The sequence below is a fragment of the Bradysia coprophila genome, unplaced genomic scaffold (assembly GCF_014529535.1).
Source record: "Bradysia coprophila strain Holo2 unplaced genomic scaffold, BU_Bcop_v1 contig_151, whole genome shotgun sequence".
Taxonomy (NCBI): Eukaryota; Metazoa; Arthropoda; class Insecta; order Diptera; family Sciaridae; genus Bradysia; species Bradysia coprophila.
The window spans coordinates 5354754-5411339 of record NW_023503423.1 but is presented as its reverse complement, the minus strand read 5'-3'; the positions used below and the strand labels follow the sequence as shown (position 1 = coordinate 5411339).

The window sequence follows — 56586 nt, the reverse complement described above, 5'->3', positions numbered from 1 at the left end:
GTCGAAATCCTTTCTAGGTACCTATAAAAAGTTCCACTCGAAAACACGCCCGATTTCGGTAGGCTGTTTTTCAAAAGAATCCCTCAGTACAACTGTTGGATATGCTTGCCGTCAGGCTAATGAAGAAATTAGTCTCATGATACCAGTGTTCACTTGCTGCTTACTTGTTCGGGTTGACTCTTTTCTTTTTTTTGTTTTTGTTTTTTTTTCGCAGGACGATAAGAGGTTTTGTGTCGAGTGAATGTTCATAGAAAATCCTTTGTCAGAAGAAAATCCGTCAAAATTTTACGAAAGAAAATCCTAAAATTCATAGAAAATCCTTTAAAAGGCTCACGTAAATCCAATAAAAGGGAGAATGTTCTTGTAAATTGAAAAAATCCTTTGAAAATCCATCCAGAGTCAGTAAAAAATCCTTTGAAAATCCATCCAGAGTCAGTAAAAAAACCTTTGCAAACGATAAGAGAATCCTTTAAACCCTCAGACGATTGTCCATTTGAAAATTCTTTGCACATGCTACTGTTTCTGGCTATTTGGCAGTTTTAATGTTGATAGATCATGGTTACGCCAAAATGGGTCATTTTTCGTTTCGCCGCACGACCCTTTGGAAAAACGCTTGAGTAGTCATTGTATTAATTGGATATACTGGTTTAAGTTTGAAATATTTTTATTTATTTTCCGAGCTTTCTTAAGATCTTGAGTTGTTTTCTTCAAATATCTGCACTTCGTTCCGTGGCGTTTCCTAGAATCGGAACGAATCGTTTCCCTAACGAAACTGTGACCGCTGGGATGGAAATCGCATTTAAGTTGAAGATATCCTCTAAATCTCTCAGTTAACAGGTTGTCAGGTTATCAAACTTGTTTCAAACTGTATTTCTTGAATTGATGAATATAAAACCTTTTTTGGATCTTCCATCTAATTTAATACTCTCTCTCATCTCTCGAATTTTCGTTAATATAGCTCTCGAAAACCTTGTCGCTGCTCATTTCATCAATCACGATCTCATGGATGATTCGTTGGCCAGTGAGCAAATTGCGTAGTGATGATGGTATTCCTAAGATGAAAAATATTATTCCAATATCTTTCTTAGCGCTAACAATGGTAGGTCTAGTGTACATATTTGTCAACGAATATCGTAGAGAAAACATGGTACCAAATTGAAGAACGAGATTTAGTTTGAAACAGTAAGAGAAACAATGATTATGCAATTTATGATACTGTTGCCATATATACCTAAAAAAAGATAAAAGTCTCTCTGGGAATTCGGAACGTTTAACGACTAAATGATTCAATAAATAGTCAGGATTGCATTTGAATTCATAATTTATTAACTGAATAGATAACTTAAGACATAACTAATTCAAAACTTAATATTTTTCTTGAAATATAACTAAAAAAAGTTCTGACATCATAATTCAAAGAATGTCTTAAAAAATATTAATTTTGGCAAAAAATAACATCTCCAACAAAACTTCATACTTTTTCCAATGAAAATTTTAATTTTTCAAAAAGAAATCAACTAAATCTAATTTTCTGTATGTTAAATATCTCTGCACACTTCGCATTTATTTGGAAAATTGATCACATGTAAAAAAAATTGTTTTAAAAAATAACGACTAATCGGTGAAATTGATTCAAAGCACACGCACACGTCCGTTTCTCTTTATCTCTAAATTTCAATATCATAATCTGAATCCTCAGTTTCAGACCCGCCCAGTAACGGCTATGAGTCCAGTCTGAAAATGGATTAATTGAAAGAAAAGAAATTTTATAGAAATTTATAAGATTTTCTTTAGGAAATAAGTGTTTCGCTTAAGTAAATAAATTTTAAATTTAAATAAAAAATAAAAAATGAAAAATTATTAGCAATTTTAAGCGTGCGTATTTACTATATTGTACTGTTCTATATTTAATCCTAGATTTACTAATTTATATAAATTCATTCACAGTAATGTCAATCAAATCAGCGTCTAATTTTCCTTAAGGTTTTATTCAAATAGTGCGCACGAAACAGCTGGGGAGTAGGGCTACCAAAAATCGTGCAAAAGCGTGCGGTCAAGAGGGAGGAGCAATCAAAAAGTGTGCGCACTGATTTTACTAATATTTTATTTTGTTTCATTAAAACAGTCTTTCCAAACTGACTTTACTCGAGTGGCAAATATTCATAGAAAATCATTTATCAGTCAAAAAAAGTTCCTTACAAAATCCTTAAAAATTGTACGATAGGAAATCATAAAATTCTCTGAAAGTCTCTGAAAATTGAAATTAATCCTTTTCAAATCCACCCAGAATGAGTAAAAAATCCACTACAAATCTTTGGAAAACGATAAAACAAATCCTCAGAGGATTACCTTTTTATAAATTCTTTGTCAACGAAATTTACAAATATTTACCCCTCGGCCTTAATATTGACTTAATTGCTCGACAAAACCATTTTCTTTTAATTAAGTAAATTTTGCAAGTCTTTCATGGATATGATTCGACCGAGCTAAAGTTTCGTCCACAAATACAAGTGCGATCGAACAATTTGCAAAAAACCAAAGGGCAAAATGATTCGTAAAGAAATATTTTTTTCTACCGTTCGATCGGTAAAAGAGTTAACAAACAGTGAGGAATCAGACCATAGTCCTTTATAAAATATGTCAACCTACAGTTGAGGCAGCTTCATATAACGACACCCATACGTCGTACTCACTAAATTTGTCAATTTAGTTGGAATTCGATTTTTCGTTAGTCAGTAAGCGCGTTTACTGCTCGCTTTTTATTTGAAATCTCGACGACCATATTTAGTGCGCAATATTTAGCGTGCAAAGAGTAAGGGGGCACCCAAAAACGCTATTTTACAGCATGCACCTATTTGAATGGCCCATAAGCTGTTACACACTCGTTATACAATCACTTGGCTTACTGCCCTACAACGCGTAAAAAACTTAGTGTAAAAGAGATGCACGATTTTGTGAGAGGATTTCTTTATTTTTCGTTAGGCCTCTCTTTTGCGCTAAGTTCTTTATGCGTTGCAGAGGGTTCTTTACTAATACCATGCGTAACACGCTATTTCGTTTATTTCATTAATTCATTTAATTACATAATAAATAACACGACGTAGCTCCAGCTTCAGTGAGTTCAATAACAATTTAGAGGAGCTACTTCTACTATGAAACACCTATAAAAACATAAATAAATAAACACGGCGTATTTGTGTGAGTAGACCAGCTGGTACATACAACAGCTGTAGAAAAGTTAGACACAAATTCGGTTGACATTAACTCTATTATTGTTTTATTATTTATGGGCCTCTTAATTGTAAATTATTTTACTCAACTCGGCATTTCCCTTTCGAGATAAATAATTCTTTATTTCATGCTGTCTAAATTTGTTTTGCTTTCTTGAGTAAAATAGCGTTGGTGTCTATGGGATGGATTATGGTCTTCCATCGTTTCTCCCTCTCCCATAGACATCTACTATCTATTATTATTAGCTTGTATCGAAGAGGGTTTTATTTTACATCGAATCGACACTCTGTTCAAATTTTTATTTTGACATGTATCACATCTTCGGATAACTTACAGCTCGCCAAAAAAAAAACAAACAAACAATCGAACACAGGTTCATATTCTACATTCTATTATTAACATAGCCCGGAATAATGAGAATTCGGTTAGAATTTACTGGTTAGTAGTTTTTCTTTTAAACATTCAGTAAGAATCAGTGTAGAAGATACTTCCGTAGAAATAAGCTGAGGCAAAGCAATTTTTGTTAAACTTTTCAAATATTTTTACTGAACGTTTCCACTCACATCATAAATGCACTTCAATGTCTGAATAAATGAACGAAAATTACATTTTAACCCTATTAAATAACGGTGGTCTGCCCCACTAACAGGTAAAGAACGTTCATACAAAGGTGAGCAAATAACAGTTGCTGAGTGTAGTATGTTGTACCGTAATTTAGATGCTAGCTGGTAATAAATCCAGTCTATATGAGTCTATCAGACTCATCAACATTGCGTTAATTTGAGATTCCCTTCAAGAACGAACTTACAGTGTGAATTGAATCGATAGAGTAGGACTATACCGAGCTGTTAGAGATTTTTTATTTAGAAATATTGTGATTGTGAGGATTTATTAAATTTCTTCGAATGTTGAGTGTCATCGTCAAACTTCTACCAAACATGTGCTAATTTAGAAAGCGTTAAAGCTTACATATGATTTTATGGCACTGATTTATCATGAGTCTTTTACATAACTAGGGATAAAAAGATGAAAAGTAGACTTTTCGTATAAATTCTGTTCTTCCGAGGCGCAACGGAGGTCAGTGAACGCACGAAAACCATACTCTTATCCCGAGTTAAGTTATGGACTTTACATGCTGCATGTGTCGAAAACCATACTTTTCATATTTCAAGCTACTGTTGTAGCTCCTTAGAATTGTAACGCATACTGGAGCTACGCTGTGTGTTTAATGTAAGAAGTTTTTTCTTGGAAATAAATGAAAATTGAAAAAAATTAAATTGAAGCACTATTTTCGACGCTCTTAGCATGTAAAATCCATTAACTGTGAATAAAAATGAAGAGTCTCGTTTTAGTGCGCTTATTGACCTTGACTTCGCCTTGGATCAACTAACTTCACACAAAAACTCTACTTTTCACCTTTTTATCCCTAGTCATGTAAATAGCTGTTGTAGGTGGGGCTGGGGCTTGCGCAAAATAGCTTCTGAAATTCAAATTCAGTTTTTTTTTGCATTCAACAAGCTCAAAAAAGCAATTAGGCGTGACCATTTCTTGCCGACTAACAAACAACTCAACTAACATTTAGATTGAATTTGCTGGTGACTCTGAATTAATTTAAAAGTAGGTAAGTAGTCCAGCGGGTGGATTCCACCCTAATTGAGATGGTATTACCATGTAATATGAAAGGAGTTTGGGACGTAAGTTTACTCATTCAATAACCTGATATCAGTTAAAAAAATATAAATTCAAACTTCTTCTGGCATTTTCTTTTTAAATATTTCATTTCATGGTGACGCACGTCGGTTAGTTCCATATCATTTCGTAAAAATTATTTCTTATAAAATAAGTTCTATTACACGTAAATTTTTACAAACATCTCTATAACTCCTTGAACATCACATGCTGGAACGTCTATAGTTAATGGAAAAACTCCTTACACCAGGACCGTCCATCACAATTGAGCTGTGTTTTTATTTTCAACCAATAAATTGACCAACCACATTAAAGTATATAGAAAAAGGTGAACCGTTCGAAAACGATAAGATAAAAAAGGAATTTTAGTAAAATTTATAAAAAACCAATCGAAAGAAATAAATTAAAAGATTTTTAACACAAAAATTGTTTGGGTACTCACAGGTGAATTTATTTGTGGTTTTATGTGTAAACAGGGTGCAACTTGTACGACGTACTTATGCTGGGTTAGTTAAGATTTTGTTGATTTTTTTTTAATTAATGAAAGGAAAAAAACATGAAACAAAAAACAGAAAAAAAATCGTTTTAAAAAGAGAACAAATATGCGAAGTTCTAATTGATAGAATACAGCAGTCACCAGAGGAAATTAGTTTAGAGAATTTTATAGGAAACGTTTTACCCTAGTCAAACCGTCATTGTTCGTAAAGTTCGTAAGTAAGTCAATTTCGTAAACTTTTGACATTTAATGTGTGGGAGAAATGTCAAAAATTTACAAAATTGTCTTACTTACGAACTTTGCGAACCGTAATGGTTCACCCCCAATATTTCTGTACCATATGCAAAATGAAATGAGTTAACATTGTTAGTGTGGTCCCCAAATAACTTTCCATTTGTTTTACATTGTTAGATTCATCGTGTCCCATAGAAAAGTTTGTAAGAAAGTAATGTGATCCCGATGGCAATATAAGAAAGTTTTGTGCCATATGATTGCCATATGGTTTGGGGCTAGATTATTACTAATACTAGTTGCTTAATAAGCAATGCTTATTTTTTTAATCTTTTTAGCTGATTTCGAAGTATCGGAATATCGTACTGTTCTAGTGCTAGTGCCAGAGAATTAGTGGGAGTCGAATACCGGTTATCTTAACAATAGTTTTGCCGGTAAGGTATGCGAAAGCTTTACAAAGACTGTATATGAAACGGCTACGCTGACCCCCATTCCTTCACTGGAACTAAAATTTTAAACGGGGCTCCAGCGACGTAATCTCTACTCCTCACATAAATGACCGTAAGGTCTACACTCAAGATTACTTGACATGAACCGGTTCAATTAGCTCTGTTTTGTTTACAAATTTTACAATCGGTTCAGTTGCTAGTAGATCTGCGGTTGAGCTTTGTATTTTCGCACTGGCAGCAAAATCGAGTAGTGGAGAGCAGACGAGTTAACCACGATTGAGTTTTCGAACTACAAACGCTAAAATGTATGGAAAAACCGTGAAATTGAATGAAGCATCTACGATCTCCTGAAGACTCTTTCCTAGAGAGTGTACGTACTTTGTCAATTAATTCCACTTAAAGACGAAATTGAAGAGATGTTTATTGTATTAGAGGAGTATTTCTTAAAAAATACGGCACAATTTGATCAATCTTCTAAACCGTGGTAACTTGCTGGCAAGTGTTGATTTTTTTAAAGAAATTGTTGTGTTCCTTTTACCGGTATGCGTACGTTTAAATACGATTTTTTTTTAACTGACTGAACTCAGTAATGCCGAACTGAAAGGTTAGCAAACCGGTTTTTTACCGGTAAGTTTAAAGAGAGCGGTATTACGGTTTACCGGTTCTTTGGCATTAGCCCAAAGATCGTGTAAAGAAAAGAAAAAGTCGACAGAATGCTAGCAACGATTGTATTTTTATCGTTGCTCGTAACGATTCTGAACCTGGTTCTATGATATGTCAAGAGGTTTTAAACTTAACTGGTTCCTGCTACTTTTTTGTGTGGGACTCATCCTTTTCATACGAGTGAGTGAGTTAATGTGCGTTAAAGTTATAATAGTCTATGATGGAAATAAAAACAAGCAAAGTCAACATTTTATTTATTAGAACAATTCGATGAAAAATTGGCAAAATTTTAGCGACACGCATTTTTCGGGTTAAATAACTCAAGCTAAGTTAAAGTTGATCATCCAAAATTCCAAAATGATAAGCGATTCTTTGCTTCAACAAGTTTAGTATCATTGAATCCATGCAATTAAAATTAGGTGGCAAAATAAATAAAGAAAGCGATAAATAAAGCGCTGTATGTAATATATACCCCAAAATGAAATTAATTGTTAGGACGAAAAACAAAAAGATTCCAGCCTCGTGTTAGGCGACAACCTTTTTATTCCTAAATAAGAAATAAAAATAAAATAAAAAAATAAACGGAAAATATTAGTAAATCAATGAAACACTATACTCATGAGACTGAGGATGAGGCTGATATGTGTAGTGAAAAAAAAAGCATTGTGTGTAACGCTGCTGTGATGAGTCATTCAAATCCATGAAGTCTTTATCAATATTTTGTTCATTCTGTACTCGAACATTTTGTTGATAAGTTTTACAAAAGAGCGGAAACGAGCGAACATTTTATCACATTTTGAATCAGAATTTTATAGAACGTTTTCGAGTCTACTTATAGCAAAGAAACGAAAAACTCAATTGCACTTGACTTCTATCGTTTTATGGTGAACTAGAAGTTCTTACGTTTCAAATTTCTTAGAAGTTAAGGAGCTGTCCAAAAATGACGTCCACTTATATAGGGATTGGCTTCTCACAAAGTGTGACACGCCATGCCAAAAAGTTATTGGAAAATCGCAATTTGGGAAAATCTCGCAAAATCGTGGACATTATTTATGGACATCCCCAAAAGCATTTCTCTGAATTTTGGAAGATGAACAAGAAGTCATTTTGGAATGAAAACATTTCTATTTTCGGCTTTAGTGTTCGTCATCAATGAACGTCAACACAAGGTATGGTCGAATGTAAAACTTTGTATGGAGCGGAGGACATAGTGATTTCATATAAAGAAACGCACCTCTCATGAGAGGTGAGTTTGTTTATATGAAATCGCTATGTCCTCCGGTTTGTACATTCATTGTTCGTCATAGACAAAAAACTTGCGGCCGCCTTATCTCATGATTGATAGAAAAAAGCAAGATAAACAAGCGTAAGCAGGGCCTATTTTTGGAAAAATGTGCAAAAATGTACAAAATCGAACTTTTTTTGGAAGTTTTGGTAAACCTTGGCAAAACTTTCCAAATAAACCTACCAAAAATAGGCAGTACCCGTGAGAAGGTAGTCGTAATAAGACTAGTGTGCCAAGATTTCCTGATCTAGTGCGGATCTAGGTACAATTAATTGATTAGGTCGTAGGAACATTAATTACAAATTAGGTTTTATTAGGATTAATTACAAAAAGTAGTTTAACCCTCGCCAGCAACGAACAGATCAATTAATTCGCTCCGTTCTGCATCGAGTCAAAATCTCCCAGATCAAATGGTTTTATCGCGATCAAGTTAACAAAATAAAGTAAATTTAACCGATCGTTAAAATCTCTCAACTGCTCGCCAAATACTCAACATTTAATATTGCTTGACACGGTAACATCACATAGTGAATGGAATTACTCATCAACAGCTTGTGTTTTGTGATTCATTTGCATAAACAAAAAAAAATATTTTTTTTCAACATCTCAGTCACGAGGGGCAGATTAACGGAAAATCATTAGCCTTTCAGAAACTAGTCATCTGCTATCGCCAATGATGACAAGAGTAGTCGATAAGGTCTGAGTTAGGTAGTATTGTCTTATACGGTAAATAAAATGAAGTAAAAGATTTTGTATTGAACGATGGGCGATGCTATCAACAAAAGAAGTACCAGACCCACATGCATCTGATTTCCGAATCGGATTTGAATGGCAAGTCAAATTTTTTAATTGTCGACATGTCAGGCACGCCAGACCTGAACGAAATTTTTATTTTTCAAATAGGACTTTTTTGTCTACAAAATCTTCATTTTAGAACCAATTTGGATTTTCAACGATGTGTGATGGCTGATTCACTCATTTGTTAGGGCCCTATGGGTCGCTCAAAAATCAAAGTCGTAGAAAAAAAGGGTTTTCCGTAGCGGTTAATTTGACATAGATTTCAAGTCGTGGCCACAAGGTGCTTGTGTAGCCCAAATTGCGGGCTCTACCTAACTCATTTGATCGACTGTATGACTGTTAAAACGAATGACTTGTGAGTGTGCAATTGATTTTCTCTTTTAATCTGCCCCTTGCAATCTTTCAATGATACAAAATACAAACACCACATCTTCTACACCAGTAAACCAAGTGTTAAAGCTAAATCAAAACGATTTGTGTCTGGCTGAACGTGTTTTCTGTGTTTTAGCGAACAGTGAAAACGGACACTTTGGGGAAAAAAACAAAAATTTTCTTCTCCCGCTGTTCCTCTCTTACCTTGCGTAGTTGTTATGGCTTTCATCAAATAGAAGCGAATTATCTTCTGGTAGAACGTACTTCTGGACAAGCTGAAAGTGAAATATTTTGGCATTGACTGTAAATGTTTAAGACCAAAATGAACTTACATTGGCGTTTAACACTCTCTGGTTACCCATAAACGCGGTCATGTGTATGACGAGGTATAAGTTGAACAATATGTACAGGACAGCAAAGACCACTGAAAGTAGACACGAGGTAATTTAGACGCAATGTGAATCGCATTAAAAATTCCATCGTTCGACATTACCGACAAGCAACATGTAGCCCCAGTGCAAATCAGCGGCAATCACTTGATCGGTGACAAAAAATATGTTGATCACAATGACAACCACGCATAGAATGCACGAAACGATTTTGTTCCCAATACCATTGACATATTCGCCCATGATAAAGTGGCTGGACGTAAACGCAATAGTAGGAATTACGGCAAACGGCAATTGTAATGCCATCACGGCATTCAGAATGTCATTCATTCCGGTTAAATCTTCGATTTGGCTGAAAAATGCCACACAGAATGTTGGTACAATGGCGATGAGTCGGGTGCTGCGGGAAAAGAAGATTCCTTTTATTCCCAGCCGATAGGGGATTTCCCATCCAAAGAAACTTACAAAAGTACTCGCTTCCAGCGAGCCCACTGAAGATTCAAGAATCCTTCCATCGCAAATTGTCCGGCATATGTTCCGGTCATTGTTGAACTTTGACCGGCCGCTAAGATACCCACAGCCCAGATGTACATCGCTGCAGCGCCGAACGTGCAGCCAAGGAATATGCCACCTTTGTACAGATCAGCATCGACAATCTTAGTATTTCGTCCGAACAGTGACAGAGCGTCGTCGTACATGGTTTGATTAACGCACGAGTCGGTCTATATGGTTGAATTGAATCGGATTAGTTTTTGTAAGTGACTCGGGAGGCGGGATGGAGCCTTACGATCTCTTGATTTGTTTTGCCATATAATCCATGGGCGAATACGGCAACGACAAACACATTTATGATGAACGAGATGAACAAAGCGATGCAAGCTTCGACGAAGAAGTAGAAATTGGCGTCACGAACTTTTGAACTTTGGCGGCGATCGATATCTCTAGACTGAAATTGAATGGAAAGTTGTCAAGCGAACTCAAATAAGGTCATGATGGTCCTCGGAGTTCAACAGTTACTCACCTTAACCAATGCAGAATGCAGGTACAAATTATGTGGCATGATCACAGCACCAACGATGCCTAACAAAAATAAACATTTTAATTTCACATTGATAACGGCGCGTATGTATGGTGAACTTACCTACGGCCTGTAATAACTCTCTGGACTGACAACCAGTGCACCATGGGAAGAACATTCCCTTCAGTACCTCGCCTTGCGGTGGTGCAGACACATTGTACTAGACAATGAGATAAGAAATTTTGATATTCCGTAAAGTGAGTAACGACCTCATCACATACCTCATAGCCGAACGTAACTGCCATGACAGTTATTAGAAAACCAAAGAAGAATTCCAATTTTCTGAGACCGTACTTGTCCAAAAATAGAAAAGTGAATGTATCGACAATGGTTATTAATGTGCCGGCCCACAGCGGTACACTGTAAATAAAATAGTTTTCGAACAGATCGGACAAAATTATCGAACTGAAAAACGCTTACGCTTTGTTCGACAGTAAATAGATTGCTATGGCTGTGCCGATAACTTCCTGCATATCCGATCCGATAATGGCCACTTCCACCATTATCCACAGAACTAATCGTGGGAATTTTTTGTATTGCCTATAACACATTTCAGCTAAATGTAGTCCAGTAACTACTCCCAGTCTGAAATCAATGAATCCCGGCTGTTAAAATCCAATTCATTTGCATTAAGAGGCACCGGTACTTTGCCGAAAAGCATACATTAGGGCGATTTTTAAATACTGGACTTTAGTTTACTTTTGATGATATCTTTCCACCAGAATCCTTTTTCAAAAATGTACGACCGCAATTCCGACCATGAACGTGTTAGATTTCAACAGAAAATAGATTTGGTTGCAGCAATTTGATCAGCTCTGAGAACAATAAGCAGTTTATGAAAATTTCATTAAACTGCTCACTTTTCTCAGAGCTGGTCAAATTGCTGCAACCAAAACTAATTTTTATTTAAAGCTAACAGATTTGTGGTCGGAATTGCGGTTGTCCATTTTTCAAAAAGGATTCTGACGAAAAGATATTAACAAAAATTAAATACGAAACACGCAAATGTAGGCTACAATTTTAGCTAAGTGCCGGTGCCTCTTAAAACAGAAAGCATCGTCGCCGTTACCTTGCCGCTAATCTTTGTACAACTAAACCTAATATTGTTGCCGTCAGCAGCACCCATAACAGTTTATATTTGGCCACAGCTCCACTTTGTAAATCTGATTCGATGTTACCGGGATCCAGATATGCTATGGACATAAGGAAACCAGGACCGGTGAATGCCCATAATTTTCGGAAACTAAATCCTTGCTGGTGAGTGAAACAAAATTTCAGTTATGTTTATGTGCGGTGAACATAGTAAGTGGTAACGGAGTAGTTAAGTAGAGACATTCAGTCTTGTTAATCTTGATTTTCGTGACGTCATTCTAGGAATGTAATTAAAGATCATGCAATGGGGACATGATACACAAGAGTGCTATTAGGGTTTGTGTTTTTCAACATTTAAAGTGAACATAGGTCGTTAAGCATTCGTTCTGAAATGTTCAGTGTTGTCTGAGCAAGCGGGAGTAGTGTATAGATTACTCATTTCGCTTCAAAAAGAAGAAATAAAAATTTGAAATTCATATTCGACAAACATTTTGTAAAAAATAGAAATAAAACGAAGGAACAGACGCAAGTACAGAGTACACAAATAGAAAACTGTTTTTCTCGTCATTCGAATAATTTTTATACTTTCCAAGAAACGATAAGATATTCGCTCACACATTAAATATTTGAATATTAATCAATTCACACGAGATTTGTCGTCTTCTATTTCTCTGGTAAGACGAAAATTATCAGTTAATTACTCAAACAAGGACTCGGTGTAATGATAAGCCAGCCATTTTATGGCATCACATTTGCTACTATACAAAAACTAATTTATAAGTTGCGAGATGTGACGTGATTTTGACTATAAATTTACCTTATCTACATCGGGAATAAAAACTTTTTCATCGGCAAAATATGTGGAAATTGCACCTCCTGCCAATGTGGTTGATTCATTAGGAACGTTTTCTCCATTTGTTGGTGTGCGTTGTTCGGTTCGATTTGTTACAGCTGTTGGATCATCGCCAGCTTCGAATGCTTGATTAGAAGCCATTGTTGGGTGACTGTGGGGGTGAATAGAGAGAAAATGAGAAATGTTTGAATTTATTACCGATTTTGGGAGATAGCCTTGAAAAAGTAGGTACTTATGGGTCGATGATTAGATTGGCGAAAGAGATACCTGAGTGTTATCTACAGAAAAAACCGGTTGGTTCTGATTTTTCATTTCACATTGACCAACGAAGATTTGAAAATTTTACCTGAGCCAGGTAACTTTATGTCTCCAGGTAGTTTGTATTAGGTATAAGCTGCCATAGCTGGGCATTTTATATTGCGTATTGCGTACTGCTAAAGTTATTGCAGATTACCTGGAGACAACGTTACCTGCAGCAGGTAAGATTTTTGAATCTTTTTTGTCAATGCTAAAGATTTTCAATAAAATATTTGGTCATGGTACCAGAATGTGTGACTTGGTAAGGGTTGTAAAAGAATTTGATCCAAGTAAAAAGTCGAAATATTTTGATCACACTTTGACATGAAAGTCAGAAAAATAACCTGACCTCACGTACCTCAGATCGAGTTTCAGGTTAAATAAAATGTTCAAAGAAAGTTTCCGGTAAGCTGTCAGTTCAAAATTGTTCATATCAGGGTCAGGTAACACGACTTTGTGGCTTTGTATCAATGACTTTGATATTACATGTATTTGCTATAGCTTTTCTGGGCCCTGTACCACGACTTTCTGTACAGTTTTGCCCTCGTCTTCTCAAAATTATACAATATATGGATCAATCCTATGGACATCGTCATTACAGCCATAATATCGAATTTAATTCCTAAATATATTTCATGGCTAGATGATCAATTGCTTTCCTTTTCGACTTTTTTTTAATCTTCTAAATGGGTTTTTTCGAAGATTGGAACCAAAAGAGATAATAAACCAGAATTTTTCCATTTATTGATGGATATTTTAGTGTAGTATCATTGACCGAAACATTGAGTCTCGCATTGAGTCTACAAATTAATCTCGACTAAACATCTCCAAACTTTTAACTCTGCTTATCACAGTTTCACCGAAACGTTAGTCAAATAAATTAATGAAAATATTCAAGTTGCGTATCGTGCTTTATCACTTGAAATACGAAACTGAATAAAACTGAATTTTTGCCAGACAGTAATGATATATATATGGGGTTGACATGCTGACTATGCAACATATGATTATAACTAGACATGTAGACATTCATTCAATTACAACTTTGAACACACAAAATAACGTCAACTCACTACGAGTAGCGCTGCACTTCACAAACTCACATAAAAATTTGTTGATGAACAATCTCAACATGTGAATGAAAAAACAAGATTGACCTTAACATCGTTTATAGCCAACTGATGATCAATTGATTGAAAATGAATGAAGCAGAAGCTGTACCTTAACCGCAGACACCATTCGTAAAAGATGTCGATTATAATCATGTAACAAAAGCTTTCTCACAATTTTTTTGTGTGGATTTTACACTACTAGTCCAGTAAGTTTATCCGTTCGGTTGATGACTCAGTTACGGCCTTGGTGATTGAATATAATTAACTTAAGTTCGCTTAATTAAAATCGACAATATATTTAATCAATTTCTGTGTGTTTGCGCTGAGTGTATGAAGGGTATATCGAATTCAGTAACCCATACACCCACAATTCAATTCGAATTCTTATCAATTTGAACGATTTTTTAACAAACAATTGAATGTTTCGCATGCTTTCACAGTTTTCTAATTTCCAATAATTGGGACCTATTTATCATGAAAATAACTGCGATTTCTGTACGAAGCGCGGCTTGTTTGGTGTTTGGCTAGTGGAACATGATTTGTCTTATCTATGGACTGCAATTTGTGGTATCATCCACACAACAATAGTATGTTCAAATGAGCAATTCCATTTATAAAATTTTCGCTTACTGTTTAAGGACTAGGTCCACATATTGGACGATAACAGTTGGCAAGTTTAGTTCATTAATTACATTACCATGTTTACACCAGTGGGAACATAATCTTTGTGAGAAATATTACCCATGTCGTACAGTGTAAATGTAAATGCAAGCGAGACACCCTGGGGTCGAAAGCAACAGGACTTAAAATTTTCCTGTCGTCTCAAAGTGAAATTTGCTTACATGAAAGTCGGTGTTTTGAAAAGGGGTTCCAAAGTCTAACAGAAATCGTACGTAGCCCCATGTCACATTATCACCGACTGGTGGAGCAATTATATTTACAGTTTTTGTAAGTGCAATTTCGTGAAGTCAAAACAAAACAAACAAAACTAGAATCACGTTTGGGGTGAATGAAACATTGGACTGATAACATGTTAAGTATGGTACTAATGTGCATGCACGTATTAGGCAGGAATTAAGACGAAATCGTCATCAAAGTGATCTGAAATCGCATTAACAAACACCTCAGACAGGTACAGAAATGCAGCACTTGTAAATCGGGGAATCCACACATTACACACTCCACTTGATTTGCATTGCAATTTTCGTTCCACGCATACAAAAACACACGCGAATCATACACGACAATGGAAATGGTAAATGTTGTTACTCAATCAAATAAAACCAAAGGAAAGAAAAAGTTGCTCACCACTGTTACTCCTAAACTTAATTTGTTAGATTTCAATTCGGTTAATTTGTAAGGCACTTAGTGGACAAACATTGAACGTAAATTATGTTGACTAAAAACCGATTCTTTTCACATTGATTCGAGAAATTCTTTTAACTGGTTAAATAATAACGTAACAAGACGTCCACATTCGGCTGTGACAGAAACACGAATGACAGATTGTTCATATGGTTTGGAGTGGTGAATAAAACAAGTTGTTGGATTCTACGACTGTGTACGATTGGCATTACATTGAGTTTTATTCGTTATTTTGTATTAGATTCTTCACAACCGTCACAACTGCTGCGGCACTTAAAGATAATTTGCGACGTGTGGTTCTTCAAGTAATTTTAATGTAATTGATTTGAAGTCGGCGAAGTATGTTGGTTCTGTGGTTAGTCATTCGTTGGAAATCTCTATCGGAAAATCTCATTCCGTTGGAAATGTTTCTCGTTTTTTTTAAGGTAAGAGGCTATAACATAACAATCATCATAAAGTTTCACAGAGCGCGCAGACCATGTCACTAGTATCGTGTCTATTACTTCTTCCATTCTATGTATTTGCAACAGATTGATCTTTTACTTCATTAGTTTCAATTTACATTTCTACGATAAATAACATCAAAGCGAGAGCTCACAGATGGTGATTGGTGATTTATGTCTATAACGGATGTCATTTGCAATCTTGACTTTTTATTGACCTATTTGAACGGTACCTCACTGCACATTTAGCGTTCCTTCATAATCCCAGGAGAAGTAGCTCCGCTCTAAGTAGCTCTATCCATCACACCCATTGATCAATAACTTGATTTCTATTATGTCTTAAATTGATTCTCAACGAAACCGTGCACCGTGGGTTTTAGTTCGAAGACGAGCAAAATTTTTCGAAGAGATTAGGTATACTGCTTGCTCCTCGTACATATCTAAGACTTCAAATTTGATACATGTAGGCGTGTACACTTGTACAGTGTTGCGTGTTTTGACTCATACCAAGGACACAAGACTCCTGTCTCAATGAGTTGATAGGAATCAGGAACTAAATTCGAAAAATGTGTCATTTTCGAGGCTTTGTCTAGGTTCTTTTTTGACATCGATGGAAAGAGTAACGCATGAATTCGGAAATGATAAACTTTTTATCGAAACTCCATGAAGAATACACCTCAACAGACAATTTATTTACCGCAAATTGTCATCCAATAACCAATTGACGGAGATAAGAGTGATGACTGTAAATAATCGTAATAAGTCTTCACATTATCAGCACAATGCTTTAATTGAATGCAGTAAAGCAACACTTTGAGTTAAAATGTATCGCTGATAAAAAGAGAACGTGCGCGACTACTTATCAATTTTGATGTTTATCGCCGTACGATAATATTTGTATTGCAGTCTGATTAAGTTTACGTGAGTTGAAGGAAGTATAGGCGGTACAGATTTTCGTATGACTTAGTAAATAAAAGATTAATTAATTGAATTGGTAAAACAAATAGTTACAATTGACTTTACACGTACAAGTAACCCCAGTAAGGTTGTAGTGATTGATGATACCTTGTACCAGCATTACAATAAGAAGTTCCACCTTTGAGTTCCACCAGTTGGGAAAATCGGAACTATTGTACTGTTGGTGATTACTTGTAACATTTTGTGAACAGTAGGTTACATTGAATGCTGCGAAAGTAATTCAGTACAAGCGGTAACAATTTTGTGGTAAAAGCAAACTGCCAAGGGTGTTTTTGAGCTTCGGTTACAGTCTTTTCGAGAAGTGTAGAGTTTGTATATCCAAACCGAAGGCTTAACTTTCGCATGGTAAAGGCAGTGTGGTACATCAGTACCTTTTGCATAGATCCAAGTGTAATTTCTTGTTATTTTCGAAAAACGTCAAGTTAAGCTTTCAGGCGTGAAGTTGACCTGATTAGGAATCTGAAATGATTTGACCTGCATTTTTGATGTATCAGACTGCCAAATACACGCATTTCTGCAACATCAGCGTGCAAAAAGTAAGGTAAGCTTTCAAGTCAAGTAATCAGAGTTCACATCAGTTTCAGGCCATATCGGGTCAAAATGTTTAACGCCCGACCCGATTATTTTTAGGTCGAATTGACCCAATAATAGGATTTGCTTCAAGCAAAAGACAACGGTCCCGCTTTTTTCATTAAATTTAGCGGGGAACAACGGTTACAGCAACATTGATTTCATTCAAGAAGTTAGTGTTTCAAATGTTACTCCCTAACGACCATTTCACGAAGTATGTTAGATCAAGATCGAAAGTCAGCATTACCTGACTCATGTAAGATCAGGTAATTTTAAGAAAGAAACTCGATCTGATCGGAACCTGTTTTAATTTGAACCTGTCAGTCAGGTCCGGTTTCAGGTAACCTGAATTTCCATAAAAATTTTCAGGTCAGGTTAAGGTGACTGTGGTGAAAAGCGATTCAACTATTTTCAGTTCCAGTTAAGGTATACCGAGCTTGAAAGCATCTGAAAATTTTGTCACGATATTGACAAGCTGCTTACTCCTCGTACAGAAGTATCGCCATTTCTCAGTTGAAATTTTGAGCTTAGAAGAAAAATCTAATTTTTAGCTAGAAAGACACAGAAGACCTAGTAGCCTCAAACGCCTTATACAGCAAAAAGAATTCGAAAATTTTAAACGAGACGTGAAATTCACTTTATTTGCTTCCAATTACTTTACATTCGCATCAAACGTATAACAATATAATGGAACGGCTCGTCTGAATTATCCTAAAAATTTTGTTTTTTTTTAATAATACTTTTCATAGAGTAAAACCAAATGGGGAAACAATAATTCCATTCACTTTATGACGGCCCATAAAATTTATGTGTAAAAAAGAGAAAAATTAAAAGTAAAAACGAAACCTCGTCTCAACAACGGAAGACAAAAAAAAAACGATTTTGGCCCAGTTTATTGCTGAAGTTGAACGTAGTTCGCCGGAAATAGTCCGTATCTGTTTTTGCACAATCCGCGCCACCAGCCCTCGTCAATCTTAAATTGAAATTAGTTTTTATTTTGATGAAAATTGAACGAAAAGCGCAAAACCACTCACCTGTTCGATATGCGTTATGAGATCATCGGGATCGAATGAAATCTCATCATCGGCTGCAGCCTGATAGTCGTACATTGCAACCTTTTGTGAACAGAAAACCAAATCAATAAAACCGGAGGCTACACATCAAGACTCCAAAATCTTACCGCTTTAACACCAGTGTCCTCAATGTATTCCGTTAAATCTTCCTGATTTTGATAGATCGGATCGATGTGTTCGGTTCCTTCAAGTGTTTCTGGAGTTGCAGTCTGCACTTTTGTTGGTGACACTTGCGTTTTAATTGGCGATTGTGGTTCGTGTACCTGCTCTTCAATCACATCAGCAGGTTTAACGTTAGTCTCTTCAACATGTCGCTTATCGACGTTCGAATAGAGTTGCTCGTCGGGAGGATTCACAATTGAATTATCAGATTCCGCAACAGATTCCGACACCAAATCATTTGTAAATGCGGCTGGCGGTGGAACAGCTGGTTGAGAATGTTGAGCGGGTATGATATCGGGTTGAACGACTTGTTTCGGTTCGGGCTCTTTTGGTATTTTTATTGGCGATTTCTGCAACGAAAATGGTTGAGTCGATGCGACAAATAAACGAAGGAAATTGCAGATTGTATACTCGTTGTATGGGTGTTTCTGTTGTTGGTGATTGGACTTGATTAAAAGCACTTATCGCACCGCTAATGCCACCTTCTCGGCCCGTGTCTATATTCACTCGTCGTTGTGTCGGTTTCGATTCTTCTTTACCGCTCTCGAACGTCTGCAAAAGAGACAACAAAAATTGCTTCGATCTTCAATTGAATCTTCGAAAGGTGAATCTAACCGATTTCTTGGCCGCTTGTTCTCGATCTAGACGATCCTTTTCTTCTCTAATTCGTTTTTGTTCTGCCGTGCGTTTTTGGTCCTCTTCGGATGCTGTTTTGGCGAAATTTTCAAACTTGGCACGCAGATTAGATGGTTTTGCGCCGCCTTAAATTGTTCGGTCAATCGATTGTTAGGAAATAAAATCGCAAGCAACGTACCTATGTCCGGCTTTGTTTTGGTGTAGTTCGTTCCAATTCTGTCCGGGTTTTCTTGGAAACCAATTGCAGATTTGTCCATACGATCGTTTTGCACTCCGAACTTTCCGCCGAAACCCTGAATAGAATTTCAGTTCATGTACCAATGACACCACGTGATCTTAATTCCCCAGTTACTTACAACTTTGTGGTCCAACTGACTCTCATGCTTCTGGGGAGCTTCCACATAATCCCATCCAACTGCAGATTTATCTTTTCTATCCTCCTGGACACCAAATTTTCCACCGAATCCTTTGCTGTAATCTAAAATTGATTGGATAATCAATGCAAACCAAAGAAAAAACCATCATTCACGCCTCCACCTACCTTTCTGTGACTCATGCTTCTCCACCTTCTCAATATGATCCCAACCAACCGCCGACTTATCAACACGATCATTTTGTACACCAAATTTGCCGCCAAATCCATCCGAATAGTCTTTCTGCGAACTGTGCTTCACCACTGTCTCTTTGTGATCCCAATCCACCGCCGACTTATCGACACGATCCTTCTGTACGCCGAACTTGCCACCGAATCCGTCGCTGTAATCCTTCTGCGATGCATGCTTTTCCACTTTGCCGATGTAGTCGTGACCCATTGCCGATTTGTCCATACGATCTTTTTCAACGCCGAACTTTCCGCCATATCCGAAGCCTGGATTGGTTTTTTCGATGTCTTCTTTCAATCGGTTGGCGTCGGCTTGTTCGATGTCTTGCCGGAGTTGTTGCATGCTGGAATGGTTAATTCGTTAAGGGCTGTACTCAAAATAAGCTTTGTCGGAAGTTACTTTAACGGCAGATCAACGGATTTCGAATCGAAATTTTGAGTTACGGTTCTATGCGTTGAGTGCAATTTGGAAGACATAGCCTCAATTGAAGGACAACAAAGCGATTGTTTAGCTGAATAAAAGCGACATAACATAATGACTGGTGCAGATGTAATGAAAGTAGCATTTTCATGAAGCTCGTGTGGAAAGGACACAAGATTTATCATCTGGATGGAAGTTAGTTGTCCGAGACAATTTCTAATAATTTACGATGTCCGGTTCCTCGGCGCCTATCAAATTCAGGGCATCTAGGTTCTCATTGTACTAGTCGGTGCTGCAGCAGTAAACGTACTGAATGTTTAATCTCAATCAGGGGAACTTCAGGTTGAACCTGAAGTTGACCTATCTTAAGCGAATGAACTAATTTTGCTTGATCTGAATTTGAACTGATCCGAGCCCTAGTCAGATTTATTGATAAGCTCGACGACAATTCTGAGACTTAGAAATCACTGAGAAATTGATCATTCCAAACCAGCTGCCTTGATCTCTCAATTGAAAAATTTTTCAGTGATATAAAAGTGATATTGCTAAGTCTTCAGGCGATTGGGGAACAAGTGGTCTCCGATTTTAATGAGTGAGGGCTCGTTGGATTCGCCTTTCAATGTTTCAATTCTAGAAAACACGAATTTTTCACTTTTTTGAAAAAAAAAAATATTTTCTGTGAAAAGCGTTCAAAAGTAAAGACATGTCAGAGGGTGCCAAAAACAGTTTTTCGGCAATAACTCAAGAAAAAATTATTTTAAATTGTTGTACGAATATCGGCCTTGGAAAGACTTACAGGTAGAGTATACGTACTGTGGTGCGAGTACATTTACGAGAGTGAAAGAGTCGTTATTCCAATTCATTCTACAATTCATTCCACGAGAGTTATGACTAAAAATATAGTGAATGTTCTTCCTTGCAGCTTCGGTGTTCCACGGAACTGAGTATGGGATGTTGCAGCTGTAGTACTTTTGTGCTGCAAGCCTACAGAAGTCTTTGAAAAACGTTGGCGCCAAAATGTAGATTTTTTCCTTCTTTCTGGGGACTCTACAGCTGGAACAGCATCTGGAACGGTACTCTCCGAACATTCTTTATATTGTTAGTCATAACTCTCGTGGATGTACTCGCAGCCAGTGCATATACTCCTACCTGTAAGTCTTTCCAAGGCCGACAATCGTACAACTTACAACAATTTAAAATAATTTTTTCTTGAGTTATTGCCGAAAAACTGTTTTTGGTACCCTCTGACATGTCTTCACTTTTGAGCGCTTTTCACAGAAAATATTTTTTTTCTTCGAAAAAGTGAAAGATTTGTGTTTTCTAGAATTGAAAGACGAATCCAACGAGCTATCACTCATTAAAATCGGAGATAGCTGGTTCCCAAAGTTAAAAAATCACCTGAAGTTTTGGCGATATCATTCATAAGATTGATACAGAAAAAGCAAAGAAAGCGAGAGCGACACCATGATCATTGGATCAGCTTTCCATCCAACTTTCAATTCAAAAAATCTTCGATAATTCCGCAAATAAGGAGTGAAAAACAGAACCGGTGAAGAGGAATGGTAACACGAAATAACAGAATGTGTAACAATGTTCACGAATAATGGCACTGTATGCGTTTTGCGTGGTCGGTAACACTTTCCTTTATGTTTGAATAACATTTATCAATGAGATATAATGGCATTGTTATTGTTGTTGTTGTACATACACTGGACATGAATGAATATAAGCATAAAGGAAGTGTAAAGTTTCCATTTTACTCACTTGCAGTTTTATCATGTTTCAGATTTCGAACGACCACTCATCACAAAAATAAAAGTCGAATCACTCAACCGATTTTTTCTTCTTTCTTTTTTTAATTCACCACAACGTTCGGGCTATGGCAAAATGAAGACAGATTACGCGTGAATCATTTAACCACACGAAAACCGAATTAATGTCTAAAGCTTTTTGTGTCGTTATCAACAATGTTCTCAAGATAAGAGTGGCATTTGCAGGTGAAATAGATTAGCGAAAATCCCGCTACATATACTCACTCGATAGCACCGGCCGTACGACCACTCCCTTCAATAGTTTTCGAACCCCATCGTTGCTCCTGTTCGGTTACATCATTGACGAAATCGGGATCCGTTTCCCAATCGTCATCTTCCTGCTCTTGATCTTGGATGATTTGATGACCTGCCGATGCCTTCCACATTGTATAAATCTCACTCTGAACTGACGAAACCGAATTTGACGATGTGAAAGACTCAGATTGAATGATTCGTGTTACGGTTAATATGAGTCAGACAGGTTGTATGGTGTGAATAAAATACTTTCAACTGGTTTTTCAATCACCGGAACGTTTAAGCAATTAATTGAATTGTTGATTAATTGACTTTAAATCACTTGTACCGCTTCAACGGTAAATAATTACCAAATTTGCAATTAAAGTTGTCTCACAAAATAACACGAAAACAGATGAAACACAAGAAACTGACACAAACTCAATTGGTCTGACGTTGATGACATTTTTGTTGCTGTCAAACTGGTAAAACTGGAGAGGGGAGATTTGTGTAACTGCGTACTGAGTGTACCAAAGGAAAACAGGGTACACATAAAGAACTTAAGTTTACATTCCACTCAACAAAAAATACTCCGTGAGAGTGCCGTGAGCGAGCGAGCTGTCAAATAAACAAAGTAAAAATTGAAAGAAATTCTATTTTGTCTCTCACACGTATTACTTTTTTGGTAAGAGGAAACTAAGCATTACTCTGTCTGCACATAGCCAAGACTGTAAACTTTGGGGAGGTCACGCAGATACAGATATGAGGGTTACACAACACACTCGATGTATGGCGGATTTCATACAAAAATTCCAGAGAGATGCTAATATGACGACTGGGTCGTTTCGACGGATAGAGGGAATATGTCGAATGATTTTGAAATTGGTTGAGCGAAAATGTATTGAATTCTCTTTCAAAAACTCAACTGTCATTCGACATATTCCCTCTATCCGTCGAAACTACCCAGTCGTCATATTAGCATCTCTCTGAAAAATTCACCTACTGTGATGATTGTCATCAAGGCTGTAAACTTTGGGAAGGTCTCGCAGACCACCATTTTATTAGATACGCGGGAACACAACACGTCTGATGATTTTACATACAAAAAAAAATTCACCACTTTATCCCGCGCATCTAAAATGACAGTCTGCGTGACCTCCCCAAAGTTTACTGCCTTGGCACATAGCGACGAGAATGAGACGTAATTCAAATTTGTCTTTTGTTCTTCTGTCAGATTTAACAATGAAACAAAAGAAAAATTTGAATTTGGTCTCCTCTGTGTCGCTATATTTAGCCATAGTAACTGTATGTGGCCAGCTACACATAGCAACGCGAAACAGATCTGTTTCAAACTTTTGTTTTGTTATATTGTCAAGCTTGACAGAAAAACGAAAGACAAATTTCAAATAGTTCAATCGTTTTGGTATGTGTAGCTGTAGCTAGAGTAAAAGATTCAAGTCCATTCACGGTCTGAATCTATTGAGGTCCCTGATAGTGCATAGTGTCAAATATACTTACTTAGCCGGGCACTACAACTTTTTATTGCTTTTCCAGCATTTGCCTTCAATCTGACTAACTACAAGCTAACGTCCCCCATTGCTCACTCTTACAGTGCTTTCAGATCTGACGCAACTGTATATTCCACCACGACAGAGTAAAGTTTATTTTACTCTGCAGTGATTCCACTGATACAACTCAGTGCTATGTACTTTCAACTGCCACTATAGTGGTATGCGTATGGTATTATGGTATGAAATTGAACAGACCTCACAGACCTATAACGTCTGATCGTCCTCCCCTCTCCTGTCACTGGTCATGTGTCACAGCTGTAGAATTTTTAAGGTTAAAACGACTGCATTTTGAGTGAAAGAATATCTAAAATTGGTGAACATTAATTCGATGTCTGCGTGCAACGAAATTATTGATGACATTGAGGACCTGATATCGTCACAAGACATCACTCCAAAAGAGAGATACGCAAATAAAAAGAATGTGACCGTGCGTAGCAAACGAAAACCAAATGATACGCCAGAGTCTAAGTGCATTACCGACAAGCCAATTTATGAGAGCATAATACCTGGAACACAGAAAATTTACCTGAAAACATGGGGTGCGTTGTTGGCTTGCCGTTACATGGTGCATGCGAAGACATTTAAAGTAATACTCCTTTTTAGGTTGTGCTCATAACAATTCGGACTCGGAGTATATGGCCGGTCAGTTGGCTGCATATGGATACAATTTAACATCGGATAAGTCCATAGCCGATTTATGGTTGCTGAACAGTTGTACGGTCAAAAATCCATCGGAAGACACTTTTCGCAATGAAATAGAAAATGGTTTGAGTGTTGGGAAGCATGTTGTTGTAGCCGGTTGTGTTCCGTCTGGAGCACCGAAATCGGAATACTTGAAAGGATTGAGTATTGTGGGAGTGCAGCAGATTGACAGAGTCGTTGAAGTTGTCGAGGAGACACTTAAAGGCCATAAGTGAGTATGTTGAGACAATCATTGTACGGAAATTTCGACGACATAGGTATCGACAACTAGTCGTGAAGGTGAAGAAACTGTGACAAGAATCGACAACTTCCTGAAGAATCGACGACCTATTGAAGAAACGTTTGGCGTTTCTTCACGAAGTCGTCGATGCTCATGTCGTCGAATTTGCAGGACAATGTGAAAATCCACTCGTTCAAATTGCCGCTTTGTTCTCGACCTTGCTTAGCTGTACTTACATTTCTCTGCCATATTAGCTAAGAGATTGAATTGTTTTCCAGTGTTCGCCTGTTGCAACAAAAAAAGGTCAATGGAAAAAGAGTGGCTGGTGCGGCACTTTCTCTACCGAAAATTCGAAAGAATCCCTTGATCGAGATCATAGCTATCAACTCCGGATGTTTAAACCAGTGCACCTACTGTAAAACAAAGCATTCTCGTGGCGATTTGGTCAGCTATCCACCCGACGAGATTGTTGCCCGAGCGAAACAAGCATTCGAAGAAGGTGTCTGTGAGATATGGTTGACGAGCGAAGATACAGGTGAGATTCGAGCGCTATTTTGGATTATAATTGAGTTATAATGGCTACATTCGAATGAAGGCACATACGGCCGTGATATCGGTACATCTTTACCGGAATTGTTATGGAAATTGGTCGATGTCATACCGGAAGGCTGTATGATGAGAGTTGGAATGACGAATCCGCCGTACATACTTGAGCACTTGGAGGAAATTGCTAAAATCTTAGCAACGCCAAGAGTCTATGCTTTCTTACATGTACCAGTGCAAAGTGGTAGCGATTCCGTGCTCGGCGATATGAAACGAGAATATTGTTGCGAAGATTTCAATAAAGTAGTTGATGTCCTTCGTGAAAGGTGAGTTGATTAAATAGACAGTCGAATAGATACCAGTCAGCCATACTAACGCCAAACTCTATTCGGAAACATTTAGGGTACCAGGAGTGACTATAGCAACCGACATAATTTGCGGTTTTCCAACGGAAACGGAAGCCGACTTTGACGAATCTATGAGGCTGTGTGAAAAATACAAATTTCCGAGTCTATTCATCAATCAATTCTTCCCGCGACCGGGAACACCTGCCGCACGCCTACCACGTATACCAGCCAATTTAGTAAAGACTCGGACGAAACGATTGACGGACCTATTCTATTCGTATGAGCCGTACAACCACAAGATCAATGAATATCAGCAGGTGCTTGTCACCGAAATCTCGCACGACAAGAAACACTTTGTCGGTCACAACAAATACTACGAACAAGTTCTGCTGCCAATGAAGGACAATCTGCTCGGAAAATCGGTCAAAGTGAAAATTGTGTCGGCGACGAAATTTTCCATGATGGGAGATATTATTGACGACGAGGCGGAATGGCTGGCATGTAGTTCGAAAAGTGTTACGATGGATCAATTGTCCAATGGATTGTCGACCAATTGTTCCGACTATTCGGAGACCAATGGGTTAGTAACTAATGACCACGGATTAGCTGATAAAGGAGGAAATGTTTACTTTTACTATGCGCTCATTGCCGTTTTGTTGGCTGTTATTTATCGATTTACTTGGAAATTATTGTCGGATTAACGTTAAAGTGAGGAAGCAATAAACGGCCCATATTCAATTCAATTCGACGATTTATTCATTGGATTCGTCTCCACTACCAGACTGAGCAGCTCGTACAATTTCTGATGGCTTCACAGTACTCACAAACATATTGTCTTTAATGTAAAATCGAAACAGCTTATCTCTAGCCTTCACTGGTGCCCTATCGATCCCGATTCGTTTGGCAGCCACAATTTCTAGATTTTCTTTCCGATTGAAACGACTGTCATCACTATCTTCCAGCCACATTTCACTGCTTGTACACAAATCCATTTTATCGCAATTCTCCCGACGTACATCAAATGCCATGCACAGCTTCGACGGTCCATTCGTTAGTTCGTGGAATGGAAACTTTTTCGATGCTGCAGCTGAGGACTTTTTTCTGGATTTTTGCCGAAACTTTTGCATTGTCTCGTACTCTTCAAGTGGTTCGATTGCTCTGAGTAAGCAAGCAGCACCTTCACCTGTGAAGTATCACACAACCGTGAATACAAGTAACATAGACCAGGTCATCCGAAAATTGGCTCACCTTCTGAAGATATGTTAAAGCAATGGTACATTCCGTACGTCATATAAACATACGCTGTTCCCGGATCCATAAACATTGCCCGGTTTTTGTCGGTTACCTTTCCGTTATACGAAGCTGATGCTTCATCGACATTGGTGCCTGGATACGCCTCAGTTTCCACAATGGTTCCTTTTATAATCTCTCCATGGGGAAGCTGTCGCACCAGAACTTTGCCCAGTAGAGCTTTGCTCAGTTCTTCACAAGGCTTACGATAGAATTCTCTGCTAAGTTGTTTGGTGTTGGGAGTTACTGATTCTCCGGAGGTTTCTGTTTTAGTATTTTTCTTCTTAATCAATTTGTTCTTAACGGCAGCAGCCGCAGTTGTCGCCCTTTTCATTTTTTTGTGGTTCTCAATGTATCAAGACGAATTTCTTCAATGAACTGTTTATCTGACAACGGATTTCAACATCTTTTGAAACTTGAATGGAACAAATTTTGACTTGACGTTCACAGCTGATCACGCACACAAAATGATAAAAGTGAACCAGTCGACATGGTATCTCTGAGAGCGCGCACTGTCATTTTTATGTACTGACGGAATTGATAGATATCGAATAAGGTGTTCCTCGATAGTTTGTTTAGTTTTGACGAAGTTTTCGTGAATGAAATCTTCAATATGACACAAGAAACGGGACAGAATCACAGCATGCAACCATTCTACGTTTCTCTGCTTGTGAGTGTTAATCGACTTTGGCTTAGTTTGTTTCCCAAATTTTAATATCTCTACAAGTCCGGCGGAGTAGCTGGTCTTGTCGTGGATGTTGCGCTGTTTCCCATTGACACGATAAAAACTCGTCTACAAAGTGAAAGAGGTCTGTGGCGATCGGGAGGCTTTCGAGGAATTTACAATGGGCTTGGAGCAGCAGCTGCCGGAAGTGCACCGACCGGTAAGTGACCACTTCACGTTACGTTCAATTTAAACAACTAAACAGCCACCGTCAGCTGCACTGTTCTTTTGCACATACGAAAGCATCAAAGCGGTGTTGTCATCGCACCTAAACAAAGAATATGCTCCGTACATTCACATGGGTGCAGCATCCATAGGCGAAATGGTAAATATCGATTTAACAGCAACGAGTTGTACGCGTTGTTCAACCTAATTTCCGTTTCCAGGTGGCGTGTTTGATTCGAGTACCAGTAGAAATAGCTAAACAGCGTCGTCAGGCGATCAGCACACGATCAAGTAGCATATCCATATTACTGGAAGCATACCGAACGGAAGGTATAACGAAAGGTTTATACCGAGGCTACGGCAGCACCATTTTGCGAGAAGTTCCTTTTGCATTTATCCAATTTCCGATTTGGGAACATTTAAAAGCCCACTGGACTGAGACCACAGGCCTGGAATTAAATACGGCAGCAGTTGCTGTGTGTGGAGCTGTTGCTGGAGGAATAGCCGCTGCCATTACAACTCCACTAGATGTTGCAAAGACAAGAATAATGTTGGCTGAGAGAAATCAAAATGCACGTTTGGCCATTACATCGGTACTGCGGAGTGTATATAAAGATCGAGGAGTGACTGGGTGAGACAATTTATATGAATTTTACCCAGTAGATGCGGGAAAACCTTTTTTTATCTAAATCTTTTGCAGATTATTCGCTGGGTTCGTGCCCCGAGTATTATGGATTACGATAGGTGGGGCAGTTTTCTTTGGAACATATGACGTTGTTTCACGATTCTTGCAGTTTAACGACAGTTGATGAATGAAGTGCTTAGTTTTGAATGTAGATTTTGGTTGTGCAATTTCGGTTATTATATGGTCGTTATGGTCGCCGAGCTAAGAAATTTGTTTGTTGTCGTTACCAGATAAGTGAAGCTTGGTCTCATGTATAGTTTGTTGTCGTTCTAATGGTAAAACGATAAAATGTCATAGGACTTGGTCAGACAATATTGGTCAGCTCTGAACGAATACAAATGACAAATCACTTAATTTTTGACTTTCACACAAAAAGTTTAAAAATTGACCCATTCACGTCACGTTTCCATTAGCACCCACTCCCTCTAATGGTGTGAAGTCATTTGTGTACATCATCAGAAAGGCAACACTATGCAGAAGCTTAGATAAATTGTATCTGGTCAATCATTCGTTGTTGTAATATCTATGGAAAGTAATAAAGGAAACTTCAAGATAATCAACGCATGTGATGGAGTAGTAAAACGTCCCATTTTCATAGTACCAACAATTTTATTTTAGAATAAATATTTCGTGTAAAGACTGGACAATTAATAATAGTGACAGAGACAGTCAGGGTAAATACATTTTATTTAGTGAAAAAAGGTGTAGATTTACTTAAACAATACAATTTGCTACCAAGAGAGTTTTAACTTAATTTACTTATTCTACGTATTTGTATAAAGCATTATGCCAGCACCATTTTGTTAATAATTTAGATATCTTCTTAACGCTAACTTATACGTCGGAACATGATTTCACTGTGAAGATTTTTATGTCTCTTAAATACATTGAGGATGACCTTTTACAAAAGATGACTTTGTTCATTCCAAATGTTTTCCAAATAACTCTCTTAACCAGGGAATCTTAACTCCAATTTAAAAACTAATTTGACGAAACCAGTAAAAATTTGTCTCGTCAAAATGATCTATTTCTTACGGCTTCGATGTCTAGCTTATCCTGCATATCTGTACTGTTGGCAAGGTATGTAATCTTATCGTATAGACTAAAAAGAAATTTACGAGATGAATCTAATAAAAGTAAAAAAAAAACTTTTATTGCCTATACGTCGTGCGAAAGTTGGCCATTACATGGCAATTGGCCACATGCGGTAATGATCCATTTCATGATGACCAATTTCGGTAAATTTTACGTGAACTCCTTTGTGATAATCACGTTTCGCATGAAGAAGACAATCAACCAGAATGTGTCACGTAATTCATTAATTCTGAAACAGCCTTGTAAATCTCGCAAACTCATGTTGTTTTGAGCAACTTGCTCCTTTTTACTGTTTTTCGACAATTGTAGTTGTATACCTCGCCCTTGGCTCGGATACACAAACTCTACACTTGTCGAAAGGACAGTTACCGAAGCTCGTTGTTCAAAAAACACACGACTGAGTTTACGAGTATTGCTAGTTTGTTACCTCATGGAATGAATTACTTTCGCAGCATCACATGTAATGTACTATTTTTCTGGAAAGCATTTTATTTTTCGCGATATGTCACAACCATATTGTCTTTCTATCTATATGTGAGCTCTGGTGGACTTCCGAGTTATTGCTCAAATGACAAAATGTAAAAAGTCGAGCGTACTTCCTGGAACTATCAGTTCAACTGAATTTATGAGAAATTGCTAGTTCTTGTAATAGGTCAAGGTACTACACAAGAATATAAAACAATTTATGTTTAGGCGACCAAAAACGTTACCTTCTCTCATCAGATAAAGAGCCAGAACGAAAAGAATTTTTTCCACATTTTCGTCTTAGATCGGACTTGAATCTGAATATAAATTTCGGACGAGAAAGGCGGTTTTTTGGTCCTGGTGACATAATATACAACTGAACCGATTCCCAACAAGTAGAGATGGGCAAATACAATAACTAGAGACAGCTGGGATAGCAATGCTGAATTTTTTATCGTTACCGTTTATTTATCTCTTATTTGAAATTGATGGTTCTGTTATAAGTGACTTCAACAAAAACTGTTCCACAAAATGCCTCTAAAATGATCAGCTAATTTTGTATTGTCAGCTGTTTAAAACCAAAAATTGTAATTTCATTTGCCCATAAATTTGTTGTGAACTCTAAAATCAGCGGTACATTTTCGAAGACATGCTGTGAAACCATCTTCAGAATCGGACTCCCAAATAAGAATTATTTGCGAACACAAAAAAATCGTCACGCTTCAATTTAAGCCATTACAACAAAAAACCAACCCAAATGTATGGAAACACCTGTGTGATTCAAAGCCAAAATCAAAACATTAGTGGAATGAACAGAGCATCGATATGTGAATCAACAAATTAGTCGAATCATTTCAACTACACAATCAACGATTTAATAATATACGAAAATTGCAGTAAGTATAACAAACAAGATTAACGAAGTCAAAGTGTTGTTCTCGTAGGTCATTTTCTCTTTGATCAATAAAGTCGTTCTCGCCTCATTGTGCGATATCAACAATTGTGTTATTTCCTTTGTTATTTAACATGTGCTTCGTGGCGTCGGTTTACGGATTAACAATCGACTCTACCAGAAGCTAATGCTAAATTACGTGCTCGATTAATGTACGAAAATGACACATTGCCGTATGGCATCTGGCAGTCAATTTTAGTGCAGGTAAGGTACAAACGCTTCGGGTTCTCATTTGACACCCCAAAACCACATAGCAAATTTTTACAAATTTGCTGTGGTACAATCCCAAGATACAGAAACTATCTTGTACTCCAAAATGACCGCGAGGTTTAACAGATCTATTGATTGATACGTTGTATGGATGTCAAGGGATATGACGAAATACGAATCATTCAAACGCTACAACCTGCAACGCCAGAACGAGTTCAGTCACATGGTGGCATGGCGATTTATACGAAGAGGCAACTCATGGCCTATGGTGATTAGACACTTGCTATTACCTAAAACTAATAGCCGTAACCGTAACAAAGTCGGAAATATCAAAAAACCCAACATTCGCTTTCTCCATAAAAGAAACCATATCGACATAATGTCAATAGTAGAAAGAGCTACAACATGACAATGTTGATAGCGCCATCTTTGGGAAAATGTACAGGTCAATTAGTGATGGTTGTGGTATTCGCATACCACCCACGGCTTGGAGAATTCACAACGTATGGGACGTTAACACACGGTCGATTTGTGAACAATCTAAGTCGGGAGAGATATGATGTAAAATCACAGTCCATATGATCAAGAGACTTGTACAATAGCACAACAGGCCCATCTGAGGCTTAGGTGCTGGGCTTACACCCTCCCATCTAATCTAATCTAATCTAATCTAAGTATAACAAGGTATGTTATGGTAGGTATAAAAATGTAAAAAAAAAATCATTCATCGTGTATGCGTTATATGCAAATGTCCCGTTAACATTTTCATTAATTATACTAAAATCATTATTTCGTATGCATGTTCTATTTGAACAACAAAACAGTTTAACTGTACGTCGAATTTTGTGATTATTTTCGCTAGACAAAAAATTATTGATATTCAAATTTCGGGAAATTGGTTTGGTCCGGTTTCCGGTATTGAGTATGTCATTAGTGGACCTGCTTAGGCTGAAAAATAGGCTTAATCGTGCATCTTTGAAAATCGTTATAACGATGATTGTAGGTTGTTCCGTATCGATTACTGATTCTAAATTGATGTGGGGCCAAGACGGCAGCTCAATGGTTCTCTGGTGAGCGGCCGTTATGTCCCTTTTTTTCTATGATTTTTCATTCGTAAGCGAGAAGAGATATCAATCCACTTCCAAAGGATAAGTTGTAGAGAAAAGTCTAATTTTTTTTTTTGGTGAAATTATTTTTTGACATTTGAATCCAAAATGGCGGAAAAAATTGGTCAAAGTCGAAAACTATTTTTTTCTCAAAGGAAAATCTCTGAAACTGATAGAAAGACTGTAAATTCGCAAAAATTTTCTTCAAAAGGTTTATAGAGAATTTAAAGAGCTACGTTTTCGTTTTTTATTGATTGAAATCGGGCAGCTCGTTCCGGAGCTATGTCCGTAACAGTGAAGTCACCACATGTTCTTCATGGAAAAATACATCGAAATTATTATTTCTTTAGAGTAAATAATTACACGTATTTCCATGACAATCGACCTAGAGTTGTATTTTCTGTAAATTTTAGTAACTCAGGGCGTAACCGAGTTTCACATTTTCACGGAAACATGCTCCCTGTTCTAGAATTTAAGGATTTTGAAGGATCTCTGAGTTTTTTTTTGGATTATCTTCAGGATTTATTGAACTGTTGAGGTGGTAGTGTGTCAGTTCCTAAAATTATGTCACTGCACATGCACAATATGTTCCCAGCTCTAGAACGTAAGTATTGTGAAGGATATCTGAGATTTTATTGGGTTCCCTTCTGGACTTTTAGGATTGTTGAGGTTATATTATGTTAGTTCCTAAAATTCCACCACCTTACATGGTATACCATGCTATCAGTTCTAGAATTTGAGTAATTTGAAGGATTTGTCAAGTTTTTCTGGGTTTCCTTCTGGTCTTCTGGTGTTAATGAGATGGTAGTATTTTGGTTCTCAAAATTCCTCCATCCAACATGGTCTACTATCTTCCCAGTTCTAGAGTTTTGAGGTTTCTTAGGATATCGTTTGAACTTACGGGATTGTTAAGATGACTCTAAATAATCCTGAATATCCAGATGATGTACCATAATGGTTAAATTTTAGGATCTGACCAGTTCTATAATCCAAAAAGTCCAGAAGGAAACCCAGAAAAACTTGACAAATCCTTTAAATTAGTCAAATTCTAGAACTGATAGCATGGTATACTATGTAAGGTGGTGGAATTTTAGGAACTAACATAATATAACCTCAACAATCCCAAAAGTCCAGAAGGGAACCCAATAAAATCTCAGATATCCTTCACAATACTTACGTTCTAGAGCTGGGAACATATTGTGCATGTGCAGTGACATAATTTTAGGAACTGACACACTACCACCTCAACAGTTCAATAAATCCTGAAGATAATCCAAAAAAACTCAGAGATCCTTCAAAATCCTTAAATTCTAGAACAGGGAGCATGTTTCCGTGAAAATATGAAACTCGGTTACGCCTTGAGTTACTAAAATTTACAGAAAATACAACTCTAGGTCGATTGTCATGGAAATACGTGTAATTATTTACTCTAAAGAAATAATAATTTCGATGTATTTTTCCATGAAGAACATGTGGTGACTTCACTGTTACGGACATAGCTCCGGAACGAGCTGCCCGATTTCAATCAATAAAAAACGAAAACGTAGCTCTTTAAATTCTCTATAAACCTTTTGAAGAAAATTTTTGCGAATTTACAGTCTTTCTATCAGTTTCAGAGATTTTCCTTTGAGAAAAAAATATTTTTCGACTTTGACCAATTTTTTCCGCCATTTTGGATTCAAATGTCAAAAAATAAATTTCACCAAAAAAAAAAATTAGACTTTTCTCTACAACTTATCCTTTGGAAGTGGATTGATATCTCTTCTCGCTTACGAATGAAAAATCATAGAAAAAAAAGGGACATAACGACTGCTCACCAGAGAACCGTTGAGCTGCCGTCTTGGCCCCACATCAATTTAGAATCAGTAATCGATACGGAACAACCTACAATCATCGTTATAACGATTTTCAAAGATGCACGATTTTTTGCCTAAGCAGGTCCACTACATTGTGATCTTAAGAAATAGATCCATGGCATTTAGAGTCCCTCTCTAAGGCCACGGTTTGGAACATATTCAATATTATTATATGCTGCTCGCAACGAAAAACATTTTAGGACGATTTGTTTTTGAGCCCTTGGGTAGGCCTAGCATATCTCTCAACGGCTCACACATAGTAGAAAATTGGTGACGAATAAAATGTAAATGTAAAATTGGTATTCAAAAGTCTGTCGTGCCACACAAGTCCAATTTTGTAACTTGTCTGACACGATAGGCCTTTTTCAAATTTTCAAATTTTATTTTCAATTTTTATTCATCACCAATGCCAATTTTCTTCGATGTGTGACGGTCAAGATATACACTAGGCCTCTAGCCCCATCACGCCCTTCGTAGGGTTCAAAAATAAAAGTCGTCGAAATAAAAGTCGTAAAAGTAGTGGTATAGGTTCCAAGCCGTGATCTTATGAGGGACACAAAATGCCGTAGGACACTGTGGTCTAAAAGTTAATTTGACTAAACATTCTTGTGTTAACGTCACAAGTGTTAATTCTACATTCTCGGCTTAAACAGCTGCACACTTTTCGTGTCTCAAGAACTTATTTTCATTTAAATGAATTGCTGGTTCCCCCACAAGAAAGAAAAAAAACTTACAAAATTTACATCCCTCCAACTGATCGAAACACACGTTCAGTCAAGTGTTTATCTCACAACATGTAATGGCAATGTGGAATTTTTACCTGACACAACTGCTATCAATCGTTCGTCGATTTCCTTGGACAATTCCTGCCAAATGCATTTGCCCAACAGTGATACATCTTCCAATGCCGGTCGAAATGCCACCAAAACGGTCATACAAATCCCGTCGTTCTGACCATTTTCACTCGGACAATGCTCCACCGATAGAATGCCCTGCGGACGATGTTGCGGTAATTCGGCTCCGAACAGTTCGATCAAAAATTTCCTCAACGTTGCGTGAACGCTTCGTTGCGGATGAACTTCGACCGTTGGAAAATGGTACGAATTTTTCTCGCTCACCAGAACATGGGCACGATTGGTACATCGCTTTTTGATCACAGCTACCAGTCGTAAATAGTTTTTCGTGTGCGATTTCCGTGCAGGTAAAATGTTACCGTGCCACACTTGGTTCGTCTGACCGCGATGCTTGAACTGTTTACCCAAATCAATTAACGGCAAAATGTCCTTGGATCGCAGACTCAGTTCGTTCATATTGGATATCCATTTCGCTTGCAGCGATTCCTTGTCGGCCCGAGCCGGAGTCTTCAGTTCACCATTCAGAACCGTTCCGGTCATAACGAATCGAAACCAAGATCCACCCGCACATTCGACGGCCAGCAATGATTTCACTTCAATGTTCAAACCAGTCTCTTCAAACACTTCACGAACCGCAGCATCAACAATCTGTTCATCTTTTTCCATGCGACCTGCTGGCAAGTACCACGTACCTGCACACGATTCTTTTGCCTCTTGCATCATCAACACCTCGTCATGTTCGTTGATGATGACACAGGCAACGATGTAGGTTACTGTCCTACCCAGCACTGGTAGAAAATTGGACGAGGCACTGGGCTGAACACCTTGAGCCTCGGCTGCTGCATTCTGCTCTTCTAATGTAAAATCACACAGTTCGCTAGTCGATTCATCGAAATGAGTGCCACTCAATAACTGTATTAAATTGTGTTCTATATTCTCTGCCATTGCAAATTTGCAATTGTTTTGCTACCTCGACGTGAAACTGTTGTTGTTTTCTTGTATTTATCGCTGGGTACACACTTGCTGAACTGAATAACTAATAAATTCTCTTCTGCACACTTCTTTGCAAACTCGTACAATTAAATCACAAGAAATTACGGGTTAGACAGCACAAAAAAAAATTAAAATTTCAAAATAAAAGCACCACAGCCAGTCGATTTAATAACGTTTAAGCGACGCACCGTAATTGATTAGATCACGAATTTTCGGGTCTATGGGTGTTACAGAGCAGGTATTTTGAATTTTTAATTTTTAACAAAAACATTAGAAAAGATGCGGATCGACGGTGTTGTCTATGAGAAAACTTGTTTTGAACTGTTTCGTTCGTATGTGTCAAAGTCTTGGTTGACGCGGTATGTAACATTTTGTTGTGTTGTTGCTTCTCCTGCTATTCTAATGTTACGTTGCTTTTCGGAGAGAGCAATAATATAACGTGTGATACTCAGCCGTTTGTTTTGCAACATTTTTGTGTTACATACCAACTTGGTGTATCGGTATTGTGGTAGATATATACACTGTAGGGTAAAAGAACAAGTCTACGGTTCGCTTATAAATTTATGTTGCTGTTCTCTGCATAATTGTTTGTGTAAAAGAAGACAGCTAACTCAACTAACAAATGAAGCAGAGATTGAGTCCAAAATGTCAATATACAACTAGATAAGAGAGGACCGGTTATGGGTCCACATTGTAGAGGACGGCAAACTTTTGTCATTGGTGGGCAAACTAGTCCTCTGATTACCATCCTTGACCAATTATTGCCATTTGAAGCAAAACGAATTTTTCGTACGAGTGATTTTCGATTACAGTCCAAGCCCTTATGTCAATCCGCTCGCTTTAAGTTTTTCGATTTTTTTTTCTTTGTCTCATGTGATCGAGCATGAAAAACTGTGGAAATAATTAAATGGAATGTGCAAATAGCAAATATGCAAATTTACAAATAGCCACTCCATGGGTGGAATTTGTGTCATGTACAGGTACAAATTTGGGATTGATAAAATAAATGAAAAATGTCTGGCAAAAAATTAAATGGAAAATCGCTTTTCCGGCCGGAAAAGCGGTTTATATGAAAAATCTAAAAGTCAAATATCTACCGAACGTGACAACTTTATTCAAAAATTCTTTCTTTTCTTGAAAGCCTGATTCAATACCAACATTTCGTGGAACAACCTTTTTTTGCTGTAAAACAAAATGGCGTCGATACAGGAATCTTCCCATAAAATGACCCGGAAAATGCCTAAACTTTCAGTTCACCTCACACCGTCAATTCGAAATTGATTTCAATAAATGAGGGTTCTCTAGACCGCCGTTTTCCGGATGTCGAGATATAAGCCAGGATTTCCACGGTTCCTAGAACTGATATTTTCCAAAAAATTTTAGTATTTATGGCTAAATTGCAGTTTAGTGGAACAACACCGATTTGAATGAAAGTGGGTGGGATCGACAGGGGAAAGTCACCTGATGACCCTCCCCCTCCCCTCCCTAAGCCGCCAGGGCCCTCCAAAGTTTCCACACTTTTTCCAATTTTCGTGCGTTTTTTTTAACGGAATCGACAGTAGAAGGTCCACAGATGACAAAACAACAAGAATTAGGAAGCAAGAGCCTCTCCCGTAGCCGCCAGGGCATTCCAAAATTTTCACACTTTTTCTAATTTGTGCGTTTTTTGAACGAATTGACAGTATGAGGTCCACTGATTACAAAACAACAAGAATTGACGCGCACGAGGTCCTTCCAAATGTGTCTCGCCTCTCAGAATAAATTTTCCTTGTACGAAATGCCGAGGACTTCATTGTGCCCTACAAAACAACTTCATTTTCTTTGTACGAAATGCCGAGGACTTTACGACGCCACGAAAACAACGAAAGACGAAGAACCCTCTACTGCCACCGACTCAGAGACGGAATAAGAATATAATGACTGCAACTAGATACATTCGTAATTTCATTACAACAAGGGCATCAGTACATATAAAACACAAAAAATGACGATTCCGTATAAAAAACGCAAGAACTCGAAACACTGTGAAAATTTTGGAGGACCCTGGCGGTCAGGGGAGAGGCTTTTGCTTCTTAATTCTTTTGTTTTGTCATCAGTGGACCTTCGACTGTCGTTTTCGTCAAAAAACATACAAAAATTGGAAAAAGTGTGAAAACTTTGGAGCGCCCAGGTGACCTTCCCCTGTTGATCCCATCTACTTTCGTCCAAATCGGGGCTGTTCCACTAAACTGCAATTTTGCCGTATTTATTTCTGAGCAAAATAGTGACACATAACAAATTTTTGCTGATGAATTTTGAAGAGTAGCCTGTCCACATCATTTTAGAATTGGATCCTAGTCACAAAATTATAGTTCAGGATGTTGTGGACGCCATTCAATTCCCAAATTTGTGTAACTCGTCAAAATACTTTCAATTCGACGATTTAACACCAGAAGTGATAACTAACTGGACCATATACATTCCATTTCTTTTAAGTACTTTCCCGATGTTCCATCGTCTTACCAGCTCTATCATTCTATCATCTATCATTTTTATCGCATTTTTTTCATGTTTTTTTGGATTTATCTCTTTCTTGAGGTAATTCGAGGTCAGTTCATATCAACTGATCATTCCATTCCTTATGGGTACTTCAACTTATAGGTTCTACCTGAATTATCTAAACCATTTTGTTTACGATAACCATCCTTTTCAACATAACAATCGACATGAGTTAAATAAGAAACTGTTCTATCGGTTTCCAGTTTATTGAATGTTCCTGAAATTACAACTTCTCTAAAAGTTACAAATTTATCGCACACGACTGACAATGTTCCGCGTTGATTTATATCCCCAAATCATAACAACGATACCAGCGGATGTACTGAATAAATTCGTGTAGGTTAAGACAACAGCATGACGTTCAATGAACTTGCCAATAATAAAAGGATATATCGATGACACGAGCGAGCCAAATACAAGAACAGACGATGCAATCGAGGTCGTCAAGACCAAATATTTTTCCATGAAAGCACAAAAGCCAGGAAAAATTGTCGAGAAGCCCATTCCGAGAATCATGCTTCCCAACCAGAACATAGGCAAATTATCGTTCGCCCAGATCAAGAGAATCGAGTTGCCTGTTATGACAAAAATGAAGTTGATGAAAATTATCAGCTCCGGTCGTACCTTGATAATGATTATTGCTCCGATTAGCCTTCCTATGCAAGACATTCCAATTAATCCTGTTAGCACGTACGAAGAAGCTGATTCAGTCATTTTAAGGTCGCTGTATTGTCCAAAAGTTGGTAAAAATTGCATTGTAGAGACTTCCATCGCTTGATAAACGCCAAGGAACAGTACCGTTACTGCAACCAATTTGATTTTTCTGCTGCTAACTCCCATAGCAGCAACATTCTCTTGTTGATTTATCGACGCATTTTTATCTTTTAACTCTGGTTCGATCTGGGACGGAACATTCTTAGCGTCGTCAATCATTTCGAAATTTTCGTTAGCATACATGGGTGGCGTATGATATCTATAGAACGTAAAGAGGAACAATTGGAAAGCTAAAGCTAAAGAATCTAAAGCTCCGATCATTAAAAATGGGATGTGTAGTGTTGATGTCTCGACGGGCGATGAATCAGTTCTGTTCAGTCCAACATTAAAATGGTCATATTTTTGTAGGAATGGCGCTATGAGTACACTGGGAATGATTGAACCGATACCATAAAACAGACTCTGTGCTTGAATAAATGGCCCGGCTTTATTTTGCCATATTTCGATCATCCAAACCATTTGTGCAGAGTCATAAAATCCGGTTGAAAAACCCAATATGCCACCACTAACGAAAAACATTGACTTGTCGGGACAGTAAGGCGTCATGTACATTGACATGGTCATTGCGCTTAAAGCAATAATCACGATCAGTTGGCGATTCATGTAGTGTGAAATAAAGCCACCTGTTGAATTGAAAGAAAGGATCAGATTTGCAGTCGTCTAATTTAACAACAATTCACTTTGTAGTGGCTTTTCGGGACTTATGAACTTGAGCTTTTTTGTCAAGCTTTTTCAACTGTGTATGGATGTGTGTGTTGGGGCGTGTCAAATGTTTGTATAACGCACATCCACATTTAATTGACCTCTAATTGTAGGTGATCGTGCTAATATTTCAAGCATTTATGATTGCAATTTGGAATGACGATAGCTTACATATAGTCGCTCCGCAGCAATACATAATTGTGGTAACAGTGAAGATCACTGAAATGTCTTCAATTGTCGTTTCATATTTTGATCTCATATTGTCCAAGGCTGGTGAGAACGAATTTAAACTGCATCCCTGCAACTCACAAATTATTATTTTTTGTTCGTATAGTCAATGAAATGTCTTCAAATTACGAAAGTTAAATTGCCGAGTAGGATTGCTGAGGTGGTTAAAATCTTTATTTGTCCAGATAATGGTTGCGGTTGGGGTTTTTTCCCTTCTTCAACTGTCAGTTTTTCAGCCATCTCTCGAATTTTAGCGTTCGTTTGGCTTGTCAGACGCTTCTGGATTAAATTCAGACTATTTACATCTGGTGGTAGCTATATGTGGCCGATGCGTAACAGCGTAACAGACTAAAATCCGTATTATATCAGAATAATCTGATGATATTACATAGCATACAAGATAACCAGTAAGTCTCGACATTATCTTCAATTGTCTGGAATTTGATTTACAGCATCGTCATGCAAGTAAATTTCCTCGGATTTAAAAGCAAAATTAGCGTCACAGATAAGCTTGGTAGATCCGTTCTATGCTCCATACATAATTAGAAATAATTGATATCACGCAAAGACATTTAAAGTTATATCACCGCCAGGTGAGACATCGAAATTCCTAACGAGGAAAAAAGGAAATTGTCTAACTTTCCAGTTGCAGTTCCAGTTTACAAGAGTATAAGGCTTGATTTCCACTTACCAAAAAAGTACTCCGTGTGAGAGACAAAATTGAATTTTTTCAATTTTTCTTTGTTTACTCGACAGCTTGCACTCTCACGCCTCTCACATGGAGTACTTTTTGTTGAGTAGAAACCACACTTAAGATTTGGAAAATTTGGAAACCTTACTGCTCCCTTCGCTTGTGGAAAAAGTGTGGGATCACGCGAGTGACACTCTTGGGAAGTTCTCACTGTTGTCGATAGATTTGATGTTAAACTTAAAACTTGGAAATTTTTACTTACAAAACGGGAAGTTTCCAGGGAAATACGTAATCCGCTACTATAAATATTTCTATTAATTGAACCGCAGAGCGGAGCCTATTTTCGAGAAATTTTTTATTGAAAATGCTTTTCGAGAAATTAAAAAAAATTAAAATAAAAATCTCAAAAATAAGTTCTGCTATGGAGCCTTCGGGGATATCGATTTCTGACCAGTAAGTCAAAAAACAAGTCAAAAAACAAGTCAAAATTAGATGAACTATATTATATTAATTAGATAGCTGACACACTAAACTGGTTTTCGCTCTCCGTGAACGCTCTATTGTGTTAGAAAGTTGAGAGAACTAAGCTCAATGGAAACATGTAACAGATTCGATTTCTAGTCCAGTCCCAGTGTGTCAATCCAATCGCTTTACGTTTTTCGAGCTTTTCAGTTATTATATACTATTATGATCAGAGCGAGAAAACCGGAGACTGGTTAATTATAACTTGCCTTGGGGTACTTGTCAAAGTATTTGTTTCTCTTTCAACCGGACCGATAGGACCGTAGATCAGTTTATTATAACTTGCCTGTCAAAATATTTCTATCTCTTTCATCGTAATACTCTATTTGATTCGGAATGAAAAGTTGTGGAACAAATTTTCTAATTCGAAAATCGACTTTTTCAGTTATTTTTGGGCGAACGAAGCTTTTTTTTAACACAAGGGCCTGTACTATATTGTGAGTCTTGATCAGTTAAACAAATACAAAAAAAAAATCCAATTTTTGATCAAAAACTTTTTAATTATAAACGTGAATATGATCACTGGTGACATATTTATGCTTACTGTCTGTAGAATGGGCGAATATAAAACTAAAATATCTTCCATTTCAAAAAAGAACTAAAGTGGGATTAAGCTTAACCATTATGTGAGATGCACTTGCCGTTCCTAAAAGGTTCCACAATTAAAATCTAAATTTACTACTTGTAGCTGCAATATTATCACACGTTTATCGTTCACGAGTTACAATCTCTCGCGTCAATTTATATCCCAAAATCATGGCAACGATACTGACGGATATACTCAACAAATTAGTGTATGTTAAAACAACAGCTTGATGTTCAATGAACTTACCTATAATAAGAGGATATATCGACGAGACGAACGAGCCAAAGACAATAGTACTCGACGCCACCGAGGTCGTGAAGACCAAATATTTCTCAATGAAAGCACAAAAACTGGGAAACATTGTCGAGAAGCCTAATCCGAGAATCATGCTGCCTAACCAGAACATAGTCAGACTATCGTTCGCCCAGATCAATAGAATTACGTTGCCCATTATGACAAGAATGATATTCAATGCAATTATGAGTTCCGGTCGTACTTTAAAAATGACTATCGTCCCGATTAGTCTTCCGAAAGCAAACATTCCATTTAATCCTGTGAGTACGTACGATGAGGCCGATTCAGTCATTTTAAGGTCGCTGTACTGACCAAAAATTGGTAAAAATTGCATCGAAGAGACCTCCATCGATTGATAAGCACCGAGAAACACTACCGTAATAACAACTAATTTAATTTTTCTAACGCTAACTCCCATCACAGTAACAATCTCCTGTTGTTGGTTTATCGATACGCTTCCACAACTTAACTCTGTTTCGGTTGGGGATGGAACATTTTTAGCATCGTCAATCAATTCGAAATTCTCGTTGGCATACATGGGTGGCGTATGATATCTGTAGAATGTGAAGAGGAACAATTGGAAAAGTAGGGCCAAAGAACCGAAAACTGCGATCATTAAGAATGGAATGTGTATTGTTGATGTATCGGTGGTCGATAGGTCCGTTACATTTTTGTTAAGAAATGGAGCTACGATTACAGTTGGTATAACTGCACCAATTGCATAGAAAAGATGTTGAGCTTGAATGAAGGGGCCGGCTTTATTTTGCCATATTTCGATCATCCAAACCATTTGTGACGAGTCATACAATCCTGTCGAAAAACCCAGTATTCCGCCACTGACGAAGAACATTGTTTTGTCCGGACAATATGGTGTTAAAAACATTGATGTCACCATCGTTGCCATTCCAACAATTACCACCATTTGACGATTTATGTAAGGCGAAATGAAACCGCCTGTTGAATCAAAGAAATGGATTTGATCTGCATAGTCACACTTTCACCTGTTGTTAGCTTACATATAATGGCGCCACAGCAATACATAATTGTGCACACAGTGAAGACAACTGAGATGGCTTCAATTGTCGTGTCATATTTCGATCTCATGTTGTCCAAGGCTGGCGAAAACGAATTCAAACTGCACCCCTACAGTAACCACGAATTGTAACATCATTAAAACTTCAGTTACAATAAGATTTGGTTGGTGGTCGCGCAATAATGACGTCCATACATTTCAACGAATTACTGATCCTCTCTCCCCAGCATCCGCATATATACTTCGTTTGCTTCTTGTCGTATGTACACCATTCACCTGAATCAATCAGGCTAAATATGGACGTCATTAATACCTGACCACTTGACTTACAAATGTTAAATTGCCGAATAGGATGGCGGAAGTGGTTAAGATCTTTGTTTGCTTAGACAACGGTTGTGGTTGTGTCTTTTTCCGATCTTCGTTTGCTTCTTTATCGGCCATTTTAAACGTTTCGACTGTCGTTGAATTTTCAATTAACTCGTAAGATCATTTATATCTGGTACTTTGTGTGACTTAGACTCATATAACTATCAGAATAATCTCTTCATATTACACAACATGCATATGATAAGCAGGGAAATATAAATTTCTTTTTATCAAGTAAAAGACTCGTGTGTAAATCTCGACTTTATCTTCCTGTTAATTGTTTCCACACTTTTATTAACATGTAGAATTTTGCAGATTAAAAACCAGACTTACAACGTCTCAAAGTTAGTTTTAGTACATCCATTTGTCTATGGCCATAAAGATTTTATAGAATTCGTTAAAGATAAAGATCGAAAAGTATCACACACCCTCAACAGCATCCAACAACGAGTCTGCTGGTAGATCTTATTTGAATTGAAACACTTAATGATTGTATCTCTTGTATCCCAAGCACCATAGGTAAAGGGACCCATCAGAGCTGGGGAAGAAGTTTTTGCTCTAATGTTGGTAATATATCGAGTATCGAGTATTATATCGAGTGTATTCGTGTATATCGCGAGGGGGAAACAACCATGGCAAATGGTGGGACAGGGTCTATTCTCCATTCGCCGAAATGAGGGAAACTGGGAAGCGAACCTCGAATGATGTGCTTTTAGGACAAATTAGGAAAATACGAATAGACGAGTGGGGTGAACAACCGGCCAATATGAGCTAATGACATGGAAATATGAGCGAATGTATTGCGAATACCAAAACATCTTACTTCTAATTTTTTTGTGGTTCGGGTGGACGTCAAAGAAAGAAAACCCTTTTCGTAAATCTGTCTATTTTTCGTGAACTATACCTTGGCCACCAGAATTTCTTTAAAATAGACAGAGAAATTTTAGTGGCTCACGGTATTCTCCAACAAAATTTCTCCAAAATAGACACATTTTCGTAGATCTATCCATTTTTAGTGAACCATACCTTGAAACAACAAAATTTCTCCAAAATAGACAGATTTTCGTAGATCTGTCTATTTTCAGTGAACCATCCCGTGAGCCACCAGAATTTCTCCTAAATAGACAGATTTTCGTAAATCTGTTTATTTTCAGTGAACCATCCCGTGAGCCACCAAAATTTCTCCAAAATAGGCAGATTTTCGTAAATCTGTCTATTTTTAGTGAACCATACTGTGAGCCACTAGAATTTCTCCAAAATAGACAGATTTTCGTAAATCTGTGTATTTTTAGTGAACCATCCCGTGAGCCACTAGAATTTCTCCAAAATAGACAGATTTTCGTAAATCCGTCTCCTTTTAGTGAACCATCCCGTGAGCCACCAGAATTTCTCCAAAATAGACAGATTTTCGTAAATCTGTCTCTTTTCAGTGAACCATCCCGTGAGCCACCAAAATTTCTCCAAAATAGGCAGATTTTCGTAAATCTGTCTATTTTTAGTGAACCATACTGTGAGCCACTAGAATTTCTCCAAAATAGACAGATTTTCGTAAATCTGTCTATTTTCAGTGAACCATCCCGTGAGCCACCAGAATTTCTCCAAAATAGACAGATTTTCGTAAAAAATAAATTTTGCTCATTGATTTTTCAATTTTCGAAATCAGTGAGTTTTCCCGATAATTGTATCGGTAGTTTATTAATTAATAATTTCCAAATTTTTGGCAAAAGTTTGTTTTCAAAATTTCAAGATTTAAAGTTTATTTTTTTTGTTCCCTTCAGGACTTTGAGATTATTGAGTTGGATACTAATATTACATGTTTTTTCTGGGGTTCTTCTCTAACCATGTCTATGTTATACGTTAGTAACGATTATTGATGGATCTGATTTCCTTTTAAAGTTTGTGATTTCTGATCCTGGAGTAAGGTAACACTTCTAAATGTTAGAAAATGTACGACTGAGTAAGAAGAAGTCAACTATTTCAGTGGTTCGGTCGTTACAGTACTTTTATGATGCGTCACAAATTTTAGAAGAACGTAATAAATGAATATTACGAACACGTACTCTTAAACATTTTATAGCTTTACACATGCTTTTGCTATTTTAACTTTGTTCTCACCACGATCATGATAACATGTGGTTTCTATTTACACTTTACGAGTGTGTTTCTGACCACAATTTGAAAATTTGCTCAAGTCGTATAAGGTAACGAACAACGAAGGGTGAATTGTGGTAACGCGATAACTTTTAACTTTTGCAGTGATTTGCAGACATAGGAAGACTGCTCTTGTTATTGGCCGTAAAAGGCTGTAAGTGAGGTCTCTAAATAAATCAAATGAAGAAATCTAATCTTGATTTCATGCAAAAATTGTGAATGTTTAGATGTGGCAATATGAATTGTCGTTCCACATTCACCATTCATAGCACTCGTAAGTAGTGCTATAATGTTTTATGTATCGGTTACATATATCCCAGACTGTGGCCGTCTTTTGTATTTCATTTTCAATTTTATCTGACAATTTCTGTGCGAATTTTGTTCTTAAGAGTCAATTCGCCAATTTTTCGACCACTTCGAAAACAAGCTATTCCCGATATTATTGAGTTATAGCTCATTCGATTCGTCGTTCAATTCTAGCGAAGGGGTGTCTACCATTTTTTTTTTTTCAAAAAAATCCATTTTGAGTGTAATGTCATATGATGTCAGAGGGTGGTAGAAATATTTTTTAAGCATTTACTTGAGGAAGGAGCAACACAAAAAGTTGAAACTTTGTGGGATTGCTGGCCTATCCACGGCCGACAGTTTGAGCCTACTCTGACGTCCGCACTCACCACCCATGACCAGCCATCAGTCAAAGTATGGTCAACTTTCAAATAGGACGGAATCTCTACAACATAATTGTATACCCAGATGGGCCGTTTACATATTATGGTAGCTGGCTTCAGCCACCATCACATATCAAAATTTCACCACAGAAGTTTGATTTTGCAGGAATTGCGGACCATTTGAAAAAAAGTTGACCTTTACGGCTGGTATAAAAGAGTAAATTTGAACCAAATTCTTGTCCAAAGTAGGTTTTTTTTATTAGTAACGTGTCTGGGGGACAATTCTAGCCCATAACCGATCGATTCCCAGCGACTCTTTTCGATCTATTCCCGATCTATCTCTATTGCTCCTATTACATTATTCACATCTCGCATGTTGGAGCTATTGGAGCTATTGATAAAAAACGATTTTCACGACAACTCCGGAGAAAATTTTTCTAAGGGATATGTCAGCCCAACAAAAATTTTTCGGGAAAAAAGTTGTTCCACGATATTCTCAGAATTGAACGACGATTCATTTGAGCCATACCTCGATTGGATCGCCGTCGGCTTGAATCCCTGATGTTCGAAATTTTTGCGAATTGCCTCTTAAGACTTAAGACTCAAAACTATAGATTCAATGAAGAAAACTACTTCCTCAAACTGTTGAAAGTTTGGTCGCAGTTAACCCTATCGCTCCGACATGGCGCCCAAACGGAAAAATCTTACCGAAAATTTAATTTTTTTTGGCATCATCTGAACACAAAGAAAATTAATCCGAATACTAATGTTCACACGAAAGGAACTAAGACACTTTACAACAGAAAATAAAAAACGAAAATAAAATAAGAATGAGAATACTGGCAGCTTAACTTAAGTCACGCTGTATAAACAAAAAAAAACTAGGAAAAATCTTACGATGCGATTGCCCAACTGCGTCAAAAATTGCAGATGATTCGGTTTTTTAAGAGTGTTTTCCTCACCATCTGCTGTTGACGCATTTTTTTTTGTTGTACAATTTTTTCGGTAAACTTTGTGCTTTCAGGTGCAGAATGCGTCACCAAATCTGCTATCACGTGTTTTGGAAGTCGAGGAATGTGATTACTTATTGGCTATTAAAGTGTCTTTGAATTTAAAATAGCAAATAAGTACCACAAACCTCATACTCGCAAAAAGTAAGGTACGGAAAGGTATAACGTCGATCCTCCATTACAAATAAAACACCTTACTGTTTTGACATTGACGTCATTTCAAATTGAAATTTTACCAAAGAAAATTCGGTTGTACCTAGTCTATGTCAATAGATTGGTTGGACTTGGATGGTGATACACATTTTTTTTCTCCATATTTATTAAACAAACGAGAGACCTAAACCAATTGGAAAATTCACAAACAGGCCTCGACCGACAGCCGAAATATTCGCTTAAAAATACGTTTTCAGCTGCTGTTTTTTATTTATTTTTTATCGTGTGTGTTACATTAAATAATTGTGTTTCTCGTACATACAAGTTTGTGGAAAAATATTTTGGAGAAAATGTTTTTTTGAGCTTCGATCATTTTTTAAAATACTAATTTTTTAACGAAAATTAGCCTCTTAATTAAATTATTCAAAACCTGACACGCGCACACATGCGCGACACAGCTGTTTGCACATGCACAAATAGAGATGCATGTATTGATTACAAGGATGACGCACGGTCCTCATTGTAGGGTCGGCCTTTGACAATCGAAAATGATAGGCATCACCCTACAGACTGACCACAGTCCATTGAAATAATTTTAGCGTATCTCACTTCACGAGCATGGAAAAATTACGTATACAACCAAGCACAGAAGGTTTTCACAAAAATCGGTTATTTTGCGTATCTTTTTGATAATAACAACGCACTTCAAGCAAGAGTGGTACTCTAAATAGAGTACCGAAACGATAGACTGTATGAAACAAACTTTGACACAGTAAAATAATCTTTAAAAAAATTTCATACAAAATAGTACTCTAATTGGCAGCTGTCCCTCGAAGAACTTTTGCTTGAAGTGCGATGATAATACCCGTCCAATAGGTATATCGATGTATATATGAATGAAAAGAAGTATTTAACTGAGAAGATTAACGATTAGCTCTTCAGTTAGAATTTAACGTCTCGTGGTGAATATCGAGGAGTGCGTCAGTGGGAAATAAACTTTTAAAGTTAATGATGTCTTTGTGGTAGTGTTTTAAATAAAGTTTTACTCGAATACTGAAAAATATATAAAAACATTCAAGTGCCGACGGATTTTTGAACTTGAACTCTAAAAGATGGATGTGAATGAATTTCGTGAATTTGCCAGATCTGCTGTGGATTTTGTTGCTGATTATTTGGAAAACATTCGTGATAGGTTAGCCAGCGTTACTGTTCATATTGAATATTCTGTGTCCTTAAATTACGGTGATTTCTATTTTCTCTTATAAGTTGGCATATAAATTTGAAGGTTTTAAAGGTATTAGGGCCTATTTTAGAGGAATTAAATTCCCAAAAATTCTGTAATTTTTTCGTAAAATTTTATGTTTCTCTAAAATAACCATAGATCTTATGTGTAGGTTAAATTCCACCCACTTATTCTATCTATTCTATCACCTTCGTTGTCTTTACGGCCTTTTTGCTATTTTTTTTTTAAATGTTTGAGCTAAACCGATTACATTCGGATGGTATTCAATAGAAACCAGAATTTTCGGGGATTTTTTGTTTGTACTCTATTCAGTCATTAAATGGCTTTAACCAAAGTATACAGTTTGTAAACGAAACGCTTATGCAGAATCAGCAACAGCTGAACATCTCCAGCTGGTCGACAAAGACAATACCTTTTTATCGAAAACAATTCAAAAGCAAGCTACATACAGTGCATACATACGTAAGGTCATCTATTTGCGCACGTAACACGTATGACTGTAGTAAACTCGTTTATTTTAAATTGTGTTTCGTTTGTATAATAAGGGCATCTATTTTTTTGTCAGCAAATTTATTCTTTTAGTAGCAAAATTATTTATTTCATCAGCAAATTTATTCTTTTTTTCTGCAAATTTATTTTTTTTAGCAGCAAATTTAATCTTTTTTATCAGCAAATTTAGTGTTTTGTATCAGCAAAATTAGTCTTATTTTCAGCAAACTTATTAGTACTCGAACAGCATATTTATTGCTTTCTGAGCAGCAATATTACTGACTTTAAGCAGCAAAAATAATTCTTTTGCAGCAAATCCCTGGCAGCAAATTTATTACTTTGTAGTCAGCAAATTTATTGTTTTGTAATATGCACTTTTAATGCCTTCGAACAGCAAAATTAATACCTCGAAGTTATTGCTTTTTGTCAGCAAATTTATTAGTGTTTCAATTGCAAATTTATTTTTTTATAAGTAGGAAAATTACTATCTTCAATCAGCATATGTCCCGCAGTAGGACATATAAAATTATATCACTAACACCACTAACACGAAAACGTCAACTCAACAAGCGACGAAAAGTGGAACTTTCCGTTGCCTTTATTTCGAAAAACGTTGTACACAACTCGGTGATAGATCTTTTAGGCACACGATGTGTATTGTCACGCTCGACCTGCGGTATCGAGTGACAATCTACACACCTAGTGCCTAAAAAAGCATTAATCCCTCGATTTGAATGGGGCTTCGTAATTTCGCTATGCGTAATTTCTAGGATGCACACCTTTCATAATAATTTCACTTTAACTAAGTTTACGGATGGCTCGGCGTGTTAAAACGCTCTTTATGGGCAATGAATTACACAGACTAATTATTAGACGATGCGAGAGAAAAAAAATTAACTCCTAAGTTACCGACACCGTTCCGGCGCCCGGCTCGCATTGCGGCCCTCCGCTTCGCTCCGGGGCAATGGGCCGGATCGCTCGGCGTGTTAAAACGCTTTTTAAGTGCAATGAAAATTGGTATCCATTTCGTAAAAAGAAATGAATTGTCCGTGTAGTGTCAATAACTATTTACGTTGACGTAAGACGTGAAATAGTAATTTCTGCAGCTAGTTGCGAAAAGTGGTAGTTTGTGTCACTAGATGTAATGTTATCAAACGTGCGAAGCGAGCGAAGCATGTGACAAAAACTACCACTTTCACAACGTGTTGCATACAACGTTTTCTGCAATCAGCTGCGAAAAATGAACTTTTGAAAATTGTTACACTGCGATTATATATCAATAGCCGAATGGTTAGAGGTGTTGATCGATAAGCATTGAGTTTTGGTGTCCATTTCACCACTAGTGACGAAAAGAATATATGAAAATCCATTTCACCAAAAATAGATAAAAAATAGCTAAAATAAACAATTAATTTTGCTTATGACAAGAAATAAATCTGCTGACAAATGTAGAATAAATTTGCTGTTGCAAATCAATAGAATTGCTGTTAAAAAATAGCTAAAATAAACAATTAATTTTGCTGATGACGAATAAATAAATTTGTTGACAAAAGTATTAACTTTGCTGATAGAAATAAATAAATTTGCTGCTAAAAAATAGCTAAAAAAATATTTAATTTTGCAGATTGCAAAAAAATAAATGTGCTTACAAAATAAGATTAAATTTGCTGCTTCAAAAAAATAAATTTGCAGACGAAGAATTAAATTTGGTCACAATAGCAATAAATTTGCTGAACCAAAAGAATAAATTTGCTGATAAAAAAAATAATTTTGCTGCAAAAAAAGAATAATTTTGCTGACAAAAAAGATTTCCCGTATAATAAGTAGAGTGTGTTTTTGATCAGCTGGTGAAGTTCAGCTGTTGCAGATTCTGCATAAGCCTTTGGTTTACAAACTGTATTTTCTTGAGGCAGTGTCATTGTGATTTTTTGAATTCATGGGACAAGACGCTGTCTAAATGATTTTTAAAAGCTTGTGAAACTTCAGTGATGGGATTTTTATCAAATATAGGTTCTGACTTCAAATGCTGCGAAAATAGAAACTTCCAGAGTTATTGGTTATAGAGAAATAAAATATTGGTAAATACTTTACTTTCACTGGCAAGTTAGTTCTTCTTGATCAAAATCGGTCGTGAAGAATATGTAAACTCACACTTACTTTTGGCAGCATTAACTGAGCGACAAAAGCTCAAGGCAGCTCAACAAAAGTTAACGTCAGTGAATGTATGCGCTCTAGATTTCTTTTACGTAGCACTTTTCATGCAGTCGCCTAATTTGTTTACAAAACTGATCGTGTAATAGTCACAGTATTAGAACAGCTTTTTACAAATGTAATTTGCAATCATTTAATTCATTACATTTCTTTTCTACTTCGGCTGCGGTTGCAGTCTCCGCTAAATTAGACATTACAAATTGATCTTCCTGTATATTGTTTATTTAGTGTAACTTCCTTAATTGTTATTTAGACCAGTACTTCCATCAGTGGAACCAGGCTATCTTCAACAACTAGTACCAGACGAAGTTCCTGAACAGCCCGAACAATGGCAAGAAGTTATGAAGGACATAGAACGGATTATATTGCCAGGAGTTACTCACTGGTATGTACTTCGGTTTCTTTTCGGTAACTCAAGAAAGCTAATTTATTTCCAGAAATATTTCCGCATTGCAGGCAGTCACCAAATTTTCATGCATATTATCCGACATCTACAAGTTATCCATCAATTGTCGGAGAATTGATTTCATCTGCATTGGGAATCGTAGGATTTAGTTGGGTACTATTGTTTTGTTCAATGCATCTTTCCTCCGTTCAACATTAACAAATTTGTCTTTCTTTTAGATTTGCAGTCCGGCGTGTACCGAACTTGAAGTAATTGTTATGGATTGGCTCGGGAAATTTCTTGATTTACCTGCTTCCTTTCTAAATTGCTCAGAAGGACGTGGAGGTGGTGTTATTCAAGGATCTGCCAGCGAATCCATTTTGATCGCAGTTTTAGCTGCACGTGAACAGACAGTGCGAAGAGTGAAATTGGAGCACCCGGAAATGTCAGAGAGCGAAATTCGAGTCAAACTTGTATCATATTCAAGCGATCAAAGCAACAGCTGTGTTGAAAAGTCTGGTATCCTTGCTGCAGTTCCTATGAGACTCATAAAAGCCGACGAGACTGGTTCACTGGGCGGGGAAGCACTTGAAAAAGAAATTTTAACTGACATTGCAAATGGATTGATTCCAATAATTTGTGTTGCAACGTTCGGAACAACAGGAACCTGTGCATATGACAGAATGGATGAGTTGGGTCCGATTTGTAAAAAATACAATATTTGGTTGCACATTGACGCAGCCTATGCTGGTGCGGCACTATGTTGTCCTGAATATCGACCATTGATGAATGGCATTGACTGGGCAGATTCATTCAATTTCAATTTGCACAAATGGATGATGGTAAATTTCGACTGCTGTGCTATGTGGCTGAAAAATGCGGACACTCTGGTGGAATCATTCTCAGTGGATCGAATCTATTTGAATGACCAATTCCAAGGTCAATCAAGGACTCCTGAGTATCGACATTGGCAAATCTCATTGGGAAGAAGATTTCGGGCACTGAAAGTGTGGATAGTTTTACGGACGATTGGTGCGGAGAATATAAGGAATAATATACGCAAGCAGATCAATTTGGCAGAACTGTTTGAGAACTATGTGAAAATGGACGATCGATTTGAAATTGTCAGTGCGAGAAGTATGGGTTTGGTTTGCTTTAGGCTGAAAGGAGACTGCAGCCTAACGCAGCAGTTGTTGGAAAAAATTACAGAACGGAGGAAGATCTACATGATACAGGCAAAGTGCAACGAGAAGTTGATGATAAGATTTGTAGTGGCTGGATTGGATCCGAATGAAAAGGACATTGAATTTGCTTGGAATGAAATCGTTGGTCAAACATGTGAACTGTTACAGCTGAGAAAATTAGCGGTTGATGAAAGTGTCATCGATAAAGTGGCACAAAATTTCGCCACAACCCTAACGACAGATTCCTACCAAGAAAAGTTGAAATGAGATTTTAGTTTGTGAGCAAAACACATACGCAACGACATTATCAATGCAATTTCGTCTCATCTGTATTTTACACAAAATGAGGACCTACAAATTTTGTTATGTAAAGTGCAATATCCGGAATATTAAACTATATTTACAGTTGTTTTAATAAAATAAAATTAAATCTGTTTTTAAAATAAACGCGTATCAGATCGAGGGCGACATACCTCTGGAACTACTTAACCCATATTCTTAAACTTTTTTTTTTCCTGAAATCTGCAATTCTTAAACGTAAAGGTTGTGCAGAATGAGCAACAACTGAACTTCACCAGCTGATCAACAAACTTGAAGTTCCTCAATTTTATTTTATTGAATTTAAAAGATCAACTTCATGAGTTGAAACAATGCGAAAATAACAAAATTACAAATAAAAAACTTGATACAAACCCGTGGAGGACGGAATGGTACACAAAACGGAAGTCACGTTAGCTTTTTGGATAGCTAATGAGATTCGTTGCATCAAAAACTCACATGAACGACGATCACCACCTTCTTATTGAGCTTGTGTCCAATTTATGAGGTCCTTTGCATCGGCCGACCAAGAGTTTCCACAGCCACGGCGTTGAAGATGTAGTTGTTTGCTTTCAGTTCTCGATATTTGTTGTGTTTGGTTCGAGATGCGAGTTCGACTGTATTTCCTGCACGTCTGGACGAGATATTGAGATGGCTAGGAGCTAAAATATCCCAGCAGGTGACGTCCCATACTAAATACCGACCGTTACGCCACTCTACTTGTATAATATACAAACAAAACACATTCTAAACCAATGAAAGTCTAGAACAGGTATGGTCGATCGACGAATTCGTCTTAAACGCACTCACATTTTATGTCAAAATAATATGAAAATGAGTGTGTTTAAGTACGAAAATCAAATTTTTTCTCTATTTCATTGTATTCTACATTTTGATAATTTTTTTTAATAACAAATAAAAACCTAAAATTACAATCCCACAACCGTATCACACGCTTATCGTTCGCGAGTTCCAATTTTTCGTGTTAATTGATATACCCAAATCATGGCAACGATACTCACGGATGCACTCAAGAAATTCGTGTAAGTTAAAACAACCGCTCGATGTTCAATGAACTTGCCAATAATAAGAGGATATACCGATGACACTAACGAACCGAATACACAAATACTCGACGCCACCGAAGTCGTGAAGACCAAGTATTTTTCAATGAACGCACAAAAGCTAGGAAACATGGTCGAGAAGCCCATTCCAAGAATCATGCTTCCTAACCAGAACATAGTCAAACTATTGTTCGCCCAGATCAACAGAATCGAGTTGCCTGTTATGACAAAAATGAAGTTTATGAAAATTATGATTTCCGGTCGCACTTTAAAAATGACTATCGTCCCGATTAGTCTTCCGAAAGCAAACATTCCATTTAATCCTGTTAGTACATACGATGAAGCTGATTCAGTCATTTTAAGGTCGCTGTATTGACCAAAAGTTGGTAAAAATTGCATTGTAGAGACTTCCATCGATTGATAAGCACCGAGAAACACTACCGTAATAACAACTAATTTGATTTTTCTAACGCTAACTCCCATCACAGTAACAATCTCCTGTTGTTGGTTTATTAATCCGCCTCCACCGCTTAACTCTGTTTCGACTGGGGATGGAACACTTTTAGCATTGTCAATCAATTCGAAATTCTCGTTAGCATACATAGGTGGCGTGTGATATCTGAAGAATGTGAAGAGAAGAAAGTGGGTAAGTAACGCTAAGGAACCTAAAGTTCCGATAATTAAGAATGGGATGTGCATCGTTGATGCATCGGTGGCCGATGAATCCGTTGTGTTGTCATTTTTGTTCAGAAATGGAGCAACGATTACAGTTGGTATAACTGTACCGATGGCATAGGAAAGATGTTGAGCCTGAATGAAGGGACCAGCTTTATGTTGCCATATTTCAATCATCCAAACCATTTGTGACGAGTCATGCAGACCCGCTGAACATCCTACCATTCCACCACAAATGAAAAACATTGTTATGGTGGGACAATATGGCATTATATACAGTGAGGTGACCAGTGCAGTTATAGCAAATAAAACGACCAGCTGTCGATTTACATAGTGCGAAATGAAGCCGCCTGCAGAATTGAATAAATGGATTAGATGCACAGTTGATGTAAGAATGACGATAACTTACACAAAATCGCACCACAGCAGTACATAATTGTGCTAATAGTGAACACTACTGAAATGGCTTCAATTGTCGTTCCATATTTTGATCTCATATTGTCCAAGGCTGGTGAGACAGTATTAAAACTGCGTCCCTTCAAGTTTACATGATTTGCAACATTGTAACGACTAAGCTTCCAATAAAATTTTGTTAGAGCGGTCATGCAGAAGGGTCGTCTGTTATATTGAATGTAGACGTTTTTAATGCACGACCGCTTGACTTACATATACTAAATTCCCGAATAGAATTGCTGCAGTGGTTAAGATCTTTGTTTGCCTAGACAACGGCTGTGGTTGTGACTTTTTCCGCTTTTCACTAGCTTGTTTCTCTGCCATTTTTAATGTTTTGTTTGACTCGTCAGACTTAAGATTACTTATACCTTGAAGCTGCGTGAAGCAGATTCACAATAATATTGAAATAATCTTTTGATAATACACCAAACACCATATGCATGATAAGCAGTAAATAAAAATTTCTTTTTATCAGCCTAATATTGAGAGATTAGTGTGTAAATCTCGACCTTATCTTCCTGGTAATTGTTTCGAATTTTATTTACAACGTCTTGTACAGCCAACAAAATCACATTAAAAACTTGGATCTGGTACTCGATATCCTACCAACACAATGGTCTACAGACTATTTATTGAGCACAGTTTTCGAACAGTCAGCACAGTTTTCGAACAGTTAGCACAGTTTTCGAACAGTCAGCACAGTTTTCGAACAGTCAGCACAGTTTTCGAACAGTCAGCACA

The 56586-nt window shown here is 37.2% G+C and overlaps 9 protein-coding genes across 17 annotated transcripts; 3 read left to right on the top strand and 6 right to left on the bottom strand.

Moving 5' to 3' along the window:
* Positions 1-1536: 1536 nt before the first annotated feature.
* LOC119074586 (protein Malvolio) lies at positions 1537-15602 on the bottom strand. 6 transcript variants are annotated; one of them, XM_037180825.1, is made up of 13 exons: positions 15344-15601; positions 12591-12777; positions 11751-11935; positions 11102-11266; positions 10903-11041; positions 10745-10841; positions 10625-10683; positions 10391-10549; positions 10069-10325; positions 9708-10003; positions 9547-9638; positions 9419-9489; positions 1537-1734 (listed from the first exon to the last, which is right to left on the bottom strand). In XM_037180825.1, the coding sequence occupies exons 2-13, from the start codon at positions 12765-12767 to the stop codon at positions 1722-1724; spliced, it is 1710 nt and encodes a 569-aa protein (XP_037036720.1). In that variant the 5' UTR covers positions 12768-12777; positions 15344-15601; the 3' UTR covers positions 1537-1721. The 6 variants fall into 6 exon arrangements, with proteins under 6 accessions (XP_037036720.1, XP_037036716.1, XP_037036718.1 ...); XM_037180821.1 differs by lacking the exon at positions 15344-15601 and adding an exon at positions 14145-14264; XM_037180823.1 differs by lacking the exon at positions 1537-1734 and adding an exon at positions 3248-5190 and having other exon boundaries at positions 15344-15602.
* A 2413-nt stretch (positions 15603-18015) lies between these two features.
* LOC119074598 (src substrate cortactin) lies at positions 18016-22809 on the bottom strand. Of its 2 annotated transcripts, none has more exons than XM_037180843.1 (9): positions 22321-22809; positions 19804-20207; positions 19619-19740; positions 19441-19555; positions 19242-19387; positions 19038-19178; positions 18572-18976; positions 18426-18506; positions 18016-18364 (listed from the first exon to the last, which is right to left on the bottom strand). In XM_037180843.1, the coding sequence occupies exons 1-9, from the start codon at positions 22479-22481 to the stop codon at positions 18284-18286; spliced, it is 1656 nt and encodes a 551-aa protein (XP_037036738.1). In that variant the 5' UTR covers positions 22482-22809; the 3' UTR covers positions 18016-18283. The 2 variants fall into 2 exon arrangements, with proteins under 2 accessions (XP_037036738.1, XP_037036739.1); XM_037180844.1 differs by lacking the exon at positions 22321-22809 and adding an exon at positions 22049-22193.
* Positions 22810-24100: 1291 nt separating this feature from the next.
* On the top strand, positions 24101-26450 carry LOC119074594 (threonylcarbamoyladenosine tRNA methylthiotransferase). Its single transcript, XM_037180836.1, has 5 exons — positions 24101-24439; positions 24504-24813; positions 25101-25357; positions 25418-25691; positions 25768-26450. The coding sequence occupies exons 1-5, from the start codon at positions 24229-24231 to the stop codon at positions 26411-26413; spliced, it is 1698 nt and encodes a 565-aa protein (XP_037036731.1). The 5' UTR covers positions 24101-24228; the 3' UTR covers positions 26414-26450.
* LOC119074661 (putative 3-methyladenine DNA glycosylase) lies at positions 26446-27427 on the bottom strand. The gene is made up of 2 exons (XM_037180942.1): positions 26961-27427; positions 26446-26895 (listed from the first exon to the last, which is right to left on the bottom strand). Exons 1-2 carry the CDS (start codon positions 27334-27336, stop codon positions 26465-26467), a joined length of 807 nt encoding a protein of 268 aa, XP_037036837.1. The 5' UTR covers positions 27337-27427; the 3' UTR covers positions 26446-26464.
* Positions 27428-27498: 71 nt separating this feature from the next.
* On the top strand, positions 27499-28785 carry LOC119074657 (S-adenosylmethionine mitochondrial carrier protein homolog). Its single transcript, XM_037180936.1, has 5 exons — positions 27499-27672; positions 27730-27886; positions 27942-28051; positions 28113-28522; positions 28592-28785. The coding sequence occupies exons 1-5, from the start codon at positions 27616-27618 to the stop codon at positions 28698-28700; spliced, it is 843 nt and encodes a 280-aa protein (XP_037036831.1). The 5' UTR covers positions 27499-27615; the 3' UTR covers positions 28701-28785.
* A 5355-nt stretch (positions 28786-34140) lies between these two features.
* On the bottom strand, positions 34141-36438 carry LOC119074648 (8-oxo-dGDP phosphatase NUDT18). Its single transcript, XM_037180927.1, has one exon. The coding sequence runs from the start codon at positions 36057-36059 to the stop codon at positions 35043-35045; it is 1017 nt and encodes a 338-aa protein (XP_037036822.1). The 5' UTR covers positions 36060-36438; the 3' UTR covers positions 34141-35042.
* Positions 36439-38839: 2401 nt separating this feature from the next.
* LOC119074623 (sodium-dependent glucose transporter 1-like) lies at positions 38840-40862 on the bottom strand. Its single transcript, XM_037180888.1, has 3 exons — positions 40479-40862; positions 40293-40419; positions 38840-40042 (listed from the first exon to the last, which is right to left on the bottom strand). The coding sequence occupies exons 1-3, from the start codon at positions 40587-40589 to the stop codon at positions 38895-38897; spliced, it is 1386 nt and encodes a 461-aa protein (XP_037036783.1). The 5' UTR covers positions 40590-40862; the 3' UTR covers positions 38840-38894.
* Positions 40863-42090: 1228 nt separating this feature from the next.
* Positions 42091-56364, bottom strand: LOC119074624 (sodium-dependent glucose transporter 1-like). Of its 3 annotated transcripts, XM_037180890.1 has the most exons (4): positions 56059-56364; positions 55802-55928; positions 55346-55742; positions 42091-43005 (listed from the first exon to the last, which is right to left on the bottom strand). In XM_037180890.1, the coding sequence occupies exons 1-4, from the start codon at positions 56167-56169 to the stop codon at positions 42270-42272; spliced, it is 1371 nt and encodes a 456-aa protein (XP_037036785.1). In that variant the 5' UTR covers positions 56170-56364; the 3' UTR covers positions 42091-42269. The 3 variants fall into 3 exon arrangements, with proteins under 3 accessions (XP_037036785.1, XP_037036786.1, XP_037036784.1); XM_037180891.1 differs by lacking the exons at positions 55346-55742; positions 55802-55928; positions 56059-56364 and adding exons at positions 43459-43585; positions 43806-44033 and having other exon boundaries at positions 42091-43396; XM_037180889.1 differs by lacking the exon at positions 42091-43005 and having other exon boundaries at positions 54504-55742; positions 56059-56358.
* On the top strand, positions 48783-53716 carry LOC119074606 (3,4-dihydroxyphenylacetaldehyde synthase 2-like). The gene is made up of 4 exons (XM_037180863.1): positions 48783-49015; positions 52020-52151; positions 52223-52325; positions 52391-53716. The coding sequence occupies exons 1-4, from the start codon at positions 48936-48938 to the stop codon at positions 53600-53602; spliced, it is 1527 nt and encodes a 508-aa protein (XP_037036758.1). The 5' UTR covers positions 48783-48935; the 3' UTR covers positions 53603-53716.
* Positions 56365-56586: the final 222 nt, after the last annotated feature.

Bases quoted from the DNA above. Each gene is read 5' to 3' on its own strand.
- LOC119074661 (XM_037180942.1), bottom strand. From the start codon at position 27,336: ATGAAAAGGGCGACAACTGCGGCTGCTGCCGTTAAGAACAAATTGATT. The intron at 26,896-26,960 runs GTGAGCCAATTT...GATACTTCACAG, and splicing joins CTTTAACATATCTTCAGAAG to GTGAAGGTGCTGCTTGCTTA.
- LOC119074594 (XM_037180836.1), top strand. From the start codon at position 24,229: ATGTCTGCGTGCAACGAAATTATTGATGACATTGAGGACCTGATATCG. The intron at 24,440-24,503 runs GTGCGTTGTTGG...ACTCCTTTTTAG, and splicing joins AATTTACCTGAAAACATGGG to GTTGTGCTCATAACAATTCG. The intron at 25,692-25,767 runs GTGAGTTGATTA...GGAAACATTTAG, and splicing joins GTTGATGTCCTTCGTGAAAG to GGTACCAGGAGTGACTATAG.
- LOC119074598 (XM_037180843.1), bottom strand. From the start codon at position 22,481: ATGTGGAAGGCATCGGCAGGTCATCAAATCATCCAAGATCAAGAGCAG. The intron at 20,208-22,320 runs GTGAGTATATGT...TAACCATTCCAG, and splicing joins CGTACGGCCGGTGCTATCGA to CATGCAACAACTCCGGCAAG. The intron at 19,179-19,241 runs GTTAGATTCACC...TCTCTTTTGCAG, and splicing joins AACAAGCGGCCAAGAAATCG to ACGTTCGAGAGCGGTAAAGA.
- LOC119074623 (XM_037180888.1), bottom strand. From the start codon at position 40,589: ATGGCTGAAAAACTGACAGTTGAAGAAGGGAAAAAACCCCAACCGCAA. The intron at 40,420-40,478 runs GTAATTTGAAGA...TGTGAGTTGCAG, and splicing joins TACTCGGCAATTTAACTTTC to GGATGCAGTTTAAATTCGTT. The intron at 40,043-40,292 runs GTAAGCTATCGT...TCAATTCAACAG, and splicing joins TTGCTGCGGAGCGACTATAT to GTGGCTTTATTTCACACTAC.
- LOC119074648 (XM_037180927.1), bottom strand. From the start codon at position 36,059: ATGGCAGAGAATATAGAACACAATTTAATACAGTTATTGAGTGGCACT.
- LOC119074606 (XM_037180863.1), top strand. From the start codon at position 48,936: ATGGATGTGAATGAATTTCGTGAATTTGCCAGATCTGCTGTGGATTTT. The intron at 52,152-52,222 runs GTATGTACTTCG...TCCGCATTGCAG, and splicing joins TTGCCAGGAGTTACTCACTG to GCAGTCACCAAATTTTCATG. The intron at 52,326-52,390 runs GTACTATTGTTT...TCTTTCTTTTAG, and splicing joins GAATCGTAGGATTTAGTTGG to ATTTGCAGTCCGGCGTGTAC.
- LOC119074624 (XM_037180890.1), bottom strand. From the start codon at position 56,169: ATGGCAGAGAAACAAGCTAGTGAAAAGCGGAAAAAGTCACAACCACAG. The intron at 55,929-56,058 runs GTAAGTCAAGCG...GTAAACTTGAAG, and splicing joins TATTCGGGAATTTAGTATAT to GGACGCAGTTTTAATACTGT. The intron at 55,743-55,801 runs GTAAGTTATCGT...TCAATTCTGCAG, and splicing joins CTGCTGTGGTGCGATTTTGT to GCGGCTTCATTTCGCACTAT.
- LOC119074586 (XM_037180819.1), bottom strand. From the start codon at position 14,188: ATGATTATAATCGACATCTTTTACGAATGGTGTCTGCGGTTAAG. The intron at 10,684-10,744 runs GTAAGTTCACCA...TATTTTTGTTAG, and splicing joins AGAGTTATTACAGGCCGTAG to GCATCGTTGGTGCTGTGATC. The intron at 9,490-9,546 runs GTAAGTTCATTT...TTTCACTTTCAG, and splicing joins AGAGAGTGTTAAACGCCAAT to CTTGTCCAGAAGTACGTTCT.
- LOC119074657 (XM_037180936.1), top strand. From the start codon at position 27,616: ATGACACAAGAAACGGGACAGAATCACAGCATGCAACCATTCTACGTT. The intron at 27,673-27,729 runs GTGAGTGTTAAT...TATCTCTACAAG, and splicing joins CATTCTACGTTTCTCTGCTT to TCCGGCGGAGTAGCTGGTCT. The intron at 28,523-28,591 runs GTGAGACAATTT...AATCTTTTGCAG, and splicing joins AAAGATCGAGGAGTGACTGG to ATTATTCGCTGGGTTCGTGC.